At 41.4% G+C, this 72,089-nt stretch overlaps 1 protein-coding gene across 1 annotated transcript; it reads right to left on the reverse strand.

Moving 5' to 3' along the window:
- Positions 1-22,939: 22,939 nt before the first annotated feature.
- On the reverse strand, positions 22,940-24,225 carry LOC143933283 (uncharacterized). The gene is made up of 2 exons (XM_077456165.1): positions 23,948-24,225; positions 22,940-23,837 (listed from the first exon to the last, which is right to left on the reverse strand). The coding sequence occupies exons 1-2, from the start codon at positions 23,959-23,961 to the stop codon at positions 23,189-23,191; spliced, it is 663 nt and encodes a 220-aa protein (XP_077312291.1). The 5' UTR covers positions 23,962-24,225; the 3' UTR covers positions 22,940-23,188.
- Positions 24,226-72,089: the final 47,864 nt, after the last annotated feature.

A 72,089-nucleotide genomic window follows, 5' to 3' on the forward strand; every position in this document is an offset into this window, starting at 1 on the left:
TTTTTTTAGCAGAGACCCTAGAGAATAAAATGGTGGTTGTTGCAATACTTTATGTCTCACTATATTTGCGCAGAGGTCTTTCAAACGCAATTTTTTTTAAAAAAATACACTTTACTGAATTTAAAAAAAAAACGAAACAGTAAAGTTAGCCCAATTTTTTTTGTATAATGTGAAAGATTTTGTTACACTGCGAGAATCCTGAGAGAATCGTGATCTTTAGTCTAAGCAAAAAAATTGTGATTCTCATTTTAGCCAAAATCATACAGCTCTAGTAGAGTTCCATTTCCTGAGCGGTAATTATCACAACATCATTGTGGGGGACCCATCGGACATTTTTGACACATTTTTGGGACCATTGTCATTTATACAGTAATCACTGCTATATAAATGCAGTGATTCCTGTGTAAATGACACTAGCAGTGAAGGGGTTAACCAGTGGGTGGCAGTGTAGGGGTTAAGTGTTCCTAGGGATGTGTTACTAACTGTGGGGGGGATGGGCTTTTATTTAGTGAACACTGATCTCTGCTCCAATCACATGGAGCAGAGATCAGCGTCACTAGTTGCTAGGCAGAATGGAGAAATGTTGTTTACAACGGCATTTCTCCATTCGGTCGCTCCGTGAGACGATCGCGGGGATGCCCGCGGCGATCGAGTCCGCGGGTCCCGCGACCGGACTCACGGGGGTCCCGACCAGCGCGGGAGCGCGCTGCCGCCGGCGCGCTCCCGATGGCAGGGCGGCAAATTTAAAGGGACGCACATGTGCGCCCATTTGCCTGCCCGTGCCATTCTGTCGACGTACATCATTGTGCGCTGGTCGGCAAGTGGTTAATCGTGACACCATTGAGACCCCTATAATCTATACAAGATTTCAGTTCACCGGTCTTCTTTTTCACAAAGAAGAAACCAGCACCAGCAGGAGACGAGGACTTGCGGATGAAACCTCGAGAAAGTGCGTCAGCAACAAACTCCTCCATGGCCTTATCCTCCAAGAACGACAAAGGGTAAACCCGGCCACGAGGAGGTATGGCACCAGGTCGAAGGTCAATTGAGCAATCATAAGGCCGATGTGGAGGCAAACTACCAGCTTGACCTTTATCAAAGACATCGCCAAAATCACGGTACTCCTCCGGCAGGGAGGGGAGTGAAGCGGTGCACAGAACCTTGGATACCTTCAGGAAGCATGTCTCACTGCATTGTGGTGACCAGGAGAGAACCTCAGCACGAAGCCAATCAAAAGAGGGGTTGTGCCTTTGTAACCAAGGATAACTAATAACCAGTGGAAATCTGGGTGAGGAAATAACTTGGAATTGGATTATCTCATGGTGAAGAGCCCCTACAGCCATGAACATCGGAACCATCTCATGAGTCACATGGGCAGGCTGTAAAGGTCTCCCGTCAAGAGCCTTAATGGCAAGTGGAGTGTCACGCAGCTGCAGTGGAATCGAGTGCTGCGAAACAAATGCAGCATCAATGAACAGGCCTGCAGCCTCAGAGTCGATTAGAGCCTGTATCTCGATGGACGACTCAGCCCAAGAAAGGGTGACCAAAACCAGGGGCTTATCCTTCTGGATAACTGGGGATGAAACAATGCCACCTAAGGTCTGTCCATGACAGGACCTCAAGGTTCGGGCGTTCCCTGGATGGGTAGGACAAGACTTCAAAAAGTGACCTGCCTGGCCACAATAAAGGCACAATCTCTCCCTCCTCCTAAAGGCTCTCTCATCCGCAGAGAGACGCGTGAAGCCCAGGTGCATGGGTTCATCTTCATTGGCCAACTCAGTACCAGGAGGCATGGGAGGTGAGGGAGGCATGGGTGGGACTACAAAGCTCCTTAAGAGAAAGTCTCTCTCTGAGTCTGGAGTTAATGAGGATGGCAAACGAGATCAAGCTCTCCAGCTCAGTGGGTATATCTCGGGCTGCTATCTCATCCTTGATGGAATCCGAGAGACCATGAGAAAAAGCAGGCACGAGGGCCTCATTGTTCCAAGCAACCTCTGCTGCCAGAGTACGGAATTCAATGGCGTAGTCGGCAACAGTTCTTGTACTCTGTTTGATGGACATGAGGCACTTGGCAGCAGAAGCGGAGCATGCGGAAACATCAAAAACCCTTTTAAAGGAGGCCACAAACTGAGGGTAACTCAAGACAACAAGTTTTTGCGTCTCCCATAGAGGGTTAGCCCAGTTCAAGGCTCTCTCAGAAAACAAAGATATCATGAAACCTACTTTGCTTCTGTCCGTGGGAAACGCCTGGGGCAGCATTTCGAAGTATATCTCAACCTGATTGAGAAACCCTCTGCATTAAACTGGATCGCCCCCCAAATCGCTGGGGAAGCGGAGCAGAACCAGACATACCTCTTATAGAGGTAATACTCGAGGCGGGTGCCTGCACAGAGACTGGCGCAGCAGCAGGGGTGGCCTGCGACTCAGGTTGTACTAGAGCACTCACCGTGGGGGATTCCAGGTGAGCAGTGTGATTCAGGAGCGTTTGTAACGCCAAGGCAAACTGATCCATGCGGTGATCTTGCTCATCCAAACTGGAAAAATATTACCAACAAGTGGATTGACTGTATCTTCTGAATTCATGGCCTTCGCGTACTGTCAGGAACCATGAAACAGACTGAGACAGAAGTACAATCAAATCACACTTGTTTATTAATAAAAATAAAAAGGTAAATAGAAAAAAGTGTAGTCAACCATAGCCAGAGTCCAGTAGCCAGATCGGGTAGTCAGCCAGTCCAAAGTTCATTAACCAGATTGGGTAATCAGCCAGGCCAGAAGTCAGGGATCCAAGGAGAGCAACTGCAAGCAGGATAAGAAGCCAGGAGGGATGTCAGCAAGCCAGTCTTGAAACAAACAGCAGGAGATGGTTCCCTGTGATGTGACCAACGCGAAGGCAAAGGAAAGAGTGAGCTGGAAGGCTTTAAATAGGCAGGTCAGACGAGCATCATTGAGAACAGCTGGTAACTGTGGAAAGAGAAGAGAGCTGGCAATTAGCCGACAGCTGAGCGGCCAGCCCAGAGGAGGAAGGGCTAAGCCAGCCCTGACAGTTTGTGCATTATTATTGCCCAAAAGCGCCTCTTCAGAATTCGCAAGTGATGTTTTTTTTCTGCCTCTAAACATTCCTGCCTCTAAACTCCTGTAAACCCTATGTGTTTATGGACACATAAGCTAACATGGAGGGGTATTTAGGGGCAGAAAAAAAAAAATCAAACGCCTATAAAATAGGTGTTTTCTTTTTAGTTCAAGTGTGCATGAAGTCTAAAGTTCTGTGTATAATGTATTGTGACAGTGCAGTTATCTGGGGTGGTGTATGTTGCCCGGGATTCTCAACAAGGCAGGTTGAGTGGCTCCAGAATGACTGTGCAATTTGGAGAAAACTGTTTTTTTTTGTTTTTCTCTCCGTGGTTGGTAGAACCTGGTTTGGGATCTGGAGCCTGGAGATTTCATAGTGATCCGGGTAGGATGAAATCTCCAATCCTTGGACCAGGTTTTAGAAAAAGCCAGCACACTGATTATGCTGGTGTGTGCTGGGCTATTTGGGGAGGCTACAGAGAAAGGCATGTGCGTTTGACCTTTGGGGTGCACACCCTAATGAAATAGGCTGCACACACCGATGGGTGTTTATTGTTTTGCCACATATTACAGAAAAGCATTCCCTTTCTATTATGAGAAGCTGGATCTAGAAGTGTCTCTCTGCCAGCCAGAATCTGCCAATGGGTCCATTCTCACGTATGCATTTTGATCATATGCGTGTGCAGGGGGTGTGCCTGGGCACACCCTAATGATTTTGGGTGTTTCTGATTACCCCTACTTCCCAGCCCAGCTTCAGGATGGAGAGTGGGGGACAGGGCTAGTAAATAGTTCCTTTTCTAAGCGAACACACTCACTCACATTGTCCATTCATAACTGAAGCACAGTAAACTGTGTACACTATGCTTCAGTTTGTGAATAAACAGGAGGCCACTCAGCACAGAGTGCTTCCCATTAATTGACTGTCCCATGCAGCTCAGGCTGCAGAGAAAGTTGTGCTTGAGGGTGCATACCCTAATGCAGTAGGCTGTGCACACCTATGATTTTGATGCATGTCAACACAAGTAGCCATTGTTTGAAATAGCTCTAGTTCACATCTGTGCCATGTGCTGATGTGTATTTATGATGTACACAGAAAGGTGGAAGCCTCCGACACAATATACAGCATAGAATGTGGACAGTTTTCTTGAAAGGTCTTTCTTGTGGTCATTCCAACTCCCAGCTTGCAAGTTATTGACCTGATATAAGAAATGGCATTGGAGGAATTATGCGGGTAAAAATCTATGCTACGTTTCCTTCATCTTACATAAATCACCCCGGGGGAAACTGGAGCTGATTTTGTCAATTACGCAGCAGCTTGTTACTCAAATCTATTGTGCCGCCAATTTGGCCGATATAATAATGGCAGTACATTGTGCAACAGCTGCACCTGTGTTTACCTCCATATATAGCTTCAAACATTTACTGTAATCCGTGTGCAGTAACTCTGCATCTCCCAGCAGAACGCAATTGTTTTAATTAGGTATTTGACGTTCACCGGCTACAAGGACTGCAGGGGCTTCTTTATGTGATGTTGGTGTGTTTGTGAGGTGATAAATATATTGACAGCTGCATTAGAGATTATGCAAATCAACTAAATGGAGTAAATGAGTTAATTGCATATTCGTAGGAGTGATGTACACTTCTATTAAATCCTCGGCACACAAACCAATCCCTATACACCAGCTATCACACGCTGAGCGTTATTGTGATTCTGTCATCATTTCAGACCTGTCAGTGTGTAAAGTGTTATCACCTGCATGACATAAGGAATACATGATGGTAAATAACACTAATGTATTCTTATTTATTGACTGCTTGACTGCGATAAGCATTGTGTGTATACCAAACATTAAATAAAACTGTTAGGCCTCATGCACACTGGACTTTTTAAATAACGTTATAAAAACGCCAGTAGCTTTGCAGTGAGTTTTTCAACAATTTTCAGCGTTTTTAGTCTTTTTTTTTTCAATAGAATCAAGAACGTTAAACGCTGGTGAGACACGTTTTTGAGCCTTTATCTGCGCTTTTAGGCGTTTTTTGACCGTAGTGCGTTTTTACAGCTGAAAAACTCCTCTCAGAACCCACTAGTTTTGGTTTTTTTTACAGCCAAAAAATGCCCCAGCCAAAAACAGCAGCTGTAAAAACATCCAGTGTGCATGAGGCCTAATGCCCTGTACACACAAGCAGAATCTTGGATGGTTTTTCTGACGGAATTCCGCTTGAGCTTGGCTTGCATACACACGGTCACACAAAAGTTTGCTGAACTTTCGACCATCAAGAACGCGGTAACGTACAACTCTACAATGAGCCGAGAAAATGAAGTTCAATGCGTCTGAGCATGCGTCGAATTGTTTCTGAGCATGCATAGGAATTTTGCATGTCGGAATTGGTACAAAAGATTGGAATTTCTGATCTGAACTTTTTCCGACCGAAAAATTGAGAACCTGCTCTGAATCTTTTGCTGGCTGGAATTCAGGCAGCAAAAGTCCGATGGAGCATACACACGGTCGCATTTTCCTACCAAAAGCTCTCATTGGTCCTTTGCTGGCGAATTTCGGATCGTGTGTACGGGGCATAAGGCTCATTTACACTTGTTTCGGCTTCAACATACATTAACAGCTAGTTTAGACTTGATTCAAAATAAGGCATCAGACAGGTTTTGTTAAAGCTCTCTGAACGCAAGTCAAAGTTCCTGTTACTAAATAAAATGGTTAGCTTACAGTCCTGTTTACACCTTGCTTTTGCTTTGCTTTGCTTAAAAAAATTATACCCCATGTAGCTTTAGTGGTGCTTCAAAGCATCTTCAAAGACTCCTTAGAAATCTATGGCAAAGCTCACTTGAAGCCCCATCAAAGCCTCATCGAAGCCCCATAAAGACTCACCGAAGCGCCACCAAAGTCTCATCGAAGCACCAAATGAAAGCAAGGTGTAAACAGGACTGTAAGCTAACCATTTTATTTAGTGACAGGGGATTTAACTGGCGATCAGAGAGCTTTAACAAACCGTATCCGAAGCCATGTTTTGAAGCAAGTGTTTTTTTTAGTAACTCTATCAACAGGAAGAAACATACACTGAACAAGAGTAATACTAATGCTTATCTGTCCTGCTGTGGGTGCCCCAGATATTCAATCTCTTGCAGAACTACAGCCATTGGCTGAATTGTCAGATACTTTAGCACTGTAAAACAGCATAGATCCGAGGCACTGGTGGCAGGGCAGTTAAGTGTGAACACTGTACTTTTACAGGGTGTTTTTTTTTCCCCTAATCATAGATTCATTCATTCAAAGGGTAACTCCAGTCAAACAGCTCAATACACAGTTACAACACATACTTTATATACAGTGAATATAAAACTAGTAAGAATCTGAGCTAGGACAATAAAACCATAGCTCACAACTGTCCCTGATTTTGAGGGATTGTCCCTGATTTGGAACAAAGTCCCTCTGTCCCTCTTTCCTCCTCATTTGTCCCTAATTTTGGTCTAATCTATATAGTTGTATGTAAAATGCACTTTTTATCTTTCAAAAAGTGTTTCCAGTGTGAAATCTTTCATCCAATTTCCAGGTGGCTGCATTTGTAAATTTGAAAAGCCAGTATATAAGGAATATCAATGGTAAAAAAGGCACTTGTAGGTTTAACTAATCAATTATTTTTATTTATTTTTATAATTCTCCTTTAAGGGAGTGTGTCAGAGGGTGTGTTCTATGCCTACGTAATTTTCTAATAAGTATCCCTCATTCCCATCTCAGAAAGTTGGGAGGAATGTAAAACAATCAGCTGCTTTGCACTGTGCACTGATACAAAAACACTCAATACATAATAAGTAATAGTGCAGCGCTCAAGTGATCAAATATATATAGTTTGAACTCTACTAGTTCATAAGAATAAAATTGATAATGATCATACAAAGTCCAGATAGAATCAAAGATATTAAAGGGGTTGTAAACCCTCAAGGTATTTTACCTTAAAGAGGAACTGCAGTCTGCTCACATAATCTGTAATAAAAAAAATATTTGCCATTCTGAAGCTTCCCTCCAACCACTGTGCATATTATTTTACCTACTTTGATTCAGAAATCTTCCTCCACTGAGTCTGGCTGCAACCATTTTAATTGTGGGCAGCTAAAGCTGCTGACTGTTCACTTCCTGTGTTTACACAGACAAACAGAGGCACAACTAATCTACAATCTAAAGCTCTCATTGACTCATCACCCCTCCATTCCTGGCAAACTCATAAGAGAGTGAGAGAGAGAGCTGTGCATGTTGTCATAAGCCTAGGCTAATGACCAGACAAGAAACAGGAAGTGGGCTGTATAAGGTATATTTACTGGCAGAAAAAAAATGTTTTACTATCCAAAGTTCAAACAACAAGGGCAGAAGATTTAGTAGATGGAAAGATGAAAAAAATACTGAAGTTCCACTTTAATGCATTCTATGCATTGAGATGAGCCCCCCTTTTACTTACCTGAACTTGATCGCTCCAGTGACATGGATGAGCACAGCAGCTCCAGATGCTGTCTTTGGTCCTTATTGGATAAATTTATATCAGCAGGAGCCATTGGCTCACGCTGCTGTCAATCAAGTCACGTGACATGAGCGGGGGGGGGGGGGTGGAGCTGAGTCCTGTCTGTGTCAATGGACCAGTATGAAACCAGTATTTGTTGTGACTACCCTTTGGCTTCAAACCTGCATCAATTCTTACACCTGCACAAAGTCAGGGATTTTGACTGTTGGATTAGAGTCAGGTGTATGATTAACCAATTGTACCAAACAGGTGCTAATTATCATCAATTTCACATGTAGGTTGTAAACAATCATTTACTAAAACAGCTGTATAGGAGTCTTAGGGTAAGGAACAATTTCATGTCACAGGTCATACATCATGGCAGGACTGAGCAGAACAACAAGACACAAGGTAGTTATACGGCATCAGCAAGGTCTCCCAGGTAAAGTTTCAAAGCAGAATGGGAGTTTGAGATGTGCTGTTCAATCTCTTTTGAAGAAACACAAAGAACCTGGAAACGATGAGGACCATACACGCAGTGGTCAGCCAAGGAAACGTAATGTAGCAGATGAAAGACACAACATGCTTACTTCTCTTCCACATCAGCAGACTTCCAGCAGTGCTATTAGCACAGAATTGTCAGAAACCAGTGGGACCCAGGTACACCGATTTACTGTCTGGAGAAGTCTGACCAGAAATGGTCTTCATGGAAGAATTGTGGCCATACAGCCATACCTCCAATGTGGAAACTGATGTGGATTTTGTACATTCTGGAAACGTATGGACATTTGCTAGGCTTTGCCCTCAATACAAGAGAGATTTTTCTGTTTTGCTGAAAACTATTTTATTAACTTAGACTGTCACGTCCCTCTTATCTTTTCACAGACAATTGCTATATGGTTGAGATAACAGGTTAGATTACCTTCATTTGATCAATCATAACAGTTGTCATTTGTGGGCTTCATCCGGAAGGTAACAAAAGTTTTGAACTTAACGAAAATAATTATGTCAAATATGTACACCTTATTGGCTCTGTAATATGTTATGTAATATCAGCTCATGTCTTTGTGACATAGTCTAGAACAATAACCTACTAGTCAACTGCTTTATTATTCTCCCACATGTGATAAATATATCTTTACCTTGCATAGCAAGAAGTCTTTATTATTTTCCAAAGGGGCATGTCCCGACAGGACAAAAAAATGCATGAAAACATAGGAACTGGGGTGCAGAAAAATGGCAGCAGGTGCTCTGGACTGATGAGTCAAAATGTGAAATGCCACCAAAAAACCCTAGCACTTCATGGATTCAATATCAAACTGTTACAACTTAATTTTGGTCATGATTGCTTAATCTCAGTAACTCTAATGCCCCATACACGCGGTCGGACTGTCCGACGACAAAATCCGTCTGATTTTTTGCAACGCATTTTGGCCCAAACTTGTCTAGCATACACACGGTCGCCCAAAGTTGTCAGAAAATCCAATCGTTCTGAATGCGGTGATGTAGACCATATGCGACGGGACTATAAATGGGCCAGTAGCCAATAGCTTTCGTTTTGTAATTTATTCTGAGCATGTGTGGCACTTGGTTTGTCGGAATTGTCTACACACGATCGGAATTTAAACGATCAGATTTTGTTGTCGGAAAATTTTAGATCCCGCTCACAAACTTTGTGTGTCGGAAATTCCGACGGAAAAAGTCAGATGGAGCCCACACACGATCGGATTTTCCGACAACACGATCCGGTCACACATTTTCCGTCGGAAAGTCCGATCGTGTGTACAGGTCATTAAAGTATTTATAATTTCACCTTTTTTTACCACACTGTTACTGTGTGTTTTGGAGCAGCTGTGAGCTGGCCTCCTACCCACAGACTATGGCCCAGTAGAGAACGAGAGACTTGGGGACAAAATGGCATTGGGATAATGTAATGTTTTATTTATATAAGTTGTACCTTCTCCCCATCCTCCCCCTCTTGGTATTGTGTTTAATTATGTTAGGTCATGGCAAAAGGTAGACAAAAGGTGTGAAGACATATCCCAGCGGGGGATGTGTAAGGAGGGGCTGCCTGATTATCATAATCCTTTTATGTGTTTCAACTGTAGTTTCTTTTTGAATGTACAAGTGTTGAGTTTCCATTTGTTCTTCCTTGTCCCCTACCCCCTCTATGACAAGGCTAAGGGGAGTGTCCCTAACTGTAATTAAAGGTGTATATTTTGTACTTAATAAACAGTTTATGCTCTGCAATGTTAACCCTCAACACCTGTGTGGTTTGCCTCGTGATTGGGGGGTTAAGGGCTGGTTATGGCGAGTCTTCCGGCTGCGGGTGCGTTTGGAGAACAGAAGACACAGGTCTGGCTTAGGTGCCCCGCCGAGGTATCCGAGTTCCGTCACACATAGGTAGACCCTTTTTTTTATTTAACACTTTATTTTGTACACATCCTAAGGCATACACAGAATAACCTTGCCTTATGTATTTCAATGATTAATTGGTAGATCATGTAAATTCCTTAACCACTTCACCCCGGACCAATAAACACCTTAAGGACCAGAGGTCTTTTTCCAATTTCGCACTGTGCTGCTTTAACTGGTAATTGCGCGGTCATGCAATATTGCACCCAAACAAAATTTGCGTCCTTTTCTTCCCACAAATAGAGCTTTCTTTTGATGGTATTTGATTGCCTCTGCGATTTTTTTTTTTGCGATATAAATGGAAAAAGAGCGAAAATTTTGAAAAAAAAAGATATTTTCTTCTTTTTGTTATAAGAAAAATCGAATAAACTAAATTTTAGTCATACATTGAGGGCAAAATTTATTCAGCCACATGTCTTTAGTAAAAAAAATGTCAATAAGCGTATATTTTTTGGTTTGCGCAAAAGTTATAGCGTCTACAAACTAGAGTACATTTTCTGGAATTTACACAGCTTTTAATTTATGACTGCTGATCTCATTTCTTGAGGTGCTAAAATGGCAGGGCAGTACAAATCCCCCCCAAATTACCCCATTTTGGAAAGTAGACACCCCAAGGAAATTGCTGATGGGTATGTTGAGCCCATTGAATATTTATTTTTTTTGTCCTAAGGGATTGAATAATGACAAAAAAAATATATATATATATATATGTGGAATTGCACCCCAAAATATATTCCGCTACTTCTCCCGAGTATGGGGATACCACATGTGTGGGACTTTTTGGGAGTCTAGTCGCGCACGGCACCCCGAAAACCAATCACCACCTTCAGGATTTCTAAGGGTGCAAATTTTTGATTTAACTCCTCACTACCTATCACAGTTTCGAAGGCCATAAAATGCCAAAATAGCACAAAACCCCCCAAAATGACCCCATTTTGGAAAGTAGACACCCCAAGCTATTTACTGAGAGGCATGTTGAGTCCATGGAATATTTTATATTTTGCCACAAGTTGCGGGAATATTACAAACTTTTTTTTTTTTGCACCAAGTTGTCACTAAATGATATATTGCTCACACATGCTATGGGCATATGTGAAATGACACCCCAAAATACATTCTGCTGCTTCTCCTGAGTACGGGGATACCACATGTGTGGGACTTTTTGGGATTCTAGTCGTGCACGGCACCCCGAAAACCAATCACCACCTTCAGGATTTCTAAGGGTGCAAATTTTTGATTTAACTCCTCACTACCTATTACAGTTTCGAAGGCCATAAAATGCCAAAATAGCACAAACCCCCCCCAAATGACTCCATTTTGGAAAGTAGACACCCCAGATTATTTACTGAGAGGCATGTTGAGTCCATGGAATATTTTATATTTTGCCAAAAGTTGCGGGAATATTACAAACTTTTTTTTTTTTGCACAAAGTTGTCACTAAATGATATATTGCTCACACATGCTATGGGCAGAAGTCAAATTACACCCCAAAATAAATTCTGCTGCTTCTCCCGAGTACGGGGATACCACATGTGGGGGACTTTTTGGGAGCCTAGCCACGTACGGGACCCCGAAAACCAAGCACTGCCTTCGGGATTTAAATATAAAATGCTACCAAAAAACCTGTTAGCGATGGCAGGGATCAGGCCTGACTCTGCGATCGCTGCAGTTATGTGTTTAGTGTTTTGTAAGTGACAGTGATCGATCGATACTGCACTTGGGTGGGCTGGGCAGAGGGGCAAAACGCAGGTGCTAGCAGGTATCTGGGCTGATCCCGCTAACAATGCGTTTTTTTGGAACCCTAAACTGCTGGGGACGCTAGTATAGATCTGATCAGATCAGATATTGATCTGTTCAGATTCTATAGCACTACGGGAGGTGTATGCTTTGCGTGTGGGTGTTAGCGGTACTGGCACTAACCTAGCGCTGCCTGGGGCGACGCAGACCCTGACCCTAAAACCTAATTGATATCACCCGCCGGGTGATCAGGGGGTTAAACCTTTATTGGGTAATAAATGGTGGGTGCCCTGATGCTATAAAAAACAAACTAACCAGAGTCACCCGTAACACTTATACGGTGATCAGTGGTGAAAGGGTTAACTAGGGGCAATCAGGGGGTTCAAATTTTTATTAGGTAGTATATGGGGGTCCCTGGCGCTATATAAAAACCTGACGGGGAACCTAAATAACTAACTGGCTAACCAGCGTCACCAGTGACACTTATACTGTGATCGCTGGTGAAAGGGGGTGAAAGGGTTAACTAGCAGCAATCAGGGGGTTAAAACCATTATTGGGTAGTATATCGGGGTACCTAGCGCTATAAAAACCTGGCCGTGAACCTAAAAAAATAACTAGCTACCTAGCGACACTAGCGACACTGATGCAGCGATCAGAAAAATTATCGCTTAGTGACACTGGCAAAAGGGGGTGAAAGGGTTAACTAGCGGAAATCAGGGGGTTAAAACCATTATTGGGTAGTATATCGGGGTACCTAGCGCTATAAAAACCTGGCGGTGAACCTAAAAAAATAACTAGCTACCTAGCGACTGTAGCGACACTAATGCAGCGATCAGAAAAACGATTGCTTAGTGACACTGGCAAAAGGGGTGAAAGGGTTAACTAGCGGCAATCAGGGGGTTAAAACCATTATTGGGTAGTATATCGGGGTACCTAGCGATATAAAAACCTGGCGGTGAACCTAAAAAAATAACTAGCTACCTAGCGACACTAGCGACACTGATGCAGCGATCAGAAAAATGATCGCTTAGTGACACTGGCAAAAGGGGGTGAAAGGGTTAACTAGCGGCAATCAGGGGGTTAAAACCATTATTGGGTAGTATATCGGGGTACCTAGCGCTATAAAAACCTGGCGGTGAACCTAAAAAAATAACTAGCTACCTAGCGACTGTAGCGACACTAATGCAGCGATCAGAAAAACAATCGCTTAGTGACACTGGCAAAAGGGGGTGAAAGGGTTAACTAGCGGCAATCAGGGGGTTAAAACCATTATTGGGTAGTATATCGGGGTACCTAGCGATATAAAAACCTGGCGGTGAACCTAAAAAAATAACTAGCTACCTAGCGACACATGCAGCGATCAGAAAAATGATCGCTTAGTGACACTGGCAAAAGGGGGTGAAAGGGTTAACTCTAGGGGCAATCAGGGGGTTAAATCTTTATTGGGGGGTGATAGGGGGCTACCCTGGACCTAACACTAACTGTCCTGACAGTTTTTACTGTCACAACTGACACTGAATGCATTGATCAGTAAAGAAATGATCAATGCAATCAGTGACACTGTGACTGGGGGGGGAGGGGGGGCGGGGGGGATCGGGGGGCGATCGGGGGGCGATCGGGGGGGGGGTTTGTGTGCCTGTGTGTACCTACATGTCAGTGTAGTGTTGGTGCACACTTACTATTAGTCTTCTCCTCGTAGTCCGGTCAAAAAGACCGCCCCGAGGAGAATGACATCACTTCCTCCTTCCTGTGTAAACAATACACAGTGGGAGGAAGCTTCTCATTGGCCAGGAGCGATCCAGAGGGGGTGGCCAAAAACCAACGGCCATCCCCTCATCACGGAGCGCTCCTGGAGCGAACCGGACCGCCGTATCCAGCGGGAGGGGGTCCGATCGGACCCCCCACCCGCTGGAAGGCAGGCACGTACATCTACGTGATTGTGCCTGCCTGTGCCATTGTGTTGACGTACATTGGCAATACGGCGGTCCTGAAGTGGTTAAACAACCCAACATTAAAAAAAAAAAAAAAAAATTATAACCAAACACTTTTTTTTCTCTGGCACTCATAAAGTACCGCCAAAATTTCCCTTTGTTTAGATTTATGCACAGGGATGTCGGTGCTTTCTGCTTGTCATTATCAGCTACCCATATTTTCCACATAACCGAACACTGTTGTATTATTATTCTGTCATAATTCTCGTATCCCTTGACACAATAAAACTCCTTCTCATTCAACATTAATTGGCAATTCGATTCATTCATTTTCCCTTTATGTATTTTCATAAATCCAAGTCATTCACATAACATAACACCAGTCTAGTAAATTAAATGTTTAAAAATCTGTTGAGTCAAAGAAATTAAATCATATTTGGTTAAACGTTACCTCCTTTATTTTCCTAGTAACACAATTGAAACAAAATTTTTTTTTCTTTCATCTTGCAAATATTTTTGCAAAACAGAATTGACAAATTTAGTTAAGAATCTACACACTTCCCTTGTGGTTTCCGAACAACTGAATGTCAGGAAAGATTCCCTCTGCTGGTAATAGCTATCATTTGACGTGCAGTACTGAGGTCCACCAGCAGGTGTCTCCTGAACTTGGAACTGTCAGGAGAGCCTTTCCCTGCTGGTATTATGTGATCTTTGGGCCGCAGCACTGGCGTCCACCAGCGGGTGGTTCCTGGCAGTGTGGGGCCGACATTACCTCTTGCAATCAGGCATCACCTGAGTCTGAGATGTGTATAAATACCCGGCAAGTGCACACACACCTTGCCCTGGTATTGTTCTTGTGCCCTGACCTGCAGCCTGTTTATCTGTTATCCTGATCCTGAACCTGAACCCTGATTCTTGATTCCTGTATCCTGAACTTGTTTGTATCTGTTCCTGTATGCCTGGATCCTTTCCCTGCAGCCTGATTCCTTCCATCTTGTTCCTTGTCTGTTTACTCCTGGCCCCCCATCTGCTGATCTCCTGTTTATGACCCTGGCCTGGCTTGACTACGATTCTGGTACTCCCTTTTGCTATATATGCTGGTTGGTTTATTATCACTGTTTGGTTGTTCAGTTTGTTCACTCTGTATTGGTGGTGTGTTCACATTTATATGCATTTAATTTAATAAACATACTTACTTTCACGTATTTATGTCTGGTTCACTCTGTCGCAGTCACACAGTTCTGGTCACATCTGGTTTATGACACTGAGCTAAACTGCTTTCCGAGTCTCACAAAATCTCACAAGGCATTCATTTCTTTTTTCTTTTTTTTTCTTTAGTACCATTAAATAATTTAATAGTGATGTCACTTTTCCCACCTATAATTCCAATTAAACAGTGCATTTGGCATGGGCTTAGTAATATGTTCCCAACACATTCCATAAATTTACCAATAGTTGTTAAAAAACCTCAACAACCAAACCAAAAATAAACATGTAACACATACTGTACAACATTTCCCTATTATACAAACCTGATTTATAACCATAAGGTCTATAATTTAAACCAAACCATTGTTTCCCAGGCAACTTGTCTGACAACAAAATGATCTCTAACAACAGCATATCCTAATATGAGTGTCCCTCTTCAAGATAATAAAGGGACATACAAAAACTTAATCTTTTCTTTATTTAACCACTTAAGGACCGCCCACTGCATATATACTGTGGCAGGGCAGCCCTATTGCATGAAACAATGTACCCATACGTTGTTTTGTGTACGAGATACTGCGCACACGTGCATTGTCCACTGGCGGGGAGCCGGTGTGTGGGCCCACTCCCCCCCCCCCCCCCACAGTTAGAAACACCTCTCTAGGACTCACTTAACCCCTTGATCACCCCCTAGTGTTAACGCCTTCCCTGTCAGTATCATTTATACAGTCATCAGTTCATATTTTAGATCTCATCACTATAATAATGTCACTGGTCCCAAAAAAGTGACAAAAGTGTCTGATCCGTCTGCCACAATGTCACAGTCCCGCTAAAAATCACTGATCACCATCATTGCTAGTAAAATAAATAAATAAATAAAAATGCTATAAGTCTATCCCCTATTTTGTAGACTTTTGTGCAAACCAATAAATATTCCTATCAATATAGCAATCAAATGCATATTGCTAATTTTTTTTTTTACCAAAAATATACAGAAGAATATATATTGGCCTAAACTGATTAATAAATTTGTTTTTGTTTTTTTACTGGATATGTATTCTAGCAAAAAGTTAAATATATATATATTTTTTCAAAATTGTCTTTTTTTTTGTTTACAGCGCAAAAAATAACGCAGAGGTGATCAAATACCGCTAAAAGAAAGCTCTATTTGTGGGAAAAAAGGACATTAATTTGGGTACAGTGTCGCATGCCTGCACAATTGTCAGTTAAAGTAACGCAGTGCCATATTGCAAAAAATGGCCTTGTCATTAAGGGGGTAAATCCTTCCAGGGCTGAAAACATTCCCCTCTGGGTGATCTATGTACATTGCAAGGATTATAACAAACTTTATTGCAGATTCCTACCTTTTGTTATTCTGAAGAAATCCTTCTGTTTGTCTGTGCCTCTGTTCTGAATGGGTCTAATGGGAGTGGTTTCATAATTAACTGTCAGGTGTGCAGCTGCAGGGCTCTAATGAGGAAATCTGCTGGGCCTGCATCCCATGAGACTTACTCTTAGGCCCCTTTCACACTGAGGCGTTTAGAAAACGCTCTTAAAAAGCATATCGTTTTTACCGCGTTTTTACCGCGTTAGCGCTAAAAATAGCGCTAACGCCCATGCGTTTTTCTAGCGTTTTTGGAGCGTTTTTGAAGCGTTGGAATCAACAAACAACCCCACCCGCTTAGATCACTTCCTGTTATTCCTTGAAGGAAGGAACAGACCTACAAGAAGATGGAGTATTTTGAGCTGCTGTTGATATTAGTGCTATATGTTTGGAAACATCAACAACAGAGAGCGCAGCGTCGTTATTGGGTTCATCCCATCAATCAAATGCGTGCAGACAGAGGACAATACATGTTGCTCTATCAGGACCTGAGAGTGCACCCTGAGAAATTTCGAAATTATACTCGGATGAGCATCACAACGTAAGTGGCAATATGTCCTTCATCAACACCCACTACTACTCCCAAACTCAGCCTCCCACTCCCCCTACTCTCAAACTCATAACCTTAATCCCACTCCCCCTACTCTCAAACTCATAACCTTAATCCCACTCCCCCTACTCTCAAACTCATAACCTTAATCCCACTCCCCCTACTCTCAAACTCATAACCTTAATCCCACTCCCCCTACTCTCAAACTCATAACCTTAATCCCACTCCCCCTACTCTCAAACTCATAACCTTAATCCCACTCCCCCTACTCTCAAACTCATAACCTTAATCCCACTCCCCCTACTCTCAAACTCATAACCTTAATCCCACTCCCCCTACTCTCAAACTCATAACCTTAATCCCACTCCCCCTACTCTCAAACTCATAACCTTAATCCCACTCCCCCTACTCTCAAACTCATAACCTTAATCCCACTCCCCCTACTCTCAAACTCATAACCTTAATCCCACTCCCCCTACTCTCAAACTCATAACCCTAATCCCACTCCCCATACTCTCCAACTCAAAACCCTAACCCTAATCCCACTCTCCATACTCTCCAACTCCAAAACATAACCCGAATCCCACTCCCCATACTCTCCAACTCAAAACCCTAACCCTAATCCCACTCTCCATACTCTCCAACTCCAAAACCTAACCCTAATCCCACTCCCCATACTCTCCAACTCAAAACCCTAACCCTAATCCCACTCTCCATACTCTCCAACTCCAAAACCTAACCCTAATCCCACTCTCCATACTCTCCAACTCCAAAACCTAACCCTAATCCCACTCTCCATACTCTCCAACTCAAAACCCTAACCCTAATCCCACTCTCCATACTCTCCAACTCCAAAACCTAACCCTAATCCCACTCTCCATACTCTCCAACTCAAAACCCTAACCCTAATCCCACTCTCCATACTCTCCAACTCCAAAACCTAACCCTAATCCCACTCTCCATACTCTCCAACTCCAAAACCTAACCCTAATCCCACTCTCCATACTCTCCAACTCAAAACCCTAACCCTAATCCCACTCTCCATACTCTCCAACTCCAAAACCTAACCCTAATCCCACTCTCCATACTCTCCAACTCAAAACCCTAACCCTAATCCCACTCTCCATACTCTCCAACTCAAAACCCTAACCCTAATCCCACTCTCCATACTCTCCAACTCAAAACCCTAACCCTAATCCCACTCTCCATACTCTCCAACTCCAAAACCTAACCCTAATCCCACTCTCCATACTCTCCAACTCCAAAACCTAACCCTAATCCCACTCTCCATACTCTCCAACTCAAAACCCTAACCCTAATCCCACTCTCCATACTCTCCAACTCCAAAACCTAACCCTAATCCCACTCTCCATACTCTCCAACTCCAAAACCTAACCCTAATCCCACTCTCCATACTCTCCAACTCAAAACCCTAACCCTAATCCCACTCTCCATACTCTCCAACTCCAAAACCTAACCCTAATCCCACTCTCCATACTCTCCAACTCAAAACCCTAACCCTAATCCCACTCTCCATACTCTCCAACTCAAAACCCTAACCCTAATCCCACTCTCCATACTCTCCAACTCAAAACCCTAACCCTAATCCCACTCTCCATACTCTCCAACTCCAAAACCTAACCCTAATCCCACTCTCCATACTCTCCAACTCCAAAACCTAACCCTAATCCCACTCTCCATACTCTCCAACTCAAAACCCTAACCCTAATCCCACTCTCCATACTCTCCAACTCCAAAACCTAACCCTAATCCCACTCTCCATACTCTCCAACTCAAAACCCTAACCCTAATCCCACTCTCCATACTCTCCAACTCCAAAACCTAACCCTAATCCCACTCTCCATACTCTCTAACTCCAAAACCTAACCCTAATCCCACTCTCCATACTCTCCAACTCAAAACCCTAACCCTAATCCCACTCTCCATACTCTCCAACTCCAAAACCTAACCCTAATCCCACTCTCCATACTCTCCAACTCCAAAACCTAACCCTAATCCCACTCTCCATACTCTCCAACTCAAAACCCTAACCCTAATCCCACTCTCCATACTCTCCAACTCCAAAACCTAACCCTAATCCCACTCTCCATACTCTCCAACTCAAAACCCTAACCCTAATCCCACTCTCCATACTCTCCAACTCAAAACCCTAACCCTAATCCCACTCTCCATACTCTCCAACTCAAAACCCTAACCCTAATCCCACTCTCCATACTCTCCAACTCCAAAACCTAACCCTAATCCCACTCTCCATACTCTCCAACTCCAAAACCTAACCCTAATCCCACTCTCCATACTCTCCAACTCAAAACCCTAACCCTAATCCCACTCTCCATACTCTCCAACTCCAAAACCTAACCCTAATCCCACTCTCCATACTCTCCAACTCAAAACCCTAACCCTAATCCCACTCTCCATACTCTCCAACTCCAAAACCTAACCCTAATCCCACTCTCCATACTCTCCAACTCCAAAACCTAACCCTAATCCCACTCTCCATACTCTCCAACTCAAAACCCTAACCCTAATCCCACTCTCCATACTCTCCAACTCCAAAACCTAACCCTAATCCCACTCTCCATACTCTCCAACTCAAAACCCTAACCCTAATCCCACTCTCCATACTCTCCAACTCAAAACCCTAACCCTAATCCCACTCTCCATACTCTCCAACTCAAAACCCTAACCCTAATCCCACTCTCCATACTCTCCAACTCAAAACCCTAACCCTAATCCCACTCTCCATACTCTCCAACTCCAAAACCTAACCCTAATCCCACTCTCCATACTCTCCAACTCAAAACCCTAACCCTAATCCCACTCCCCATACTCTACAACTCAAAACCCTAACCCTAATGTATTTCTTTCAATAGATTTGACTTTCTGCTCGACCTATTGACACCGGCCTTAATGAGACAGGATACCAATTGCAGAGATGCTATAACACCATGTGAACGATTACTGCTAACGCTGAGGTAATTTGAGCAGCATATGACTGAGAGCGGACAGATGTAGATCCTGATCTCTCTTGTTATGACTTTATTTATTTTGCATAGTTTCCCATCTAATCCTCATTTTTATTTCGAACGCTAAAATTATTTGTTCTCTTTTTACAGATACTTGGCAACTGGAAATACGTACACATCACTACAGTATGAATTCCGAGTAGGAATATCTACTTTGAGTGAAATTATCAAACATACGTGTGATGAAATATGGAATCTCAAACATCTATTTATGCCCGTTCCGAATAAACAGAAATGGAAGGATATTGCACAGCGGTTCTTCATCAAGACTAATTTCCCGAACTGTCTAGGTGCAATTGATGGCAAACATATTAGGTTAATAAAACCTTGCCATAGTGGAAGTCAATACTATAACTACAAAAAGTATTTTTCTGTTGTTTTGATGGCTGTAGTAGATTCCGACTATAAATTTATATTTGTAGATATTGGATCATTTGGTAGCTCTGCAGACTCCACAGTTTTCCTGAATACAAAATTTGGAAAGCGTCTTGCTTCCAATCAACTGGACTTGCCGGATAACCAACCATTGCCTGGGACAGAGGGTCCTGATTTGCCATATGTTTTTGTGGCTGATGATGCATTTGCCATCCATGAGCATCTTATGAAGCCATACTCTTTGCGAAATCTAGATACTCGGAAGAGAATTTTCAATTACCGTCTATGCCGAGCAAGAAGACTAGTCGAATGCGCCTTTGGAATACTGGCCAACAAATGGCAGATATTCCAGAAACCAATTAATTTAAAAGTAGAAAATGCTTGTAAAGTTATAAAGGCAGCATGTGTGTTACACAACTTAGTACGGGAGAGAGATGGCATTAATTTTGAGGATACATTGTCACATAACATGGAACCAGCCGATTTTCCACATGTCCGTGGCCCAAGAGTGGGTTTTACTATAAGGGACGAGTTTGCAGATTATTTTTTGAGTCCTGCAGGTGCAGTAAGTTGGCAGGGTGATATGATCTAAACCTTTCCAAATATGAAATTTAAGCTTTTTTTTGGATTTCTTCGTCATTGACATGTTCGATTATACATAAAAAAATTTGTAAGAGTCATTTAATTTTTTGGATGTTTGTCCAATTACATATTTATTTGGATTTATATAGTCTTCTGCTATTCTGCTATCACATTTGATGTATGCATTTAATAATGTTTAGATTAAATACAATAGATCAAATTTTTGAGAGTCGTTGAAATTTCATTAATTAATAATCCAAAAATTAATAAAATTGAGTCGTATTCTGTCTTTTGGGACTATGGTGCGTGGGACAAAGGTTGGGATTATGTCTTTTTGGAGTGGTTTTCGGGTTAGGGTTGTGAGTAATCCCACTCCTCCATGTCCAAATCTCTGAACACAGGCAGGTTTCCGTTACATCAGAGGGGGGGCACCCATACGTCACGGGGAACCCCGGGTTTCCCCTTGCGTCAGAGGGGGGCGGGGTCAGGCGACGGGTGGCCCCGCCCTCCGTATATAAGAAACGTCAGCCGCCGGAATGCCTGCAGTGTCTCCTCCACGGAGACAGAAGAAGGATGCTGCGCTGCGCTGGATGAGATGAGACATCGCTGGAGAGATGATCATCCGTCGCTGGATAGCAAGAGTGGATTTCCGCCACTGGAATCTTTTATTTTTTTGTAGTTTTAATAAAGGTATTTTTAAAAAGTGTGTTTGTTTGATTTAACCATTTTTTACACTTTCTTTGTGAAATGGTAGGGGTACTTTTGTACCCCCTTACCATTTCAAACAGGGGGGGCCGGGATCTGGGGGTCCGCTTGTTAAAGGTGGCTTCCAGATTCTGATAAGCCCCCCGCCCACAGACCTCCACAACCACCGGCCAGGGTTGTGGGGATGAGGCCCTTGTCCTCATCAACATGGGGACAAGGTGCTTTGAGGGGTCACAGACCCCCAAAGCATCCTCCCAATGTTGAGGGCATGTGGCCTGGTACGGTTCAGGAGGGAGGGGGGCCGCTCTCTCATTCCCCCCTCTTTTGCTGCGGCCTGCCAGGTTGCGTGCTCGGTTAAAGGGTCTGGTATGGATTTTTAGGGGGAACCCCACGTCAATTTTTAGTTAAATTTGACGCGGGGTTCCCCTTAATATCCATACCATACCTGAAGGGTCTGGTTATGGATATTTAGGGGGAACCCCACGTCAAATTTTTACATAAATTTGAGGCAGGGTTCCCCTTAATATCCATACCAGACGTGAAGGGCCTGGTAATTGAATTTGGGGGACCCCCACGCTTTTTTGCAAAAAATTTATACGATTTTTTAACAATGACTTTCAATGAGTGTTCTCTGTATTACGGGAGCTGACAATTCATAATAGCTGCGAGTGATATTAGAGGACTTTTTTTCCAGCATAAATGACACTTTGTGCAGGGACAGTTCTAAGCACCAGAAACATTAGCCCCTTAACAGGCATACTATAGACAACCCCCCCTACAAAATTTAAAGGAATATTCCACTTTTATTGTTTCACTTTAATCATTATTAAAATAACTGCTCCCGAAAAAACGGCTGTTTTTCTAAGTTTTTTTGCATTGATACATGTCCCCTGGGGCAGGACCCGGGTCCCCAAACACTTTTTAGGACAGTAACTTGCAAATTAGCCTTTAAAATTAGCAATTTAGATTATGAACGTTGGAGTCACATAGACTTTAATAGGGTTCTAAAGTATGCTATATACTAGCTCCGTCAAATATTCTTTATACATTCGACAGACACCATAAGCCTTCAAAGACAGATTCGACCGTAATTCATGTGGATTTTATGACGAATGCAATTTTTGAACGAAAAACACAATAAATAAAAAATAATTTCGGGAGTAACTAAATAAATTAAGTTTTCTGATGAAAATGAAATTCCGAAAAAAAAAAAAAAAATCTGCACATGTCTAGTTTTTAACAACATATCCCTTCTTTTACATTGATTTGACTTTCTTCTTGACCTGCTGACACCTGCCTTGATGAGACAGGATACTATTATATCACCATGTGAACGACTACTTATAATGCTAAGTCATTTTAGAATCACATGTATTAATATTATCAATCATAAACATAATACAAATTTTTATATTTAGGCCAAAAAATTCACATTTATTTGTCAATTTGCACATATGCATGAACTGGCATTTCTTTTCCTTTAATAATATCAAACAAATATATTATCATTTGTAATAGAAAAAACGATATTTCCAAAATAAACTATCATAAGTAAAAAAACTTCTTTAGAAAACAAAACATATATGGTATTTTTTTCGACATTTTAGCTTCAAACATCGTAAGAAACAGTGCAGTGCAACAAAAATTTCCAGGAAGGTTTAACTGTTCTGATAAAACATTACAGATCTTGATAGAATGAGGTGTGAGTGTGTATTTCCTCTCTAGTGGTGTTTGGCTGAGGCATAGAAGTAGGAGGAGGGGGAGGCGGAGGAGGAGGAGCAGCTTGAATTGGGGGATAATAAGTTTGGGGCATATTGTATGGTGCTGGATTGAATTGTGGAGTGAACTGGGGAGTCATGAACATGTTTGGGCCACATGCATTGCTGTAAGAAGATGGACGATAACCAGATTCTTCCCATTGATTCCCATAGCGGATATTTTGTGGCTGGTTGAGGTTTTCGGAGGGTTGGGGATGTAGAATGGGAGGATTACCTTTCAGTTGGTATGATTTTATGAGTTTCAAAATATCAATTCGAAGATCGCATTGGAATTCCCTTTTGACCTCTGCAATTTGAGGTATTAAACTTTTAGTGAAGGCAGCAATTTCCGAATTCTCAGTTTTTTGTGAATCAATGAGCTTTTTAACAAGATCAATGAATTCTTGATTGTCAGGGTTTTTCTTTGTTTTGCCTTTTGTTGACCTTCTTGGAGGAGGCTCCGGTGTTTCCCTGTCATCAACATATTCTTCTGGTTGTGGTTCTGTGGTAGTGCTTGTTTCGGGAATAAGCTCCTCTTCCCCACTCTCGCTACTGAAGTTGTTGTCTGTTCTTAAATAAAAAAATGATTACACAGTGTTACTTGAAAATTGCAGTTATTTAGATACCTTTATTAGCAAAAAACAATCATTTAGAAAATTAGGGATAATTGTAATACTTACTGTCTCTCCAGCATAACTGGTCTTAAAAAATCCAATTCGTAAAAATGGCAGTAAATTCTTCCCTTTCTCGCGCCGGATCCACTCCTGATTTGCTGCTGTTTTACGAGTTCACGCTTGTAATTATCTCGCAACGTTTTCCAACGCTGTTTTATTATTTTTACTGAAAGGCAAAAAATTTAAGCATTATGGTTATGGTAGGTGGTTTGTGATTCTGAGGGGTGGGATTAGGGTTATGGTGGGTGGTTTGGGATTATGAGGGGTGGGATTAGGGTTATGGTGGGTGGTTTGGGATTATGAGGGGTGGGATTAGGGTTATGGTGGGTGGTTTGGGATTATGAGGGGTGGGATTAGGGTTATGGTGGGTGGTTTGTGATTCTGAGGGGTGGGATTAGGGTTATGGTGGGTGGTTTGGGATTATGAGGGGTGGGATTAGGGTTATGGTGGGTGGTTTGGGATTATGAGGGGTGGGATTAGGGTTATGGTGGGTGGTTTGGGATTATGAGGGGTGGGATTAGGGTTATGGTGGGTGGTTTGGGATTATGAGGGGTGGGATTAGGGTTAGGAGTTTGGGATTATGAGGGTGGGATTAGGGTTATGGTGGGTGGTTTGGGATTATGAGGGGTGGGATTAGGGTTAGGAGTTTGGGATTATGAGGGTGGGATTAGGGTTATGGTGGGTGGTTTGGGATTATGAGGGGTGGGATTAGGGTTAGGAGTTTGGGATTATGAGGGTGGGATTAGGGTTATGGTGGGTGGTTTGGGATTATGAGGGGTGGGATTAGGGTTATGGTGGGTGGTTTGGGATTATGAGGGGTGGGATTAGGGTTATGGTGGGTGGTTTGGGATTATGAGGGGTGGGATTAGGGTTATGGTGGGTGGTTTGGGATTATGAGGGGTGGGATTAGGGTTATGGTGGGTGGTTTGGGATTATGAGGGGTGGGATTAGGGTTAGGAGTTTGGGATTATGAGGGTGGGATTAGGGTTATGGTGGGTGGTTTGGGATTATGAGGGGTGGGATTAGGGTTAGGAGTTTGGGATTATGAGGGTGGGATTAGGGTTATGGTGGGTGGTTTGGGATTATGAGGGGTGGGATTAGGGTTAGGAGTTTGGGATTATGAGGGTGGGATTAGGGTTATGGTGGGTGGTTTGGGATTATGAGGGGTGGGATTAGGGTTATGGTGGGTGGTTTGGGATTATGAGGGGTGGGATTAGGGTTATGGTGGGTGGTTTGGGATTATGAGGGGTGGGATTAGGGTTATGGTGGGTGGTTTGGGATTATGAGGGGTGGGATTAGGGTTAGGAGTTTGGGATTATGAGGGTGGGATTAGGGTTATGGTGGGTGGTTTGGGATTATGAGGGGTGGGATTAGGGTTAGGAGTTTGGGATTATGAGGGTGGGATTAGGGTTATGGTGGGTGGTTTGGGATTATGAGGGGTGGGATTAGGGTTATGGTGGGTGGTTTGGGATTATGAGGGGTGGGATTAGGGTTAGGAGTTTGGGATTATGAGGGTGAGATTAGGGTTATGGTGGGTGGTTTGGGATTATGAGGGGTGGGATTAGGGTTATGGTGGGTGGTTTGGGATTATGAGGGGTGGGATTAGGGTTAGGAGTTTGGGATTATGAGGGTGGGATTAGGGTTATGGTGGGTGGTTTGGGATTATGAGGGGTGGGATTAGGGTTATGGTGGGTGGTTTGGGATTATGAGGGGTGGGATTAGGGTTAGGAGTTTGGGATTATGAGGGTGGGATTAGGGTTATGGTGGGTGGTTTGGGATTATGAGGGGTGGGATTAGGGTTATGGTGGGTGGTTTGGGATTATGAGGGTGGTATTAGGGTTATGGTGGGTGGTTTGGACTTTAGGGGGTAATATGGTAATGAATACCACAATTCAGAATATGAATAGTTTGGGATTTGAACCACTTACTTTTCTCAGCTTTTCTTTTGTTGGATAATGATGTCCAATTTTCAATATGATGCTCAGCCACATCATTCCATCCAGCCTTTTTCTTCAGGCGGTTTGCATAGAAGCAGTGTTTTTTGTCCCAGAGTTCTGGGTGCCTTCTCATGGTGTCAATGAACTCCTCTGGATCTCCAGTCTCTGAGGACTTTTCAGCTTCTGCAGCTGATCCTGCAGCTGTTGGCTGCATTTCAAAAGATTGCTCTGCCATGATTTAATTTGTCACTTGTCTGACTGATCTCCTCTCCTGTTCCAAACAGGATTTCCTGGTATCCCAGCATCCTATACTCTACTGTGGTCATCTGACCTTCCCATAGCTTCTGGGCGTTTTTAAAGCGGTATTACCGCGTTTTTACAGCGCTACTCATTATTTTCAATGGGGATAGGCGTTTTTACAGCGCTATTTTTAGCGCCCAAAAGAAGCTACAAAAAAGCTGTTTACAGGATTTTTCACAACGCACAGCCTGCACAACGCCTCAGTGTGAAAGCACCTCAGGCTTCCACATTGAGAATACTGGGGCAGGATTATTTCAGGCGTTATTTTGGCGCTATTTTTAGCGCTAAAACGCCTTAAAAACGCCTCAGTGTGAAAGGGGCCTTATTGAAAGTATCTCACCAAAAATGACATTTTTGTTGTAGGGAATGCTGAAATCTGATTTGTATCAGAGGCAGACTTCTGGTAAAATTGGTGAGTCAATCACATAAGCAGTTAATTCTGTTTTTGGGGAGTGGTCAGTAGACACTCTGTGTACAGAATGACTCCAGGTAGCCATATTGCAATGCATTCTCAGAAAATTACAGCAGCTACAGATTGAAACGGAAAGGTCATTTTTAATAACATTCAATCACAATATGATTAGTGTTGCAATTATATGCACTATACTATTTTTTCTTTATTTGCTATTTTTTTTTCACCAGGAAAGTGGAGTTACCCTTTAAGGCAGTCATCAAGAGAAATATTAATACATCTACTTAACAATTACTATTTGCAAGCATAATAAGAACTTATCACTTTAAGCTTATATGCAAATGTACATACAGAACCACTTATATTCTATATACAAATATTAGTCCAGGGAATGTGAAGGAGACCTCTGAATTCCTGGATCCTTTACCTTGGCTAAGCCTTTAAGTTCTCCATGAACTCAATTTTTCTGGATATGCTGACACTTCTGCCTATAAACGCGTCTGAGAAATGCGCCTACATAGAATCCATATTCGCTTCACTGCAGCGTCTCACACAAACACAATTCACACCAAACTCTGCCACCCAAAAATTACTGACTGACTGAGGTCTACCCAAGATGCTCTATAATCCAATTGGGTTTTCCTCCTGGGAGATGACCAGGCTCCCCTTCCCTCGAATATGTTGGGAGCTCCTGTCTGATTGTTATCCCAAATCAAAAACCAGAGGTCTCATCTGGTCCTGATGTTGGAGCTCCAATTATTTGGTCCCTGAATCTGTGTTTTTTGAGACACTGACAGGGTGGTTCAGGGCCAGACAAGTGAGATGTAGTACAGCCTCCTAGATAAATGTATTCTAGGGTGCATGAGACAGTGCAGCAACCCAAGAGACTGGCTCTAGACCAAATCCATGTAGGTTGTAGTGGAATTGCCACCTTGTCACTGCAAGTAACACCTGGTATCCCAGACAAGCCCCCAGAACTGTAGCAACAAACTGCTCAATGTGTTTTTGTAATACCAGGGATAACTCCGGACAAAAGACTTCAGGAAAACAAACTTTTTTTAATTCTTGCCAGCCAGAGACACCCAACCCCCGACTAATGCCAGGAAGTCATGGCATTGGCAGCATATATATGTTAGCAATTACGTCACAAAATACATTTACTTTTACAAAAATGAACTCTTAAAACATCTTAGCACATCTTCATATTCAGAATCTTAAAGGCTTGTTATAGTCAGTGACATTTGTGGTTTCTCTCTTCCTTGCATCAGCTATTTAGTTTGCAGAACATCCTACCTATACATCCGGTGCTCAAAGCTAGCGGGGAGTTACTTTTTAGAAACAGATGTCTGAGAATTCCAATATATATATATATATATATATATATATATATATATATATATATCAGAAAATGGAATGTTTGTCAGAAAGGTTCATCTTGTCATAGCTTCAATTTTGTCTAAGCTGGGCTGGCACCACAGAAGGACTGGAAAACGGTACAATAATGAATGTCTGCAGGAAACAGTGAAGCACTGGCGAGGTTCTTTGCAAGTTTGGGGCTGCATTTCTGCAAATGGAGTTGGAGATTTGGTCAGGATCAATGGTGTCTTCAATGCTGAGAAATATAGTCAGAAAGTGCGAGTACAAGTACTTGCGCAAGGGAGGGTTATCCTTTTCAGTTGAAAGATATTAAAAAAGAAAATAAATGAAAATTGTACTGAAAAAAATACAAAACCTGCTATTGCTGACCTCTTGAAAAAGGGGTTGCCTGTCTGTCTCTTGCCTCTATACATTCTGGGGTTGATTTACTAAAGGCAAATGGGCTGTGCACTTTTCAAAGCGCAACTGTTCCAGAGCTTAGTAAATGAGGTAAAGCTTCACTTTGCAAAGAATACCCAATCACATATGAGGAAAATAAAGAAACTGCTTTTTTGCTTGCACATGGTTGGAAGTCAGCAGAGTTTTTGCTCATTTACTAAGCCCTAGAGAAACTTTGCAAAGTGCTCAGTCATTGTTCTGAAAAAGCATGCCGATTGTGTGGAAGGTTAAAACTCCTGATTTGTGACTCAAAAAGCATTAAAGCATTTGGGTCAGAATAACAGCCAAGAAAGTAGCATTTGCAAAAGGAGAGTTCAGTGATGGCAACTTCCTTATTTCCTCAGACCAGGTTGCCTTCAAAATTGGCAGCTTCTAATAATCAAAGTGGATAAGAAAGAAATGACCTTGACCTGGAAGGAATTTCTAAAATAAATGGTCCTTCATCACATCACAATCTATGACTCCATAAAAATTGATTTTGCATGCTGAATGCTGATTAATCTATTGATTATGTGTATGTTCTTGTTCTTCGGGGTTGGCCGAAACCCAGGAGCCAACATGCCTAAAGAATTACTGCTGGCATCCAATCTTTAGGAATCCCATCTACAGACGCCACTGTGTGTACAGCTTTGCTTCCTAAAATAGCCTGCTGGTTCCCTGGTCTGTTTTATATTGAATCTGTCAGAACAGAAATATGGGAGCTGCCACATCTGACTGGTAATATATGCGTGGTCCACAGCCACTGTCCTTATCCTTTTTTTATGACTTAGTGAGTCTGTGAACTGGAACAAGCATGTGTATGGCAGGTGAGCATAGAAGCTGGTCCCCTGTCAGTGGCTCATCAAAGAAATAAAGAATCTTGATCTAACTATTCAAAAATAAATCTTTAAACAGGAGCTGCCATATTTCTAACCTACAACCATTGTAAAGGAATCCTCAAATGCATTTGTAATCAAGTAGTGTAAGTTTATTAGGATGCTTAATACAACTAAATGAACTAAAAATACCCACTTGAATGGATGTCTAATGTTCAGTTTATAAGTGTGTCTAAAGCTAAAACTTTTTTTTTTTTTTACTTTTTGATGGAGTGGGGAAAGGCTAGCACCCCTTCCTGGTTATTATTGCTACAGTGCCTTGAAAAAGTATTCATACAAAAATGTATTTTTTATTTTTTTTTGTAATAGTCCAACACAAAGTGACACATAATTAAGAAGTGGAAGGAAAATGATAAATGCTTTTCAAAATTCTTTAGAAATAAATATCTGAAAATCGTAGAGTGCATTTGTATTCAGCCATCTTTACTCTGATAACTAAGTAACTAATACCCTAACTAAAATCTAGTGGAACCAATTGCCTTCAGAAGTCACCTAATAGAATCCACCTGTGTGTAATTTAATCTCAGTATAAATGGATTTCAAAGGGGTGTGCCTTTTTGAAACACGTGATTAGAGCCAGACGCTCTAAGTGCCAGACCGACTGGCAGACAGGAAGCAGGGGGGTAGTGCCACCGGCTGCCAGCTGCCGGGGGGTGGTTGTTTACCCCCCCAAAAAAAACACCAGCTGCCACTGGTTTAAATACAACTATTCTGTAAAGCCCTAAGAGGTTTGATAGAGAACCCTAGTGAACAAACCACATCACGAAGGCCCAGAAACACAGCAGACAGGTCAGGCATAAAGTTGTGGAGATGTTTAAAGCCACGATAGGTTATAAAAGCCAAGAGGCCCATGGTAACTCTGGAGGAACTGCAGAGATCCACAGCTCAGGTGGGAGAATCTGTTGACAAGACCACTTTTAACAATGCAATCCACAAATCTGGCCTTTATGGAAGAGTGGTGAGAAGAAAGCTATTGTTGAAAGAAAGCCATAAGAAGTCTGGTTTGCAGTTTGTGAGAAGCCATGTGGGGGACACAGCAAACATGTGGAAGAAGGTGCTCTGGTCAGATGAGACCAAAATTGAACTTTTTGGCCTAAAAGCAAAATGCTATGTGTGGCGGAAACACTACACATCACCCTGAACACAACATCCCCACCATGAAACATGGTGGTGGCAGCATCATGTTGAGCTGGTCAAAGTTGATGGCAAGATGGATGGAGCCAAATACAGGGCAATCTTAGAAGAAAACCTAGTCTGCAAAAGACTCGAGACTGGGGCGGAGGTTCACCTTCCAGCAGGACAACGGCCCTAAACATACAGCCAGAGCTACAATAGAATGGCTTAGATCATAGCATATTCATGTGTTAGAATGGCCCAGCCAAAGTCCAGACCTAAATCCCAAGACTTGAAAATTGCTGTTCACAGATGCTCTCCATCCAATCTGACAGAGCTTGAGCTTTGTTGCAAAGAAGAATGGGCAAAAATGTCACTCTTTAGATGTGCAAAGCTGGTAGAGACATACCCATACAAAAATGAATGCTTCAGCCAGTTGGTTTTTGAGATATTGGAATTCAAATTCAGATAACATCAAGCCCCGTCCACTTTTCACCCAATGTTATTAAAATTTAAAAGCAAAGAAAGCATTAGTTTGCACTGCATCTGTGGCGATTTGTGCTGCAAAAACTAACTTATGTGCTGGTTTGGTATCAGAGATATTGCTTATTATATTTGATGAAACCTCTCCCACTTTGCACATATTATTTAAGAACAATTATACAATTTAATAGTAAATAGTTATTCCTGCGCTGCTCCTAGTGAAGGTTATTTATATGAATAGCTGCATACACCGATATGGACCAATCCGTGTCCACTAGGGAAAGTATGTAAGGAAAGTTGATGTTGCGCTATTCTTACCCTATTCTGGGTAGGGGGCTGTTACACCTTCCACTCTATCTAGTAACATATAAATGACTCTCAGAACATATATATTTGAATATATGATATCTTCTAGATGGTTCTATATGATTAGAAATTCATTATGGTGTAGGTATTTTATAGAAAGAACTATAGAATAAGGTGCCAAGAAAAGGACTACATTTTAAAAGTTGCACTCTTAAAAAAACATAAACACACTTGCAGAGGTGCTGACACCCAGTGATGTTGGGTGTATATAAAACGGAAGTGTGTTAGTGTTGGATGTTACCGCATTAAAAATGAAGTCACGAGTTGTGACGCCACGCGTATGGACAGGGAAGGACGCTGTATGCTGATTCACACTGCACGAGTTCGCTGCTCGTCGGATATAAGATTTTAAAGAGACCTCTCTTGTGAGTACCCTATGTTTTTTGCTAATAAAAATTGAATTTATTTTAAAAGACCTACTACACTATGGTTTGCTTTTTCTGATTAAACTGGGCTCTTTGGAGATAAACTAAAGGAGGAGAGTGGAGCTGGAGAGAGGAGTCTTAAAGTGACCTGCACCTGTGCTGTGACCATTTTATTTCCAAATGTGCTTTTGTGGAGAGAGTGAAGGAGAGATGCAGATCCAGAGAGGAGCCTTAAAGGGACCCTCACTTATACGCTTTTTTCTCCTTGCCTTAAGGTAAGGGGCCATTACTCACTTAAGTGTGTTGACACAGTGAAGAGAACACTGGGAAGTGGTTACCGGATTCGCATGCACATTGGTTATCACGGAAAAGCACGTGCACTTTAGAGACGTTTTTTTTCTCTTCCTTGTTGAACTTTGGTGTCTTTTCTTTTTTTTTATATATTTTTACACACCCTGCTTTCCATTAGCTCTGTAGGGTGTTTATCAAAATATTTTTGTTCAAAATATTTTTGTTCATTTATTTATTTATTGTTCACTACAAATTACTATTGTTTGGACTCTTAGAGATATTTTTTATACATTTTTTTAGATTCTTTGCAGTCTTTGAGGTTAGTGCATGGGACCAGTTTACACTCGTCACTGAAGTTCCACACGCACAATTTGTTCCTAAAATCATCCACTTTACTCTTATTTTCTTTTTTGGATATACAAATTTTACGCACCCATGCACCTTATATGACTTCAAGTCTGAGTGCTATACCCATTTCTCCACATTAATACAATTTCTTTTGGATCATCTATACTTTTGGTTGTTAACCACTTTCAGACCGGACCATTTTGCTGGTAAATGACCAGAGGTCTTTTTACACTTTGGCACTGCGCTGCTTTAACTGGTAATTGCGCGGTCATGCAATGTTGTACCCAAACAAAATTTGCGTCCTTTTCTTCCCACAAATAGAGCTTTCTTTTGATGGTATTTGATTGCCTCTGCGATTTTTATTTTTTGCGATATAAACGTAAAAAGACCGCAAATTTTGAAAAAAAATGATATTTTCTACTTTTTGTTATTAGAAAAATCCAATAAACTCAATTTTAGTCATACATTTAGGCCAAAATGTATTCAGCCACATGTCTTTGGTAAAAAAAAAGTCAATAATTGTATATTTATTGGTTTGCGCAAAAGTTGTCACATCTACAAACTAAGGTACGTTTTCTGGAATTTACGCAGCTTTTAGTTTACGACTGCCTATCTCATTTCTTGAGGTGCTAAAATGGCAGGGCAGTACAAAACCCCCCCAAATGACCCCATTTTGGAAAGTAGACCCCCTAAGGAAATTGATAAGAGGCATGTTGAGCCCATTGAATATTTTATTTTTTTGCCTCAAGCGATTGAATAATGACAAAAAAAAAAATTTTTTTTTTTTTTTTTTACACAAAGTTGTCACTAAATGATATATTGCTCACACATGCTATGGGCGTATGTGAAATGACACCCCAAAATAAATTCTGCTGCTTCTCCTGAGTATGGGGATACCACATATGTGGGACTTTTTGGGAGCCTAGCCGCGTACGGGGCCCCGAAAACCAAGCACCGCCTTCAGGCTTTCTAAGGGCGTAAATTTTTGAGTTCACTTCTCACTACCTATTACAGTTTTGAAGGCCATAAAATGCCAAGATGGCACAAAACCCCCACAAATGACCCCATTTTAGAAAGTAGACACCCCAAGCTATTTGCTGAGAGGCATGTTGAGTTCATGGAATATTTTATATTTTGCCACAAGTTGCGGGAAAATTACAAACTTTTTTTTTTTTTTTTTTTTTTTAACAAAGTTGTCACTAAATGATATATTGCTCATGCATGCCATGGGCATATGTGAAATGACACCCCAAAATAAATTCTGCTGCTTCTCCTGAGTACGGGGATACCACATATGTGGGACTTTTTGGGAGCCTAGCCGCGTACGGGGCCCCGAAAACCAAGCACCGCCTTCAGGCTTTCTAAGGGCGTAATTTTTTGATTTCACTCCTCACTACCTATTACAGTTTTGAAGGCCATAAAATGCCAAGATGGCACAAAACCCCCACAAATGACCCCATTTTAGAAAGTAGACACCCCAAGCTATTTGCTGAGAGGCATGTTGAGTCCATGGAATATTTTATATTTTGCCACAAGTTGCGGGAAAATTACAAACTTTTTTTTTTTTTTTTCACAAAGTTGTCACTAAATGATATATTGCTCACGCATGCCATGGGCATATGTGAAATGACACCCCAAAATAAATTCTGCTGCTTCTCCTGAGTATGGGGATACCACATATATGGGACTTTTTGGGAGCCTAGCCGCGTACGGGGCCCCGAAAACCAAGCACCGCCTTCAGGCTTTCTAAGGGCGTTACAGTTTTGAAGGCCATAAAATGCCAAGATGGCACAAACCCCCCCCAAATGACCCCATTTTGGAAAGTAGACACCCCTAAATTTAGGGGTACACTAGTGAGACTAGGTAATAAATGGCGGGTGCCCTGAAACTATAAAAAAATAACTAACCAACCAGCGTCACCTGTAACAGTTATATGGTGATCACTGGTGAAAGGGTTAACTAGGGGGCAATCAGGGGGCTTTATGCGGTAGTATATGGGGGTCCCTGGCGCTATAAAAAGCTGCAGCGAACCTAAATACCTACCTGCCTAACTAGCGTCACCTGTGACACTAATACAGCGATCAGAAAAACGATCGCTTATTAGGCTGGGTTCACACTGGAGCGATGCGGGAACGCCACGAATGCGCGGCGGGTTCCCGCATCGCATGCCTCCCGGCGGCAGTTCACACTGCCCTATGCGAACTGCTGGGAGTGTCAGTGAAATGTTACTGACACCCCCAGATCAGTTCGCATATCGCAGTGCGATCTGCAAACTCGGATCGCATGGTGTGAACACCCATGCGATCCGATTCTGCTGCGGGCCAAAAAAAGGGTCCCGTGCGAATTTGCGGCGGGTGCGGCGGGTGCGGCGAATGGCTGAACTCGAATCGCACAGAGATCGGATGTGATTTGCACTGCAGTGCGGTGCGAATCACATCCGTTCTCATAAACCGCTGCAATGTGAACCCAGCCTTAGTGACACTGGCGACGGGGGGTGATCACGGGGTTAAACCTTTATTGGGGGGGTTAGGGGGGTACCTTAGAACTAAAGGGGGCTAACCCTAACTGCCCTAACAGTTATTAGTCACAAATGACACCCGCCGGGTGATCAGGGGGTTAAACCTTTATTAGGTAATAAATGGCGGGTGCCCTGAAACTATAAAAAAATAACTAACCAACCAGCGTCACCTGTAACAGTTATATGGTGATCACTGGTGAAAGGGTTAACTAGGGGGCAATCAGGGGGCTTTATGCGGTAGTATATGGGGGTCCCTGGCGCTATAAAAAGCTGCGGCGAACCTAAATACCTACCTGCCTAACTAGCGTCACCTGTGACACTAATACGGCGATCAGAAAAATGATCGCTTATTAGGCTGGGTTCACACTGGAGCGATGCGGAAACGCCGCGAATCCGCGGCGGGTTCCCGCATCGCATGCCTCCCGGCGGCAGTTCACACTGCCCTATGCGAACTGCTGGGAGTGTCAGTGAAATGTTACTGACACCCCCAGATCAGTTCGCATATCGCAGTGCGATCTGCAAACTCGGATCGCATGGTGTGAACACCCATGCGATCCGATTCTGCTGCGGGCCAAAAAAAGGGTCCCGTGCGAATTTGCGGCGGGTGCGGCAGGTGTGGCGGGTGCGGCGAATGGCTGAACTCGAATCGCACAGAGATCGGATGTGATTTGCACTGCAGTGCGGTGCGAATCACATTCGTTCTCATAAACCGCTGCAATGTGAACCCAGCCTTAGTGACACTGGCGACGGGGGGTGATCACGGGGTTAAACCTTTATTGGGGGGGTTAGGGGGGTACATTAGAACTAAAGGGGGCTAACTCTAACTGCCCTAACAGTTATTACAGTCACAAATGACACCAATGCAAAAAAAAAAAAAAAATGACATTGGTGTCACTGTGACTGGGGGGCAGGGGTAATTGGGGGGGTGATCGGGGGGTAAAGGGGGGGTGTGAGTGTGCCTGGCATGTTCTACTGTGTGTGTGAGTGTTGGTGCAACTTACTGATCCGCTCTCCTCCGTGTCGGAACGAAAAATACCGACACGGAGGAGAGAATACATCACTTCCTCTCCTGTGTTTACATTACAGGAGAGGAAGTGATGTCACCGGGGATTTCTATTCGTCGGGAGCGATCGCGAGGGGGTGGCCATGAATGAATGGCCGTCCCCTCGTCCGGGATCGCTCCCGTACGAATACCGACCGCCGCAGGCACCGGGCGGGGGCCCGATCGGGCCCCCGACCCGCGGGAGGCAAGGGACGTACATGTATGTCCTTATGCCTGCCCGTGCCATTGTACCGACGTACATCGGCGTGCGGCGGTCGGCAACTGGTTAAATACCTCTGTAGGGTGTTTACATTTCTGTCACTTTGAACTTTATATTTATTAATGTTTCTAGGACTTCAAATCTGAGTGTGATGCCCATTATCTCACATTAATACATAATTTTTTTGGATCATTTATACTTTAGTGTGATAGCACCTCTGTAGGGTGTTTACATTTTGTCACTTGTGCACTTTATATTTATTTTGACACTTCACATATCTTACTATATTTAACATTGTTATTACTACCTTTACAATACCAGCCAACACTAGGCAATATATGAGTGAATCAGAGAGTTTTTAGTTCTGTTTAGCATATTTGAAGTAATTGCACTTACCTGATGAGCACGTGGCACTTTCCTTCACGCAATATTGATGTAATTTAAACACATATAGATTTAGAGTTGATAAGTTATATGTATACAATAATTGCCTCTGTAGGGCGTTTATTTATTTTAAAAAATTTTTTATTAATGCGGTAACATCCAACACTAACACACTTCCGATAGTTTTATATACACCCAACATCACTGGGTGTCAGCACCTTTGCAAGTGTGTTTATGGTTTTTTAAGAGTGCAACTTTTAAAATTTAGTCCTTTTCTTGGCACCTTATTCTATAGTTCTTTCTATAAAATACCTACACCATAATGAATTTCTAATCATATAGAACCATCTAGAAGATATCATATATTCAAATATATATGTTCTGAGAGTCATTTATATGTTACTAGATAGAGTGGAAGGTGTAACAGCCCCCTACCCAGAATAGGGTAAGAATAGCGCGACATCAACTTTCCTTACATAATTATACAATTTGTTTGTGCTGATTTTTACCACAAAAAAAACAATTCTGTTTGGTTTTTGAGATATTGGACATTCAACGCTAGATTGTGTAACCTAAAGCCCTGCCCACTTAGCACTGCTATTACATTTCAAAAACATTTCAAAAACAAATATACCATATTTATGTTGCATTGGCAAAGTTGCATTGAAAAACAAGCATATGGTATAGTGTATTTTTTTCATATAGCACTCTCATCTTGAATCAGAAAGAATGATTATGGGACTCAATTATGCTTTTAGCCCAAGCTACCCTGAAAATCAAAAATTTACTTTTCAAGTTTTCCAGAAGATCTTTTTAGAGCTAGATGTAGGGAATCTATCTTCAAAAGTTCACACTTTAACCGCTTGCCGACCAGCCACCATCATTATACTGCGGCAGGTCGGCTCTCCTGTGCAAACCGCCATAGGTGTACATTGGTCTTTGCACAGGAGTAGTGGGCATGCTCATCCGCTGTGTGCCACGGGAGTGTGCTCGCGGGTCCGGCAGACCCGATGTCAACCACAGAGGCAGAACAGGGATCTGCCTATGTAAACAAGGCGATTCCCCGTTCTGACAGATGACATGTCAAAGATCGTCTGTTCCTAGTGATCGGGAACAGCGATCTCTGTCACGTCCCTGGTAGCTCATCCCCCTACAGATAGAACACACCCAGGGAACACACTTAAGCCCTTGATTGGCTCCTAGTGTTAACCCATTCCCTGCCAGTGACATTTATACATTGATAAGTTCCTTGAAGGTGGGGACCAATGTGAATGGACAATGTATATGTAAAGTGCTCTGTAAATTGAAAGTGAGATATAAGTACTTGAAATAAGTTCCCAACTTAAACTTTTCTAGAAACTGGAAAAATTGAGTTGGCTTTAATTGAACCTATCGTCTATAAACTGGACAAATTGAGTTGGCTTTACTTAAATCTATGGTCTATAAACTGGAAAAATTGAGTTGGCTCTACTTAAAACAACAAAGTTGAAAACATGAAAGGTCTAATGAGTCAGACAAAAATAAGTTTAGTTGACAGTACTTAAAAAGCTGATGCAAATAGTTGCCTCTATTTCTTTTGAGAAGTTCAAGCACAATATTTTTTACAGTGTAGGAATTCTAACTTGAATCATTTGCCACTCTGTATAAAATGAAACAAATTAAAAATAGTTTGGGCTTTAGATAAACTTTAAAAATCAACCAGGCCCATATCCATTTGAATATCTGGTTGTACTGACATTAGAGAAAAGAAAACAAGAGGTGAATATTGGTGTCTTCTCTTGTAGGAATTGTCAAGCTATCTCACACTGACTGCTACACACAGAGGAAGAAACCTGTCATCCTCAAGAGGACACATATGGAATGATTAGTCCTTGATTAGCATTGCACATTTTACTGGAAGAACCATATCTGCCTTTCAGGGAACATCTGGGCTAGATGTTTATGAGAATGACACCTATTAATATGATGTCCTCATATGGTCTTAAATCCTGGCTCCAAATGCTCATAAGCAACGGTTTTGTTAAAGTGGATGCATACGTAATACAGAACTCTGCTTAACAAAAAGCAGCATTGAAAATAAAACCTTTGCTACAATACTCAACTTTGAAAGGTCTGTTGGTATGTTGGCTACATTCAGGGTGCTAGAGGTTTATTTCAAGAACAACTTTCATAAAAGTTAGACTGTACTCTAAAGTTTTTTCTACTTTTGCAGTCAAATTTGAGAAAACCCCACTATAGGCGGTTCCCGGGTTACAAACATGATAGGTTCTGTAGGTTTGTTAATAAGTGGAATTTGTATGTAAGTTGGAACAGGTAAATTTTTTAACCTTTTGCTGACCAGTCGCCGTCATTATACTGCGGCAGTTTGGCACGATCCCGCAAACTGTCATAGCTGTACGTCAGCTCCTCTAAACGGGATAGCAGGCACGCATGCCTGCTGCACTGCTGGGGGGGGGGTGTGACTGCTGGCCACGTGCGATTGCGAGCACGAGAGCCAGAACAGGGACGTTTGTGTGTAAACACACAAATCCCTGTTCTGTGAGGAGAGGAGAAGCAGATTGTGAGTTCCTACTAGCTAGGAACAATGATCTGTCATCTCCTAAAGTCACTCCTCCCCCCACAGTTAGCGGACACACACTAGGGAACACAGTTAACCCCTTGGTCGCCCCCTAGTATTAATCCCTTCCCTGCCAGTGACATTTACACAGTAATCAGTGCATTTTTATAGTTATAGTGTATTATATTATATTTTTAAAGTGTCCGATCTGTCCGCCATAATGTCACAGTCCCGATAAACACAGAGCACCATTACTAGTGAAAAAAAAATACTAATAAAAGTGCCATAAATCAATAACCTATCTTGTAGACGCTATAACTTTAGCATGAACCAATCAATATACGCTTATTGCAATTTTTATTACCAAAAATATGTAGAAGAATAAATATCAGCCTAAACTGAGGAAAAAAATTAGCTTTAAAAAAAATTGGGGATATTTATTATAGCAAAAAGTACAAAATACTGTATTTTGTTCAATATTGTCGCTCTTCTTTTGTTTATAGCGCAAAAAATAAAAACCGCAGAGATGATCAAATACCACCAAAAGAAAGCTCTATTTGTCTAAAAAAAAAGACATCAATTTTGTTTGGGTACAGCATCACATGACTGCGTAATTGTCAGTTAAAACGACGCAGTGCCGTATTGCAAAAAATGGCCTGGTCATTGAGCAGCCAAATCTTCCAGGGCTGAAGTGATTAAGTGTAGCTCCAGCCAAATAAATAATTTTCACATTTTTTGGATAGCATAGGGAAGAGTCAACACCCCTGTAACATTTGTTTTGCTGTCTGTGCTCTTGTTTAGAAGATTTCACCTCACTTTCTGTACATGTGACAATTGGATTTTAAAAATGTTGGGTTGTCGTGGAAACAAGGATTGGTGATAAAGCTTTAGCGGAGACACCTTTTTCCCCATGATAACACTTACAGCAGTGAAATTCCCTTCCTAGGGGGAGATTTCTTCTCACTTCCTGTTGTTGGATGTTTGTAACTCGGGGACAGCCTGTATATGTTTGTTATGTGTTGCCATTCACACAGCATACATACAAAATGTTTTAAAAAAGTTTTTCTTACCTTTTAGATCAGGGGTGTCAAAATCAGTTCCATTGCGGGCCACATTGCCATTATGGTTGCCCTCAAAGCGCAGGGTCTGCCTGTAAGACAATATAAATGTATTTATTCTTTATCATATTTAATAATTGCCTCTACATTTCAATTTTACTGGTTTTACGGCACAGAGCCCACTCACACTCCTGTAGCAGATGGTGCAAGTCGTGAGACCCCCCAACCCCCCCCCCCACCACCACCACCACCAGAAGTTAAGTGTCCTCCACCCTCCCTTATATCGCAGTGCACTCCTGTAATTTTCTGCTGCTGCCAGAAAGGAGCTGTTGGAAGAGCTGGGGAGCAGAAAGTGCAAGGTCTGGAGGAGGACTAGAGGAGGGCTGGAGTCAGCTTCAAGAGTCTGCTAAATGCTGAGACCAGAGGAGGCAGAGATGAGGGGATGCTGTAGCTGTACAGAGAGGCGCATGATCCATACGAGGTGTTTCGTCCTTCTCTTAGGCCCCTGGGAATTGACACATGTGTTTTAGATCATTCTCAGGAGAAGGCTTTATGGCAGACTGCAAGCATTTCTGAACATTGTGTCAATCTGTCTCGAGGACAGACAAAATGAATCCTCATTACTATCCAATGCATGAGAACAGCTACTAAATCTTTAAAGTGATATTAAACCCAAAACAAAAAATGTAATATATTGTAGCTTACCAATCCTTATGGCTACTTTCACATTGAGACACTTTACAGGCGCTACAGCGCCAGCTCCTGCATAGCGCCTGTAAAGAGCCTCTCCTGTGTCTCCAGTGTGAAAGCCCAAGGGCTTTCACACTGGAGTTGTACGCTTGCAGGACGGTTAAAAAAGTCTTACAAGCTGCACCTTTGCTGCGCTGTACAATCGGTGTATACACCGCTCCTAAAGCGCCTCTACCCATTGAAAACAATGGGGCAGTCCCGCCAAACCGCCGGAAAAGGGTCGCTGCAGCAGCGATTTGCCTGCAGTTTTAACCCTTTTTCGGCCGCTGGCGGGGGTTAAAACCCCCCCACTATGAGCCAGATAACACCACTAAAACCACGGTGAAGCAACGCTAAAAATAGTGCCGATTTACTGCTGGCGCCTGCCCACCCCAGTGTTAAAGTAGCCTAAATGTGCTGTCTGCACAATTTTTTTTTGTCTTTTTCCCTGTTTTTACCTGGTGGTTTGGCCAGTAACACACCGTCTGTATTACAGTGCCCCCACTCTGGATAAAGGAGCACAGAGACACCTTTGGACAGCAGCATCGTCAGTCTGGGGGGAGGGCAGTATTAGATGTACTAGCAGATTTAAATACACTGACACATAGAAGCCGAACTCCAGCTCACACTGCAGTTACACAGTCAGTTGCAGCAACAGTTTATTTTTCTTTTGAGATAAAGGTTTACATAAAGAAATAAAAGCTGATAATTGTAAACACCCACATGATAAATAGTTTTTCCCAACACTCATTTATAGGAGAGCGTGTTCTGTTGAAAAACAGCAGACTTACTGTCTGTAAAGGAAAAAAAGCCTAAAAAGGAAAACTTATGCAGAGATCACATCTAAGAATTGGTAAGCTGCAATATAACAAATGTTTGCCTTTGGATTTAATACTGCTTTAACTTTTTGTTAGGACAGTGTTCAGATCTGCCAGCATATTACAGATTAAGTGAATTATTGTATATACAGCTCCCTCAGAAACAAAGAGAACCAAGTAGGATTTTTTTCAATACTGGAAAAGAGCATCTAAAATTGTAAGCAGCATTTTTTAAAAATATTTTTAAAGCTATGCTATGTGAATAGTAACATTTAAAAAATATAAAGTAGGTGTCCCAATTTAGCTGAACTGAAGTTCTGCTATAAGAAACACCAAGCAGGCAGACTTTTATTGCAGAAGAGACATGTCTTTTCTGCAACAAAATGCCCTACCTGCCTGCTCGCTGTCTTCTCTGGTACTGAAAACCAAACTTCACATGTGCAGCTCAGCTTCCAGGGCCATGCCATTGGCTACCATTGCTGTTAATCAAATGCCTTGAAGAGGGATTGGGGGTGAGCTGTAAGGCAACCGCAATGAAAAGCGCTAATTGGGACAGTCTTGTATGGACACATTTTCAGAAAAATTCAATAGGATAAAATCATGTGTCAATTTATTGATACCATATTGTAAATGAGTAAACTAAAATCTTCAACTGAACCTCTGGTGGTTGGTGGCGAAATGTCAAGATAGTCATGAAACGGAGAGGGGGCCGGGAGACAGCCGGAACAACCAGCAATGGAAGCTGAGGAGAGCGGCAAGAGAGACTGGCTGTTGTCTTCACAATGCATTTCAGGGCGTGGCATCACCACTGCTCTCCTCAAATTGCTCTCCACCATCCTGTGTTTCAAGCCTCATTCTGGATCTGTGCTCCCCGAGTATATGATGTCACACTTGGGTTTTCTGTCTGCTGGATTCCATTGGTGGTTGTTCCGGGTGTCTCCCGGCCCTCTCTCCGTTCCACGGCTATCTAGCCAATTTCGCTACCCACCACTGGGGATTCAGTTGAAGCTTCATACATTTCATCTGGTCCTACACGAGCTGGGTCCCCCCCTTCTCAGTAGATTTCCCAGGGAAGCATGAGGGTTTTTCCACCGCAGCATTTCTTCACCAAGCCAGCCTACCTCTGACCACCTCCACAAGGTATTACCAGAGAGGGGAGCAAGTTTTACAGTATTTCATCTATGTGAGGAGATTTTAATAGTTTACTCATTTACAACATGTTATCAATGTTATCAATTAATTGACACGTGATTTTATCTTATTGAATTTTTCAGAAAATTTTTCCACACAAGACTGTCCCAATTAGCACTTTTCGTTGTGATTGCCTTTGCCTGTCTGCATTTGTACTACTTTGGGGCAACTTCGGAGGGTCTTGCATTGACTTCTATACAAAAGTCGTATTTCAAGCCATACTAAAGTCATGCTGTATGGGGCGGCGTTAGAGTCGGATGACTTTGAAGCCACCCCTGTGTGAACCGGCACTTACAGTCCAATCAACTGATTCATTTTGTGCTGGAGGTTGGATTACTGGCAAAGTGCATTCCTGAGAACTGAGCGAGTAGGAAGTTGCATTGTATTTGAGCAGAGGAGAAGAGATATTGTCATTCTGTGTGCTAATGGATTCAATAAACAAACAACTTTCCAATCTACAAATCGTTATCACGAATATATATACATACATAAATATCGAATCGATATACATACAAAATGAATCGATTCGGTATAAAAAATCAATTCTATATAACGAATATCGACACTCGACACTATCTGAAAACAAATTAACGTAACATAACGAATATAACAGAGCTAAATTATGTATTTTACGAATGAAAATGATTTTCCGTTGTGCACAAGCCTAGTTTTTACAACTCTTCAAAATGTAGAATATATAAATATTTAGGGAATCCAGGTGAGGAACATGATTGTTATGGCCTGCAAGTGGAAGGAGACACAGCCTACTACAGACAAACCTCTAGGGGTCTCCAATCTATGGCCCTCCACTTGTTTAGGAACTACAATTCCCATCATGCCTAGTCATGTATGTGAGTGTCAGAGTTTTACAATGCCTCATGGGAAATGTAGTTCCGCAACAGCTGGAGGGCCGTAGTTTGGAGAACCTTACTCTACATTGAAGTTTCCTACAAGCTGGAAAATCATTCAAACTACCGGCGCCAAGCAGAAAAATTGAAATGTCAGCTCTCAATGAAGTTGACCCTTATTATTCACTGTTATATTAAACTGCAAAGTGTTCAGGCTGACATGTCACCACCATTTTGTGATTGCCTCTAGGCTATTACAGCGCCTGCTGTAGATAATCTTTTACCTCTTGTGGCAACATGCCTAACAGCATAATGTGATAATTTCCTATTGGACATAATGGATTCCATTCATGAATAACCCAACCTTCCCATAGCCTTTCATCAAAGAAATAACATAAATCTCTACATATGAAAAAGCTTACAGACACAGAGCTGAACGTTGAAGACTTGATACAGAAAAACAGTAATATCCGAGAGGGGAAAGGCCTCCAGTTTTGATGATGGCCTACAGAAGCTGTGAAAGGAGCTAATTTGTTGTCTCCACAGAGAGGAATGTGTGAGCCACAATTGGTTACTTTTGCTGCAGAGATAGAGGAACATTAGGCTGATCGAGTAGGGAACATCACATACAGTCCCCTGTTAGCCAAAGACCTTTTCCTGCACATCCTGACCACTGCTGGGAAGTAATTGGTTTAGCTTCATACAGTAGAGAAGTGAAACAGTGTGGAATTAATGCAAAGAGAACATTTATTTGGAGAAATCTCGTCTTTTGAGCAGAGTATAAATAAATCACAGCTAAGATTGGCCTTCATGGGAGCGCAGGTTCACTCTAGCTTGACAGGAAAATTGTTCCTTCTCTGGTGGGGGGGAAAAGCTGCTAGTCGGGAGTCATGTTCTGCAATTGTGAGCTTTGAGGTGTACTTACAAATCTGAAGATAATGGATCTGCAAGAGAGACACCGATCCCAGGAAACCATGCAGGTGAACAGGATGGAGGGGGGGGTCCTTGTTCTTTTAGCGGACACCCTAATGAGCCTGCATCTGTAGCAAGTATGTGCAAGATCTGTATGTTCATTATTATTACAAAAGTGGAACAGGGATTTTCAGGCTGTCATTTTTCATTAGGACTGGGCCTTTGCTCCAGGGACAGGAAAATAAAATCAGAACTGGTTGTGCAGTGCAAGGATGCTGCACAGAATTGCCAGAGGCTGGCAAACTTCATCACAGCCCAAGATCAACTTCCAAATAATGATGATGTTACGATAAAGGCCAGTGACATTATCCGAAAAAATTGGAGAGACTGCATATTAAAGTCAGCATGATAAGGGGAGAAGTGGGAGGATAGGATGGGTGAACGGAATGATTTGAGACAGCAGGACAGAGAAGGAGAGAAGCTGACGATCTCTCTCTTTGGTCGCAGAGTAACTGTGCCTATTCTGAGTAGTAGACGCCAAGTCCTCTTCTGTTAGAGGCGTAATGCAAAGAGACAAGCTCAATACTAGCTGTGTTCCCTGGGAGAGAGACATTCTGCAATTCAATGTACTATTTTTCATTGATTTATGTTCTTTCACAGATCCAGTGAACCGTTTAAAGAAAGTGCTCTCAATTTAATCACTGCTGCACAGGCATGCAGAAAACAAAAATACACACCCAGACACATATAAATGAATGCACATTTAAAGAAATGAGGAGAGCAATGCTCTCGGTGGTGCTAGCATATCAACCCATAAAAGAACTGCAAGTCAGGTATGGCTTATGAAGCAGTCCATAGATAGTAGGTAACAGTGACAATTGTGAACAAAAAATCAAATATCCAAGAGGTAATTCATAGAATTGTGAAGGTCAAATGATCTGAAGATAGAAATGATCAAATCCACCACGTGATCCACCACAGAATGCAATATATACTACAAAAAGTTTGGGACTTTATATGAGATGCATGCACCCATGTAACTCCATCCTTATATATGAAAACAAAGGGGGGGGGGGGTTGGGACTTTAAATAATAGATGTATACCAAAAAGCAGTCATTGCAAAGAACATTTTTACTGTACCTTATGAGGTCATGTACAGCATACTGACAAAAAGTGCATACACGAAATTGCATAAATGCAAGAAAAAAATAGTAAAATTAAGAAAAAATGAATGCGCCCCTCTTCCTTCTCACACCACCACCGCGCCCAGGAAATAAAAAATACGTATACGTATTCACCTCTTGCTGCTGTTTGAAAATATGATATGTGTAATGTGATTTCAAATGAATAAAATAGTAGCGATGTATTCACAAAAATTAAATAAATAAATCTAACTATATATATATATATATATATATATATATATATATATATATATATATATATTATATATATATATATATATATAGAAACAAACAATCACCCCATCAACAAAGTGACCACTGTTATATATAAATAATACCAAAAGTGTCCATAACAATCAAAAAGTGATCAGAATCAAGTCCATGAATAATTATGTTGATCCAAGTGATTACACTTAAAAATAAACAAATAAATAATGACTTAAAACACAACATATGTGTTCAGTGCCTCCGCTCCCTTAAGCAATAAATAAAGTATAAATGCAAGGCATGCTGAAAACCACATATACATATTGACACCATGGTACTTTGGCATATCATTGGGTGAAGACAAGTCCTACACAACATATGCCACTGGAAGGGCTGAATGGTATTTAAAAGTCTTGAGTGGAACAATGTAAAACAACATATAAAATCATCTGTATGGACATCATGCAGCTATGTAGGACCGACGTGTTTCGTTGGGGTATACCAACTCTTCAGGGGCAAATGCATTGGTGATCTATAAAGAGACATAACCAGATGGTAGAGTATAGTAGCTAAATAAAAAGGATAAGTAATGGGTATAAGGGACAGAATGGGCATTCCTATAAATGCTCACATCAGCTGCATAGATGTGAACATAGGATCGGACCAGGTAGCGACATGTAGACAGGCCGGGAGCACTATGGATTCCCCAAAGACAATGTGCAAGTATAGTTGACAGTGAGCTAACACTTCTGTGGAATAAAATCAGTAGTATTTATTGAATGTATAATGTTATTGATGAGAAGTGTGAAAAACCCTAATGCAAGATGGACTCTTACCAGTTTTACAGGACTCTATTATGGAGTCAAATGCGCTCAATGTAATGTTTTAGCGTGAAAGCACTATTGCATAGCCTTCAAAGGCATGGAGTGTCTAATGCTTCAAGTATATCTCAACGGCAAGGAAGAGGGTGTGCGTCATGGATATAAATAGAAAAAACTTCCACATAGTGTAAATCCATTAAAAAAAGATGTTAATAAATCTTTAAAGTGGTTGCAAACCCTTACAACACACTTTGACCTACAGGTAAGCCTAGATTAAGGCTTACCTGTAGGTCCAAGAAATATCTCCTAAACCTACACGGTTTAGGAGATATTTGCCGAAAGACAGGCACCGCTGTCTACAGCGTATGCGCCGTAGACATCGGCGCGCAGGCGCACTGAGCGGGGCACCGTCAATGATGAAGATTCCGCGTGTGGCGGCTCTCGTGCGCATGCGCGGGAGTGACATCATCGCGGCTTCGCTGAATGACAGAGGCAGAGCAGCGAGACCCACCGAGAAGATGGATGTGCCGGACTACAGGGGACAGCGGTGACATCGCTGGCTCCTGTGTCAAGTAAGTGACATATAATGGACTACTATGCGATGCATAGTAATCTATTATGCTTTGCCTTTGCAGGGAATGAAAGAGGAAGTAAACTCATCAGGGTTTACTTCCTCTTTAAGGCTAGGTTCACATCAATGCAGGTTGCAGTTGACACATTTTTTTCAGTGCATTTTGCGGTGCATTTTGCATTTTTGAACACACGTTTTTTATGCTTTTTTTGGCTAATAGGAAAGTACTGTATGACAGTTCTGTTCATGAAGTGCAACTTTGATGCAACTCTCTGGCACTCAAGTATCATCAAAGTCTCTAGGGTTAGGGTTAGCAGTAATCATTAGGATTAGCGCTAATTGTTATTGGTAGCGTTCTAACCCTAACAATTACTGCTAAGCCGAACCCTAACAATTACACCTAACCTTAACTCTAACCCTAACCTTAACATTTAACCCTAACCCTGAAATGCGACTTTGGACGCATAAAGGTACCTGCACTGCTTTAATGCAACTTTGATGGTACTTGAGTGCCAGAGAGTGTAAAGTCACACCAAAGTCTCACGCTATGATCAAAACTACCATAATTTCGTACTAGCAAAAAAAAACTGCAAAACTTGTCAAAAATGCATCAAAAGTGCAAAAAGAATGCCAGCAACTCGATTGCTTCTTCTTAATTCTTTATTGAGCACAAACAGCAGTGCGACATCAAAATGCTAACATGTTTCGGCAAAAGCCTTCTTCGTAACATACATATTTGGAAAAGGTGAGAAGATCTGCTAGGGAGGGGGTACACACAATAAAATACTTCAGGGGGTGGTGTGGTGGATACACAGATTGAATACTTGATTTCCTAGTGGAATGAACAGTAGAATGGATGTGAATTTGTTTTTAAAATAATATAATTTGATTGCACAGGGGGTTAATAATTGTTTGCCCTGGAGTTTTCAGTCTGTGTTTCTATTCTTTCCCTCCCCCCTTTTTTCTGGTTCTACCAACCTTACATCATTTTAATTATTAATTTATTTTTAATTGGATTGTACCGCTCCCCCTTTTTTGGAGGAATGGACACCTTTTCCTATATAAACTTGATTTTATTGTAAATCTGTATGCTATGAGGAAGGCTTTTGCCAAAACATGTTAGCGTTTTGATGTCGAACTGCTGTTTGTGTTCAATAAAAAATGTAGCAATTTTGATGGGACACAATGGCCTGAGCACCGTTATTCAGCTCATCATCCTATAAACATGCGGTAGAGCTTGGGTGAGTTTGTGGTGTGGGTCCATTGAAATCTTTTACACCCTAAACGCAATCTGCTGTGGGAAAAAATTCCCTGACCCTTTAAAAAAATGCACCAGCTCAAAACACACAGATGTGAACTAGATCCATAGGCGACCATGTTAAATGGACTGTAGTGGGTTTCTGCAAAACGCAATATAAAACGCATAAGTGTGAACCAAGTTTAAAGCGATATTAATGCATACTGTTAGACAGGTTCATTTGGTTGTCTGCGGGCTGATGGTAAGTTAAGCTTGGTTTTTTCCTTGTATTTATTCTTGGCTTTGTTTGTACCTGTTGTTAGCCTTCCAATACTTATCACTGCGAGCTATACATAGGAGCAAGTGGCGTCTTTTTTGTATCACTGTCCCGTCTTTTGGTCAGGCAATGCCAGACACCTTTGCAACCATTGTGCTATTTGCTCAGTGTTCAGTGTGCCCCTGTACCTTTAAGAAAGGGTGACTCCCCTTCAGTCTACCGCTCCCACCTATCCATCAGAATGCATGTGCCTCCACTGTGGAGACACTTATAAGTTAGTGTTAGCTACCACAGATACCAGGGTGCCTTATCGAGGCTCTGTGGCTTACGCATGCATTTGCAAATGTGTGCAGACTAAACCCCTGCTTTTAACGCATACTGTTAGACAGGTTATTTGGTTGTCTGCATGGTTGGTGGTAAGTTAAAGTGGAGGGCCACCCTCAAATAAAAAAATAGCATTAACATTCTATAAAAAAATGTTAAAAAAATATTTGAAAAATTTTGTTTTTTTAACTTACCAGAAACCCCTGTTGCTAGGCAGTCTTCCTAATCTGCCTTTTCCTATTTCGCAGTGCTTCCTCCTCTTTGGCGGGCGGCCCCGTTACCTTCTGGGACATGTGTGTGTTCCAGAAAACAACGGGGCCATTCACAAAGCGCCACGCGACTCGCAAATGCGCAGTAGGAAACGGGCAGTGGACGGATCAGCCAGGGAGGGGCCAACATTACGGGCTCTCTGGACAGGTAAGTGTCCTTATTAAAAGTCAGCAGCTACAGTGTTTGTAGCTGCTGACTTTTAAAAAAAAAAAAACTCGGCCAGAACACCCCTTTAAGCTTGGTTATTTCCTTGGATCTATCCCTGACCTTGTTTGTACCTGTTGTTAGCTTTCCAATGCTTCTTACTGCGATAGCCAGCTATAGATGAGAGCAAGTGGTGTCTTTTTTGTATCACTAAAGCTGTATTAACTGATTCCCGGCTGGCTCACGTCTTTTTACGGGGGCAGAAGGCACCCCTGTGCGAAACCCCATATGGGGTTTTCTTTAGGAGCCGCCAGAGGCACGCACCCGCTGCACAGCAGGGGAACCGGTACACGCGGTACCAGCCACGCACGATCTCATGCACGAGAGCCAGCACGGGAATTTGTGTGTGTAACCACACAAATCCCTGTTCTGTCAGGGGAGAGGAGACATGTCGTTTGTTCCTACTAAGTACTACTAAGTAGGAACAACAATACGTCTCCTCCCCTAGCCAGTCCTATCCTCATACAGTTAGAACACAGAGAGAGAACACACATTTAACCCCTTGATAGCCCCCTAGTGTTAACCCATTCCCTTCCAATGACATTTATACAGTAATCAGTGCATATTTATAGCACCGATCGCTGTATAAATATCACTGGTCCCAAAAATGTGTCAAAAGTGTCCTAACTGTCCGTCGCAATGTCGCAGCACTGCTAAAAATTGCAAATCACGCCATTACTAGTTAAATTTTTTTTTATAAAAATGCCATAAATCTTTCCCATCGTTTGTAGATGCTATAACTTTTGCGCAAGCCAATCAATATACGCTTATTGCAATTTTTTTACCAAAAATATGTAGAAGAATACATATTGGCTCAAACTGATGAAAAAATGTGTTTAAAAAAAAAATTGGGGATATTTATTATAGCAAAAAGTAAAAAATATTGTTTTGTTTTTTAAAATCTCTCTCTTTTTTTGTTTACAGCGCAAAAAATAAAAACTGCAGAGGAGATAAAATACCACCAAAAGAAAGCTTAATTTGTGGGAAAAAAAGGATGCAAATTTTGTTTGGGCACAGCCTCGCACGACCCCGCAGTTGTCAGTTAAGGCGACGCAGTGCAGAATTGTAAAAAAGTGCTCTGGTCAGGAAGGGGGTTCGAATCTTCCGGGGCTGAAGTGGTTAAACCCAAAACCAAAAATGTAATATATTGCAGCTTACTAACCATTAGATGTGACAACTGCATTTGTTTTCGTTTTATGAGCTTGACATGCCTGCTGTAGATTTATTCCTCATCCTGATTTATCTTTGAACCCATCACAGTGCATTTTAACATCTAGTTTATAGTTCAACTGTTGCTATGGCAACCTTTGTGTATCTGAGCAATCGGGTCCATTATAACAACCCAGGGGGGCTCTGGAGGTAAGTTCCCAGTATGCCGAGCCATATGAGCTTAGTGGAGAACTGATTACATGCAAGACCATTGAGTGCACGGTGTGTATTATTGTATAATGAAAAAGAGAATGGATGTAGGAAAAATGCTCTGGTCCTGAGCTCCAACTTTTACATATTGTGTATAAGTATGGATTTTAAGTTTATAACCACTAACTAGTAAAATATAACAACTTAACAGAGAGAATATTTTCCCCACTGCCAAAATCTAGAACAATAGAACATGTTTCACAGGAAAAAACATGTAAATGTTTAAGAATTGTCTTTCACTTCAAGCTTTATATGCTCAGTAAATCTAAAACATATTTTTTTTTTATTGTAGATTAATTAACTACTTGCTACCCAGGCCAATTCTAATGCCCCGTACACATGGTCGGACATTCCGATGACAAAATCCATCGGATTTTTTGCGACTTTTTTTCGCCCACACTTGTCTAGCATACACACGGTCGCACAAAGTTGTCAGAAAATCCGATCGTTCAGAACGCGGTGAAGTAGAATACGTACGACGGGACTATAAATAGGGCAGTAGCCAATAGCTTTCATCTCGTAATTTATTCTGAGCATGCGTGGCACTTTGTCCATCGGAATTGTCTGTGTCTACACACGATCGGAATTTAAACAATCGGATTTTGTTGTTGGAAAAATTTTAGATCCTGCTCTCAAACTTTGTGTGTCGGAAATTCCGATGGAAATAGTTTGATGGAGCCCACACACGATTGGATTTTCCGACACTAAGATCCGATCGCACATCTTCCGTTGGAAAGTCCGACCGTGTGTACAAGGCATAACACTTCGCTCCTAAGTGTGTCATTCAGATATTCCCACTCAAAGTCGACAACATCATATAACGGAAGTGTGTAAAAATGTAATATGGTTAAAATAGCTGTCATGTTTATTTATGTGTCTGCATCCCATTGGGGAGATTTTCCCTCATCTCCAATACATGGGACATAAAATGATGATAGATAAAAATCTCTTCAAAGTTAAGTGAAGATATCCTTTTAAGAATCTGTATGTACCTATTTCTTTGTTCTATGAGGGTCCTATACACAAACCTGTTGTATCTATGTACAAATTCCTTACTACATTCTTTTTGATACGTGTTACATTGTAAAGGCTCATGCACACTGCAGCTTAAAGAAGCGGCTCCTACAGGCTTTTGAGCTTCTTTGAGCTCTCATTTTTTTGTGCCTGGAAACCCCCTTCCACGTTAGCCAATGTGTGTCCATGCACACTATGGGGGTTATTTACGAAAGGCAAATCCACTTTGCACTGCAAGCGCACTTGGAAGTAAAGTCGCTGTAGATCCGAGGGGGAAATGCAAGGAAAATAAAAAACACCATTTTAGCTTGTATGTGATTGGATGATAAAATCAGCAGAGCTTCCCCTCATTTCAGATCTACCCCTAAGCCCCTGTACACACGGTCGGAAATTCTGACGTAAAATGTCCGATCGGATTATATTGTTGGAAAATCCGATCGTGTGTGGGTTATATCAGATTTTTTCTGACGGAAATTTCCAATGGAAAAAATTTGAGAGCTGGACCTCAAATTTTCCGACAACAAAATCCGATCTGACTTTTTCCGATCGTTTGTAGAGAATTCCGATCGGGCAAACCGTTCGTCTGTGTGCTGGTCCGACAGACCAAATATGACGCAAGGGCAGCTATTGGCTACTGGCTATTGAACTTACTTTTTTAGTCCCATCTTACATCATCACGTTCAAAACGAACAGACTTTCGATCTCACTTAGTCGGTTTTGTGTGTGGCTAAGTTCAATGGCTTAAAGACACAGGGCATCATTTAAGTCAAAGGTGGAAGAGTGCCACAGCAGTGGGTCTGAGGGGAACAGACCCTCAGAGGAGGTCTATATATGTAGCAGAATACATTTGTTTTTGTTTTTTAAAACACTTTATAGCAGAAAGTAAAAACAATTGTTTTTTTTTTCAAAATTGTCACTCTTTTTTTATTTATAGCGCAAAAAATTAAAACCCAGAGGTGATCAAAATACCACCAAAAGAAATCTTTATTTGGGGAAAAAAAGGACATCAATTTTGTTTGGGTACAGTGTGGTTGGTGATTCTCCTGGGGAAAACCCCCATTGTTTCCTTTAATGACCACAGACAACAATAAAAAAAAAATGGCATAAGTTTAAATTCTTTTCTGGTTAAATAAAAAGTGGTGAATTTTCTATGTCTCTATCAAGAGATTCTGCTCACATTCTGTCCTGGAGGCCACAAAGGAACTGAGGGTCCTGTCCTCAATGGAACACAGAGAGCAATGAAAACCTGACGTTCTACTCCCTTCTCCATTCTATCTATTTACATTTTTGTTTTAGTCCATTATTTTAGAAATTGTCAGTAAACATGGCAAAAAAATGATTCATCAGAATGTTTGTAATAAAGCCTAAACAAGGTCGAAAGTCCAGAGACCAGCACATTTGTTTATGAATATGCAGGTGCCAGAGGGACAGTTTCTGTACGTCTCATGATAGACAATTTGAGCCTTGGAGGGAGGAATAAATATAAAAAGCCCACGGAATGAGCTGAATTCCCAAAGGATTTGCATTCAAGTCAGTGGAATATATATCCATTGCATTATCATAAACCTGACAACTGAGATCCTCAGCTCCTACAGAATCCACTGGCATCAGTATTTCCCAAGCACTGAATGTTATTAGAGTCCGGGTCTACCATTCATCCCTTGTAGAAGTTACATGCTGCCAGTAAACTGACAGATTATTCTGCATTATTGGTAATCTTTTCAAATCTAACAATATGCAGTACACCAGTGCATCAAGGAACTCACTAAAGTTTTAATGACGCATACTATAAGTACAGCATCCAGTCTTTCCAACATGATGTCTCCCCAGCCATGCTTATTGGAGACAGCCATTTATTTCATGGGTTGAAATTACAGTAAACTACATAAATGAATAAAGTTTAAGCCCTTGTACACAAGGTCGGACATTCCGACAATAAAATCCATCAGATTTTGTCCGCACACGGTCGGACAAAGTTGTCGGAAAATACGATTGTTCGTAATATGATGACGTTATTTAGTTACGACGGGACTACGTTCAGGCTAGTAGCCAATAGCTTTGGTCTAGGAATTTGATATGAGCATGCGTGGCACTTTGCCCTTGTACACACGGTCGGACATTCTAACAACCAAATCCGTTGGATTTTGTCTGACGGATTGTGTCCGAAACTGTTGCATACACACGGTCGGACCAAGTTGTCGGAATTTGCGGTTGCCAAGAACGCGGTGACGTAAGCCGTGTAGGGCGGGACTAGAAAAGGGAAGTTCAGCACCCTTTGGGCTCCTTCTGCTGATCTTGTGTTAGTAGAAGTTTGGTGAGAGAAGATTTGCGCTTTTCAGATTAGTAATTCAGATCGCTACTGCTCTTTGTGCTTGTGTGTGCGTATCTGATAATCAGTGCGTGCAGTCAGTAAGTATTTGTTTCTCATTGTGGACTATATCTTGGTATAGTACACTTTGAAAGGCATTTCTTATTGTCTGCTTGCTTCTGCTATTCAGGTCGTTCTTTTTCAGGCCTTGCTGTTTATCGGTGCTTTCTGGTGTCCGTTCTGACGAGTCGACCGTTTTGAAACCATGTTTCGTCTACGTACTCGTCGTAGAGTTTGTGCTGTGCAGGGGCTATGTGTTGGGGTTGTTACTTTGACACAAGCCCGGTCCATGAACAGGGAGGGGAGGCGTTTGTGGACCAAGAATTGGTTGCGCCAGTTCTCGCACATGCCTTTGCTCCGTGAGATCCGGGAGAATAATCCTGATGATTTCAGGAATTATCTCCGGATGACGGACCCCGTTTTTCACCATCTGCCTGCTTTGCTGACCCCTTATATCACCAGGCAGGATACCTGCATGCGGCAAGCCATCACTCCGGAGCAGAGGCTCATCGCCACATTGCGCTACTTGGCGACAGGGAGAAGCCTTCAGGACCTCAAGTTCTCTACAGGCATCTCCCCCCAGGCTCTGGGGATCATTATTCCAGAGACCTGTTCTGCCATCATTCAGGTCCTGCAGAAGGACTATATGTAGGTAAGTTTTATCCTTTAACATCACATTCAATGTATTTCATGATTGCTAATGTCTTGCATTTCTTTCCTCATTCCCTAATTACCATCATTGCAATATGCTCTAATTCATATGCTCTGCCCCTTTGTCCTCAGGCATATTTGCCTCACTAACTTCCCCACCATGCTCTTCTTGGCCCATCAAACTATAGTCTAGTCACTTACCAATGTCTTTTGTCAGCTCCATAGTATTGTTTTCCTCTAAACACCCCCTACAAGGGCTTAGTCCGATCAGAATTCTCTACAAACGATCTGACAAAGTCCGATCGGATCATGGTGTCGGAAATTTTTTATATCCAACTCTCAAACTTTGTTGGTCGGACATTCCTACGGAAAAAGTCAGATGAAGCCCACACATGGTCGAATTATCCGACAACACGGTCCGGTTGGACATTTTCTTGTGTGTACAAGGGCTTACTCTACCCAAAACAGGATCAGTTTAGGGTAGCCACAGATGGGTGAAATCATTCAATGATGTCTTATGTCCCAGCTGTAGTTTGTGTCTCTACCTTCCCCACAGGGCCATATAAACAACATTACACTCTCTATTCTAGCTGGAATCCCAAACGGTTTGCTTATTGTACAGTATGAAGACTGCATGAAGTTATTTGGCTTTAAAATGTCAGCTGGGAATTCTAGGGGGATTCAGAGGAATAGCTAGCACCCAACCTCTACTTTCTGAGGCCTATAAGAAGTCAGAATGTGATTCAACTGTCCAGTAGCCATGTAAAATATCATATTTTGGTTGTAACTGACCTTTAGAAATGAAGACGGAAATTAACTCCTTCTACCAAGCAACTGCTTCCAAACACAATGGTTCGATATAACCTATTCCTATTTCTATCCAATGGCACCATATAGACAAGCCACCGCACTCACTGGAGTGCTAAGCTGTGGAGGGGCGGGGAGCGGACGTCTCAGGCTCTCAGCGGCTCGCTGAGACAGGCATCAGTCCAATTTTTGTAATGTCAGCAGAGCGCGGACTTCCGTCCTAGGTGTGCAAAACGAATTACACTAGTGTGACCCATAGGAGAAGCCCAGCCAAAGGAGATGAGGTTGGACTGCTCCTTTAAAGCTGTTGTATAGTCATTTTTTTCACCTTGACCTACAGGTAAGCCTATAATGAGGCTTACCTGAAGATAAAAATAATATCTCCTAAACCTGTACGGCGATATTCCCCTTGCATGCAGCCACTGACTTCAGCAGCGCATGGGCTCTGGACCTTGCCGGAAAGAAGTCTGAAGACATCGCGACTGCGGTGCTGTGATACCTGAAAGACACGCCGAGGGAAAATGTCAGATCCCTCGGCGTGGACCGAGACCACCTGCTGACGCCTCGTTCTAAGGTAAGTATGCGGTTTTTTGAACATGTCTGTTTTTAAAAAAGCCTTGCTGGAGGTAAATGGCAGTTTTGCATGTGTACGCTATAATATTTTTGTTCTGTTGTATGGTCTTATAGCAGCACCATCTTTATGAAATTTTGAGGGTGTGCCCCCCAAATATCTTGTTTGTCTATTATATGGATTCTGACCAAATCCTTTTGGATGTGGTGCACCCTACTGCCTCAGTAAGTACCTCTCATTAGTGACCACCTGTGTCATGGTGGCAACCTTGTGTTCTCCCATATAGAGGAGTATTGCTCCCATGGTTCAGAGAAGCAGGATCTCCCGATCTATGGATAGTGCAGGACCCACTAATCATGGGGTACTTTGTCGCAGTGAGTGAGCTTAAGCAACATATAGCAATATGGTGTGACCAAATCCCCATATTTTTTGATAATGTTTTTTGAAAATGTCTAGGTGTTTTAAAAAAGCCTTGCTGGGGGTAAATGTCAGTTTTGCATGTGTGCGCTGTAATATTTTTATCCCTGGCAGGAGAACACATTATCTATAGCGGCTACAGCCGCTGGCAATAGTCACGTGTAAAAAAATGACACGCTGGTTGTGCCCAAGTCGATCCATCGATCGACTTGGGTCCAAACAGCCTGCCCATAGATGGTTCAAATCTTGTCCAGTCCCTGCTGAACTGGCCCAGATTTGAACCACCCCTTTATTCAGATGTGACAGCTTATTAGGGATTTTTCACACTAAAGTCCTTTTTTTTTTTAACCCTGCACATAATTTATAACCGCTAAGTCATTTTAGATGATGTATGTAGACATGAAGACTTTTCACAGATATATCTTTATATTTATTTTATCTACTGGACAGCAGTAGCTGCTAGAAGTGTTTAATATTCATAGCTAAAAGCCGTTGTTTAGAAATATACAGGAAGATAGTAGATCCTCAGGCTCACGAGATCATCAATTTGCATAAGCCTTGGAATGCAAAAATATCTGCTGTGATCCAACAAAGCCTTCCAATACAGTGAGACTCGTAAATAGAGTAAGGCTGGTCTATACTTGACAAATAGGTTATCATTATTACAGCCATATGCATTAAAGCTGTATATAACCTTCATCTACAATCACTGTATTTTAATATTATTTAATAAGAATTATACAGTAAATACATGCAAAACACTGATAAATAACCTAGCATTACACATACTGCCAAAGACCTAACCACTTATCTATAGCTATTCAGATGTATGCCACTAATAGATAGAAGGTTTAATTGCCTATTCTAAAATAATCTGCTCTGTCAATATACAAAAGAGGCTGTATTCACACATATGAGATCACTGTACATGGCTTTATCTTTTTTTTCCCCAATCCAATATTAAAGAATATCCAAACCTACAGGACAAAATTATAATGCATCTCAAATTACGAGTCCATAGATGTAGTGACCACAATCATTTTAATTTTTCAGGCCAGAACATTTTCTGTATGTACAGAAAAATATATTTTGATTTTGACAGAGATGCAGTGCCCTTATAACCTCCTTTTGGTTGCACTATGAGATGCAGTGCCCTTATAACCTCCTTTTGGTTGCACTATGAGATGCAGTGCCCTTATAACCTCCTTTTGGTCGCACTATGATCTCAAACAATGTTATCGGCTTTACCAGCTATCTTCTGTAAACTGCACAACACCTCCCCCCTATGTAATGGAGATGAGGAAAGGGCAGGTGTTTGTAGTCCAAATCATTAGAGAAGCCTAGGACAGTAAGCATGTATCTGGCAGGTTAATCAGGTAAAAATAAGGTGCCCCTGATTGACGTCAGATGTGAAAAAATGCACAGGGTGGAGGCACGTACACAAGCCACAACGCAGCCGCACGTTGTCCATCTTTGTTGTTGGAAAAAGCCCAATGTGTTGGTGTTCATCACGCCGGATTTATGCCTAATGTTACCTTATGACATGTGAGTGCTTCTTTGCAATTTATTAAAGTAATACTAGTTCTGGCAATATTACACTATTGGAGTGTTTTCATTCTATATTTGGTTTGGTACCGCTCTGAAACAGGTGTGTATGCTTTTATTGCCAATGCCTGGGCGCTGGAGTTGTTTGATCACCACCTTTGAAGGGTGTTTGATCGCCACCCCTGCCTGTGAAATGCTGGATATTAAAAAGAGCGCATGTTGACCACTCTTATCAGGGGGTCACAATCTTTTCGGTAAGCAGAGCATTAGAGTGAAGGGTGTCCCCGGGCTTTCTTGGAGACTCTTATACCCCATACACATGGTCGGACATTCCGACTACAAAATCATGATTTTTTTCCAACAGATTTTGGCCAAAACTTGTCTTGCATACACACGGTCGCACAAAGTTATGGGAAAATCCAATCGTTCTGAACGAGGTGACGTAAATCAAGTACGACGGGACTACGGGAAATTCCGACAGAAAAAGACAGATGGAGCCCACACACTCTTCCGACAACATAATCCGATCTGACTTTTTCTGTAGGAATTTCCGACCGTGTGTGTGGGGCATTACTTCTATCACGGCTGTGGGATCACTGAAATTTATGGGGGTTTCTTTTTTGTATTTCTGGATTCTTTTGGATCACTTATCCTGCTTTTTTCATGTTATGGACTATTGATGTGTCATTGCATGTACTAAAAATAAAGGAAAAAACCGCGCTCGACAACGGTGGGAAGTAAGAGAGGATAGTAATAGCAGTAGCTATGGCTAAATACTAGTTGTTATATCATTAGGTTGCTGCCACCCATAAAAGAAAGAAACTCCAAAAGGTGTTTCCTCCAAAAAATAAAACAATATGATAACCAGGGTGATTGGCGCTACCTACAAGTAAAACTCCTTATATGTATGTATATCAATATATAATTCTGAATATATCATGTATTCATCTAGAAGAATATATATATAATAAAGGGAGGCATAACCCCCAAAAAACTACCAATCTGCAATTTGAAATTCACAAGCTACTCAGAATTCCCAAAAAAACAACAAAGTTCCTACTAAAGATATGTTCCTGGGATTAACAAATAATTCCAATAAGCAACAGAAAAGGAAAAAACGAAACCAGACAACAAACTAGAAACCAAAAAGAATTTTTTGTATCTGTATCGCTAAGAGACAGTATTCCCTAAAATCGCATAAATGCCAAAGTGTGGTTTGAGTAGGCAAATTCCCAGTAAGAGGCGTATGTAAATGTGCTAGTGAGCTTATAATCCCAAACATGCAAACTGTAAGTGTAAACGCTAATATAGATACATATGCAAGAATTTTTTGCCTAAAGTCGCATTATCGCCAAGATGTGCAAAAAACCAAATATAAGGTGTATATAAATGTGCTTAATAAAATTAAAATTCACAATACAAAATTCAGATTATACAACCTATGCATGCAATATGCTAATATAAGCATATATATATATGGAAAAACAAAAATATATTAATAGTATGGTATATAAGTATAAAAAATTATATCAAAAATATATATCAAAAAAGTGCAGCTGAAAAAACAAAGGGCAAAAAAATGTGTACAAAAAAGAAGAAAGAATATATATAAAAATATATATATATATAAAAAAGCAAAGGGTCTCTTAAAAAAACAGTAAATAACAAAAAATACAAAAATAGTGTCCAAATTCCCAAAAAATCTCTTCAACAGTGCAATTATAAAAAGTTCAAAAGATGTGACTAAAGTGCTCCTCGTGCAATCTCCAACGTGACTTCTGTGTTCCCCCACAAGATCCCCCACTCACCAGAAGAATAAACCCCTGCAGGGGTAATTCGCCTTGGAATCAAAGTCTACCGATAATCAGCTCTTCATTCGCATCCAGAGAGAGTTTTTTCAGTTCCTGCTGATGTCCGGCTCATCAATCGCAACCAAGGGGGAGATTTCCTCATAGGAAAAAAATTGTAGTCTCCATAGTGTGATTTGTATAAAAAATCAATTTATTGCCACAAAAATGTAAACAAATAAAAACATAAAAAATGATAAAACAGAAAAGACAATTCTCATATGTTGAGACAAGATGTGGAACCACAGTCCATTAAAAAACCTTTCCAGCCTCCATATATGAATGATAACGTTCCAGGAAAAAGATAAAAAATCCTAGAACAGGGCTGAGAGAAAGGTAATAACCATACGCTAATGGTGCTTTATCCCAGATAACACAAAGGACTAGACACCAAAAAATATATATAATGGTGATGTCCCAGGATATAACCTGTTGTCTAGAGTCACTCCAGTGTTTGTAAGTCCCCCAGGGATAGAGCCCTTCTAGCGCGAAAAAATAACAATAATAATCCGAACGTGGAAACCGCCCGGTGGACACGCAGCTACGGCTTGCACTCCAACTGCGCTCCAACGAACGGAACTGACGTAATAGGCGTAACTCCGTCGAACGCGTTTCGTCATTGACGTCTTCAGCGGCGGTGTCACGCTAAAACGTCTTTCAACTTAAATAGGAAAAAAAAAAAAAAAAAAAAGGACCCGATCGAGCGGAATCTGATTTGCCAACGTTCGTAATTGACACCCAAACAGCCACCAATGGGCTATGCCCTGTGCCTGAAGGAGTGACAACCACCGTATCCAATCCGCATGTAGTTATCACCCAGTTCCCAGCCAAAAAGGCGAGGGGAGGATATCCAAAAAAAAAAAAGAATTACAAAACTCAATTTATAGTAAAAAATCAATAAATTTAAGACCCATCTATTGTCCGCCTATTGGGTGCACGGCACATAAGGGTGATCTATCCCAAAGGGAACTTAAAAAGACTGTATACATGATGACAGTACTTATATGTTAAAAACAATAATAACATCGATGACCCTTATAACAAGTTATCATAAACAGAAGTATGAAAATGAGTATTTATACAAATAAAAAATTAGGGAAAATCAGAAATAGGTCACTACTGCCTGAGATGGCTGAATACAATAGATTTCATTAACAGAAGAAAAAGAGAAAAGGGGTCATCCTCTTTACTTCATTGCAATCCAGCTATTACCTGGTAAAAGTGCTCATATCAATCTAGTTTATCTATCAATCTAGTAAAAGTTTTCATCTCTCCGCAGTGTTCTATAGTGGGCTGTAAGGGAAGTGACCAGGACTAGAAATGGTATAACATATCCAAAAAAAATTTTTAATAATAAAAATAAAAATAAATATAAATATAAAATTAAAATTAACCCCTTTCTAATGGATTCGCATTTAAATGTTTCAAAAGGGGGGGAGAGCCAAATCATGTCCATATGTCTCAGAATTGGCACGTGTGATCAACAATCAGCAACATTTAGGATAATCCCAAGTGGATATAAAGTCCTCAGAATAAGTCGATATATACAAGAAGGAACGTTGTCTTAGAATATTACATAATAAAGAAGAGAAAAAAATAGAGAAAAAATGCAATAGTGCCAAACACCATTCTACTAGCTTAATATCGATGAATATATAGATTCCAATCTACAACAGATTGGTAAGTAACATACATCTCCTAAAAGACAACGATCAAGAGACCATCAAAGAAGAGAGATTTATGGATCAGCTATGAAACAGTTTAGGTCTATATCCAGGTTGAGGCCCCGTGGCGCAAGAGATCCCAACCTGTATATCCATGCGGTTTCATTCTGCGAGATGAGGGTGGTCTTATTCCCTCCCCTCCAGTTATCTTTAATGCAATCAATCCCATAGAAGATTAATCCAGAAGGATCTCTTCTGTGGAATTCGTCAAAATGGCGGGAAAGGTTATGGTTTGGGAACCCTTTTTTTATATTGTTAATATGTTCCCTAATCCTAACAAATAAAGGACGTGTGGTCCTGCCCACATATTGTAAATTGCACGGGCACTCTATAACGTATGTTACATGCGTACTCCGGCAGGTAATTAATTCCTTTATTTTATATTCTTTATGGTCTGTTTTTGCCCTAAAAGTTTCTTTCTTTCTTGGCTGTTTCTTGCTAACTTTACATGGGAGGCATTTCTGGCACCTATAAAATCCCTTCATGTCATTAAAGATTTTGATTTGTTTTGGTGGATCGATGGCGTTGTGTACTAGAAGGGAGCGTAAGGTGGGGGCCCTTCTGTACACAAAACAGGGCTTTTTGGGAAGGACCTTAGATAGCACTTTATCTTCCTGAAGTATAGGCCAATACTTTTTGATAATTTTTTCGAAGTCCCTATATTGAGAGTTGAAACCAGTAATAAAAGCCAGTTCCATCTTTCTACCTTTTTTATCCTGTTTCTCCAATAACGACTTCCTCTCCAAATTCCCAATACTCTTTTTTAATTGGAGTAGTGGTTCTGGCCTGTATCCTTTTTCTTGGAATCTCTCTAAAATCATATCTGCTTGAAGATGATAATCTTCTGCTGAGTGGCAGTTTCTCCTCAGTCTTAACAGCTGACCCTTCGGAATGTTACTTTTCCACTTAGGGTGGTGACAGCTCGTGGTCGGGATATAGCTGTTTCTGTCAGTTGTTTTGAAGAATGTCTTGGTACTCAAAACTCCATCTATTTTTGAGATTTGGAGATCCAGGTAGTCAATACTATGTTCGCTGTATTTACCAGTGAAGGTTAGACCATAGATGTTGTTGTTAAGATTGTTCAAAAATATTTCAAGGTCTGTTGGGGTACCATCCCATAATAAAATGAGGTCATCTATATATCTACGGTAGAACCTCACCTGGGGTATATTGCTACCGTAGACATATTCCTCCTCCCACATGTTCATCATGAGATTGGCCACACTGGGGGCATAACGAGCCCCCATGGCCACTCCCTTGGTCTGAACATAGTATTTCTGATCATACCAGAAATAGTTACAACTCATTGCCAGCTCTAATCCCTCAATGATATATTCTATTTGTTCTTGTCGCATATCTGTGTTCTCATATAGTGCCTTTTCAACTCCAATTAGGCCGTCACGCTGCACTATACTTGTGTACAATGAATTTACGTCGATGGTTACCATCAGAAGTCCCTCAACGTCTACTATATCTTGAAGTTCTTTTAAAAGTTGTGTACTATCCCTTAAATAGGATCTCCCTTTTTGTACCAGGGGTTTCAAGAATTTATCAAGATATTCCCCTAGACGCGAGAAAATGGAATTTATTCCACTAATTATAGGCCTACCTGGGGGCTTATCAAGCCTCTTGTGAATTTTCGGCAAATAATACATCACTGGGGTTTTTGTCGAGTTTGAGATTAGATATTCTGCTTCATTTTCATTTAAAATTCCCATTTCTTTCCCTTTTTTCACAAAAGTTGCTAGTTTCTTCCCATATTCACGTTTAGGGTTTCCCTTCAACTTCTTATAGGTGTCTTCAGCGCTTAACAATCTTTCCATCTCCTCTATGTAGTCAGACTTGTTCAGAATTACCAGGCCCCCCCCTTTGTCAGCAGGTCTGATAATTAAATTTTTCTTCTCTCCTAGTGCCTTGATAGTTTTCCAAATGTTCGTAGTTTTCTTATAATTCGTTCTCTCCATTTTTCTTAAATCTCCTTCCACCATCTTGCTAAATGCCCCTAAACATTGATTTCCTGGTGTGTTAGGGTTGAACGTAGATTTATTTTTCAGATCAGTTTGTACATATAAAGATTCTTTTTTACTCTCTCCTCCTGCATTCATAGCAAAATGTTTTTTAATATTCAACTTCCTCATGAATTTCTTCAGATCAATAAAAGTCTCAAACTTATCTAGTGTTTTATCAGGCGCAAATTTTAAACCTAAGTCCAAAATCCTCAATTCATCATCCTCAAACTTTATATTGCTCAAATTATAGATTCCTTTACCAATTAGGTTCTTCTTCTTTTGTTTCTTCTTTCCTCCTCTGCTTCCCCTTGTCCGTTTTCTCCTTCCCTGTGTCTCCACCTGATGGTTCCATCTCTTTCTGTATTGTTCGCCCATGGTGTCTCTAAAGGGCGTGGATCCATGTGATCTGGGTGTTGTTCCTCTCTGTTCATTGTCCCATACAAAGCTCCCTGGGGTCCACCCCTGTTGTCTACTGGTCCTCTCCATCTTGGATTCCTGTAGGGTGGTCTGGCACCCCATCTTCCTGGGGGTCTGTCCCGTTGTCCATCCCTGGAAAAATCCCTATAGTCTCTGGAGTTCCTTCTAGGTTGGGGGAATCTATTTTCTCTATAGTTCCCTCTATCTTGTGGATATCTATATTGCGGGTAGTCCCTCAAAGGAGTGGATCGGGGATATCTATTTCCTCGGTCCTGCGGATATCTTTGTTGTGGATAATCCCTTAAAGGAGTAAACCTATTTCTTGTGGGTAAATTATACCTCGGTGTAGTTGGGTCTTCCATTATATATGGTTCTTGTTGGTAAATTCTTTGGTCATCTATCTGGACGTTCCTACGACTGGGTGGTTTGTTCAATAATCTGCTACCTTGCATTGGGTTTGTTCTCATAATTGATTGTGGCGTACTGGTTGGTTGGTCTAAATTCATAATTTCCATTGACCCATCCGGACTCTCATTATCATGGGCTGTATTTATTTCATCTATAAGGTCTTGAAGTCCTGTTTGCCATTTGTACACTTTAAGATCATTATAGTCCAATACATCCCTTTTGAACTTTTTTAGCTTTTTTGCTTGTATATCCAGATCGTACTTTCTAATTGCTTCCTGTAATTCTTTTTCCTTCTCTTCATAATCTCTATGTTTACTAAAGGGTAAAAGTTGTTGTTTGATTTCAGAAATAATCGTTTCTATCCCTTTCAATTTATATTGTCTCCTTTTAACGATAACATGTAACAGGTCATTTTCAGACTTGTTAAAAAAGGAGTACCACTCATCCATGAGTTCAGTATCCTCAAGGTTGTCATTTGGGTTCAGATCCCATCTTAGGCTCCTGGGTGTCATCTTAGCGTTTATATACATTTCTAGGCTGGCTATATCCCACCATACTCTCAGCTGCTTTTCCATAGTGTGTTTAAGTTGTTTCATTAAACCACATAGATCTTGTGTATTGGTGACACCTTCCTGATCAAAGATGCTTTTTATATCTATATTTCTACTCCCCATATATCCGAAAATGTCCATGGCTGCAGTCACAAAGAGCTCCCCTGAATACCAGGGGGGTCTTGAGAATAAAAATAAAGGAAAAAACCGCGCTCGACAACGGTGGGAAGTAAGAGAGGATAGTAATAGCAGTAGCTACGGCTAAATACTAGTTATATCATTAGGTTGCTGCCACCCATAAAAGAAAGAAACTCCAAAAGGTGTTTCCTCCAAAAAATAAAACAATATGATAACCAGGGTGATTGGCGCTACCTACAAGTAAAACTCCTTATATGTATGTATATCAATATATAATTCTGAATATATCATGTATTCATCTAGAAGAATATATATATAATAAAGGGAGGCATAACCCCCAAAAAACTACCAATCTGCAATTTGAAATTCACAAGCTACTCAGAATTCCCAAAAAAACAACAAAGTTCCTACTAAAGATATGTTCCTGGGATTAACAAATAATTCCAATAAGCAACAGAAAAGGAAAAAACGAAACCAGACAACAAACTAGAAACCAAAAAGAATTTTTTGTATCTGTATCGCTAAGAGACAGTATTCCCTAAAATCGCATAAATGCCAAAGTGTGGTTTGAGTAGGCAAATTCCCAGTAAGAGGCGTATGTAAATGTGCTAGTGAGCTTATAATCCCAAACATGCAAACTGTAAGTGTAAACGCTAATATAGATACATATGCAAGAATTTTTTGCCTAAAGTCGCATTATCGCCAAGATGTGCAAAAAACCAAATATAAGGTGTATATAAATGTGCTTAATAAAATTAAAATTCACAATACAAAATTCAGATTATACAACCTATGCATGCAATATGCTAATATAAGCATATATATATGAAAAAACAAAAATATATTAATAGTATGGTATATAAGTATAAAAAATTATATCAAAAATATATATCAAAAAAGTGCAGCTGAAAAAACAAAGGGCAAAAAAATGTGTACAAAAAAGAAGAAAGAATATATATATAAAAAAATATATATATATAAAAAAGCAAAGGGTCTCTTAAAAAAACAGTAAATAACAAAAAATACAAAAATAGTGTCCAAATTCCCAAAAAATCACTTCAACAGTGCAATTATAAAAAGTTCAAAAGATGTGACTAAAGTGCTCCTCGTGCAATCTCCAACGTGACTTCTGTGTTCCCCCACAAGATCCCCCACTCACCAGAAGAATAAACCCCTGCAGGGGTAATTCGCCTTGGAATCAAAGTCTACCGATAATCAGCTCTTCATTCGCATCCAGAGAGAGTTTTTTCAGTTCCTGCTGATGTCCGGCTCATCAATCGCAACCTAGGGGGAGATTTCCTCATAGGAAAAAAATTGTAGTCTCCATAGTGTGATTTGTATAAAAAATCAATTTATTGCCACAAAAATGTAAACAAATAAAAACATAAAAAATGATAAAACAGAAAAGACAATTCTCATATGTTGAGACAAGATGTGGAACCACAGTCCATTAAAAAACCTTTCCAGCCTCCATATATGAATGATAACGTTCCAGGAAAAAGATAAAAAATCCTAGAACAGGGCTGAGAGAAAGGTAATAACCATACGCTAATGGTGCTTTATCCCAGATAACACAAAGGACTAAACACCAAAAAATATATATAATGGTGATGTCCCAGGATATAACCTGTTGTCTAGAGTCACTCCAGTGTTTGTAAGTCCCCCAGGGATAGAGCCCTTCTAGCGCGAAAAAATAACAATAATAATCCGAACGTGGAAACCGCCCGGTGGACACGCAGCTACGGCTTGCACTCCAACTGCGCTCCAACGAACGGAACTGACGTAATAGGCGTAACTCCGTCGAACGCGTTTCGTCATTGACGTCTTCAGCAGCGGTGTCACGCTAAAACGTCTTTCAACTTAAATAGGAAAAAAATAAAATAAAATAAAAATAAAAAAAAAGGACCCGATCGAGCGGAATCTGATTTGCCAACGTTCGTAATTGACACCCAAACAGCCACCAATGGGCTATGCCCTGTGCCTGAAGGAGTGACAACCACCGTATCCAATCCGCATGTAGTTATCACCCAGTTCCCAGCCAAAAAGGCGAGGGGAGGATATCCAAAAAAAAAAGAATTACAAAACTCAATTTATAGTAAAAAATCAATAAATTTAAGACCCATCTATTGTCCGCCTATTGGGTGCACGGCACATAAGGGTGATCTATCCCAAAGGGAACTTAAAAAGACTGTATACATGATGACAGTACTTATATGTTAAAAACAATAATAACATCGATGACCCTTATAACAAGTTATCATAAACAGAAGTATGAAAATGAGTATTTATACAAATAAAAAATTAGGGAAAATCAGAAATAGGTCACTACTGACTGAGATGGCTGAATACAATAGATTTCATTAACAGAAGAAAAAGAGAAAAGGGGTCATCCTCTTTACTTCATTGCAATCAGCTATTACCTGGTAAAAGTGCTCATATCAATCTAGTTTATCTATCAATCTAGTAAAAGTTTTCATCTCTCCGCAGTGTTCTATAGTGGGCTGTAAGGGAAGTGACCAGGACTAGAAATGGTATAACATATCCAAAAAAATTTTTTAATAATAAAAATAAAAATAAATATAAATATAAAATTAAAATTAACCCCTTTCTAATGGATTCGCATTTAAATGTTTCAAAAGGGGGGGAGAGCCAAATCATGTCCATATGTCTCAGAATTGGCACGTGTGATCAACAATCAGCAACATTTAGGATAATCCCAAGTGGATATAAAGTCCTCAGAATAAGTCGATATATACAAGAAGGAACGTTGTCTTAGAATATTACATAATAAAGAAGAGAAAAAAATAGAGAAAAAATGCAATAGTGCCAAACACCATTCTACTAGCTTAATATCGATGAATATATAGATTCCAATCTACAACAAATTGGTAAGTAACATACATCTCCTAAAAGACAACGATCAAGAGACCATCAAAGAAGAGAGATTTATGGATCAGCTATGAAACAGTTTAGGTCTATATCCAGGTTGAGGCCCCGTGGCGCAAGAGATCCCAACCTGTATATCCATGCGGTTTCATTCTGCGAGATGAGGGTGGTCTTATTCCCTCCCCTCCAGTTATCTTTAATGCAATCAATCCCATAGAAGATTAATCCAGAAGGATCTCTTCTGTGGAATTCGTCAAAATGGCAGGAAAGGTTATGGTTTGGGAACCCTTTTTTTATATTGTTAATATGTTCCCTAATCCTAACAAATAAAGGACGTGTGGTCCTGCCCACATATTATAAATTGCACGGGCACTCTATAACGTATGTTACATGCGTACTCCGGCAGGTAATTAATTCCTTTATTTTATATTCTTTATGGTCTGTTTTTGCCCTAAAAGTTTCTTTCTTTCTTGGCTGTTTCTTGCTAACTTTACATGGGAGGCATTTCTGGCACCTATAAAATCCCTTCATGTCATTAACCACTTGCTTACTGGGCACTTAAACCCCCCTCAGTCCCAGACCAATTTTCAGCTTTCAGCGCTGATGCACTTTGAGTGACAATTGCGCGGCCATACAACACTGTACCCAAATGAAATTTTTATCATTTTTTTCCCACAAATAGAGCTTTCTTTTGGTGGTATTTAGTTACAGCTCGGAGTTTTATTTTTTGCTAAACAAACAAAAAAAGATGCAAAAAAAAAAAAAAAAAAAATCATGTTTTAATAGTTTGTTATAAAATTTTGCAAACGGGTCATTTTTCTCCTTCATTGAAGTGCGCTGATTAGGCGGCACTGATAGGCTGCATTGGTGGGCACTGATGGGCTGCATTGGTGGGCACTGATGGGCTGCATTGGTGGGCACTGATAGGCTGCACTGGTGGGCACTGATAGGCATAGTTAAGGCGGCACTAATAGGCACAGATAAGGCGGCACCGATGGGCACAGATAAGGCGGCACTGATGGGCAAAGATGGGCACAGATAAGATGGCACGGATGGGTGGCACGGATAAGTGGCACGGATGGGTGGCACGGATGGGCACTGATAGGTACCACAGATAGATGGGACTGATGGGCACTGATAGGTGGCACTGATAGGTGGCTCTGATAGGTGGCACTGCTGGGCACTGATGGGCGGCACTGCTGGGCACTGATGGGCGGCACTGCTGGGCACTGATGGGCGGCACTGGGGTGCAGCACCTGAGGCAGATTTTGGGTGGCACTGTGGGTGGCACTGCTGGGTGGCACTGTGGGTGGCACTGTGGGCACTGCTGGGTGGCACTGTGGGCACTGCTGGGTGGCACTGTGGGCACTATGGGCACTGCTGGGTGGCACTGACAGGGGGGCACTTACTTTATTTCAGGATGGCACTGCGGGTGGCAGGTGGGCACTGGCAGGGGGCAGGTGTCCTTTTAAATTGCTGGCCGTGATCGGGACTGATGTCCCGAACACGGCCGCCGGCGATCGGCTTTTTTTTTTTCTCCTCGCGCTGTCAGCGCGAGGAGGAATACTAGCCGATTACCGGCTCCGTTTTATCACATGATCAGCTGTCATTGGCTGACAGCTGATCACGTGATAAGGGGTCGGGATCGACCCCTTACACGGATCGGTGATCAGGCGAGTCTCACGGACTCGCCGATCACAGAGCGCGCCGCGCGCGCCCCTCAGGGGGTGCGCAGGCCGCTCGTAACCGGGACTACGTCAATAGACGTAGTCCCGAAAATGTGGGTCCGCGCTATTGCCGTCATTTTGCAATAGCGCGGATCCCAAGTGGTTAAAGATTTTGATTTGTTTTGGTGGATCGATGGCGTTGTGTACTAGAAGGGAGCGTAAGGTGGGGGCCCTTCTGTACACAAAACAGGGCTTTTTGGGAAGGACCTTAGATAGCACTTAATCTTCCTGAAGTATAGGCCAATACTTTTTGATAATTTTTTCGAAGTCCCTATATTGAGAGTTGAAACCAGTAATAAAAGCCAGTTCCATCTTTCTACCTTTTTTATCCTGTTTCTCCAATAACGACTTCCTCTCCAAATTCCCAATACTCTTTTTTAATTGGAGTAGTGGTTCTGGCCTGTATCCTTTTTCTTGGAATCTCTCTAAAATCATATCTGCTTGAAGATGATGATCTTCTGCTGAGTGGCAGTTACCATATATAATGGAAGACCCAACTACACCGAGGTATAATTTACCCACAAGAAATAGGTTTACTCCTTTAAGGGATTATCCACAACAAAGATATCCGCAGGACCGAGGAAATAGATATCCCCGATCCACTCCTTTGAGGGACTACCCGCAATATAGATATCCACAAGATAGAGGGAACTATAGAGAAAATAGATTCCCCCAACCTAGAAGGAACTCCAGAGACTATAGGGATTTTTCCAGGGATGGACAACGGGACAGACCCCCAGGAAGATGGGGTGCCAGACCACCCTACAGGAATCCAAGATGGAGAGGACCAGTAGACAACAGGGGTGGACCCCAGGGAGCTTTGTATGGGACAATGAACAGAGAGGAACAACACCCAGATCACATGGATCCACGCCCTTTAGAGACACCATGGGCGAACAATACAGAAAGAGATGGAACCATCAGGTGGAGACACAGGGAAGGAGAAAACGGACAAGGGGAAGCAGAGGAGGAAAGAAGAAACAAAAGAAGAAGAACCTAATTGGTAAAGGAATCTATAATTTGAGCAATATAAAGTTTGAGGATGATGAATTGAGGATTTTGGACTTAGGTTTAAAATTTGCGCCTGATAAAACACTAGATAAGTTTGAGACTTTTATTGATCTGAAGAAATTCATGAGGAAGTTGAATATTAAAAAACATTTTGCTATGAATGCAGGAGGAGAGAGTAAAAAAGAATCTTTATATGTACAAACTGATCTGAAAAATAAATCTACGTTCAACCCTAACACACCAGGAAATCAATGTTTAGGGGCATTTAGCAAGATGGTGGAAGGAGATTTAAGAAAAATGGAGAGAACGAATTATAAGAAAACTACGAACATTTGGAAAACTATCAAGGCACTAGGAGAGAAGAAAAATGTAATTATCAGACCTGCTGACAAAGGGGGGGGCCTGGTAATTCTGAACAAGTCTGACTACATAGAGGAGATGGAAAGATTGTTAAGCGCTGAAGACACCTATAAGAAGTTGAAGGGAAACCCTAAACGTGAATATGGGAAGAAACTAGCAACTTTTGTGAAAAAAGGGAAAGAAATGGGAATTTTAAATGAAAATGAAGCAGAATATCTAATCTCAAACTCGACAAAAACCCCAGTGATGTATTATTTGCCGAAAATTCACAAGAGGCTTGATAAGCCCCCAGGTAGGCCTATAATTAGTGGAATAAATTCCATTTTCTCGCGTCTAGGGGAATATCTTGATAAATTCTTGAAACCCCTGGTACAAAAAGGGAGATCCTATTTAAGGGATAGTACACAACTTTTAAAAGAACTTCAAGATATAGTAGACGTTGAGGGACTTCTGATGGTAACCATCGACGTAAATTCATTGTACACAAGTATAGTGCAGCGTGACGGCCTAATTGGAGTTGAAAAGGCACTATATGAGAACACAGATATGCGACAAGAACAAATAGAATATATCATTGAGGGATTAGAGCTGGCAATGAGT

The sequence above is a fragment of the Lithobates pipiens genome, unplaced genomic scaffold, assembly GCF_037356315.1.
Source record: "Lithobates pipiens isolate NorthernLeopardFrog02 unplaced genomic scaffold, aLitPip1_a1.2 Scaffold_27, whole genome shotgun sequence".
Classification (NCBI taxonomy): Eukaryota; Metazoa; Chordata; class Amphibia; order Anura; family Ranidae; genus Lithobates; species Lithobates pipiens.